The sequence below is a fragment of the Salvelinus namaycush genome, chromosome 7 (assembly GCF_016432855.1).
Source record: "Salvelinus namaycush isolate Seneca chromosome 7, SaNama_1.0, whole genome shotgun sequence".
Taxonomy (NCBI): domain Eukaryota; kingdom Metazoa; phylum Chordata; class Actinopteri; order Salmoniformes; family Salmonidae; genus Salvelinus; species Salvelinus namaycush.
Window position 1 is genome coordinate 38,621,873 of NC_052313.1, and position 72,089 is coordinate 38,693,961.

Here is a 72,089-nt window from a genome sequence, read left to right on the forward strand (position 1 = left end):
GGGGAACAACTACTTCAAGTCTCAGAGCAAGTGACGTCACCGATGTAAAGGCTGCTAGCGCGCACCACCGCTACCTAGCTAGCCATTTCACATCGGTTACATTGATAACCCGTAGAAATGATGTATGAATTTATAAGACTTGTTCATAAAAAGTTATTGTTCATATGATGCGCCTGAGATCCAAGTAAATTTTCAGACCACTAGGGGTCAATGTTTTTAGACAGGATATCCGGTAGGCCTCCCTCTGTAGTAGTAGGATCTCAATGTTACCTCCTCTCCTTGGTAGGTGAACATGCTCAATGTCTGTGTATTTGATGGAAGAGATAGGATGGTTAGCTTCAACAAAGTGCACTGCTACTGGATAGTCAGTCTTCTTACACCTGATTGAGCTGCGGTGTTCAGCTATGCGTTATTTTACTTGTCTTTTTGTTTGTCCTACGTAGGCTTTCTCAATGAGCAGGTGATGAGATAGATTACTTTCTTTGTCTTTCATGAGATGATACCACTAACGGATATGTGGGTGTCTGAAGAAGTATGTTTTTGTAGTGCTATTGCACTGTGCACATGAGCCACATTTATAGTTCCCATTCGGGATGGGTGTCAAGAGTGTTTGAGTGGGCTCAGGGGGCAGGTCAGATCTCACTAAGCTATCCCCAATACTGTGACCATGCTTATAGACCACCAGTGGGGGTTCCTTGAATAGATGTGCAATTGTTTTGTCTGATTGCAAAATATGCCAGTGCTTTGTCAGGATTGCTTTCATTTTCTCTGAACACACACTGTTGAATTGTTTATCTTCTTCGGTTTAGTTTTTAGCTTGGTTTTTGAGATATTTTCAGCATTGCAGCATCAAGGGTTTTGTCCTTGTAGCCTCTCATTTTGAATTTATCTGTCATTTTCTTAGCATTGCTGTCAAAATCTGACTTGTGGCCACAGATTAGTTTAACCCTGCGCAACTGGCTATATGGTAGACCATTCTTGAGGGGAAGGGGATGCATACTATCCGCACGCAGCAGGGTATTGCGGACTGTGGGCTTTGTGGATAAGTCTGTGTGTAATGGATCATTCTCTTTGATGATCCATAAGTCCAGGTAGTTTATTTGTCTCTCATCAGTCTGCATGGTAAATGGGAGATATTCAGAGCTCTCGTTTAGCGGAGTTTGGAATTCATTTAGTTCCTGCTGACTTTCTTCCCAGAGCACAAAGACATCATCTATGTATCTCTTCCATAGGAAGGTTTTAGAAAGTAGGGGCTGTGTCTCTGTTTTGTAAATGAGTGCTTCCTCAAATTGTCCCACATACAGGTTTGCATAGTGGAAGCCCATGGTTACACTCCGAATTTGAAGGAAAAAGTCTGACACAAAGACAAAGTAGTTTTTGGATAATACCAGTTCAGTGAGTTACAAGATGCAATCATTGGATGAAGCAAGGGTAGGGTCTCTCTGCTGAAGGAAGTGCTGCAGTGCCTGCAAGCCTCCAGTGTGTGGAATGTTAGTGTACAAGCTCTCCACATCAAAAGTGCCCAGCAGGGTGCCCTCTGGTATCCTTAAGCCCTATATCAATGAGATCATGTGACTAATGTCTTGTATTTGACATAAGATGGGAGATTCTCAACCATCGGTTTAATGTGGTGTTCCACAAACTTAGAAATGTTGGAATCACAGAGTCAAATGCAGCTACAATGGGTCTACCTGGGGGAGGAGACACTTTTTTGATTAATTTAGCGACTGTATAAAAAGTTGGTATCTTATGAAATTTCACAGAAATTGGTTATTTGTCCTGATTCCAAACAGTTTTCCACTGTGGATGTGATATTATGCTGGAATTCTAGGGTAGGGTCATAATTCATGTCGGTGACATTCATTCACATAGTCACATTTGTTTTGTTTGCAAATTCCTCTTCCTTTGTCACATTTTCTCATGATAATCGAAGGATCTGATTGTAAAGTCCTTAAGAGACATTCTCTCGTCTCTACTCAGGTTATCATAGGATTTGTGTTTCTGTTTGTCTTTCAGTAGGTCACTTTCATAATTTTCAACAATCCTGCCGAAGGTTTCTATGGATGGATTTGGGGGGAGGTACGAATGAACTTTTTGCTCAAAATGTTGTTCTCTCAGAGCTTACAGTTTATTTGCTGTTAGTCAGCACCTCTACACAAAATAATAACAAATAACAAACTAAATTTAACAAACCTGTTGCAATAAAGTACATACTCTACAGGTCTCAAACTCAACTCTGGAACTCGAAGACAGTTTCACTGTGTTTTTTCGTTGTTACCCTCTAATCAGGGACTGATTTAGACTTGGGACACCAGGTGGTTGCAATTAATTATCAAGTAGAACAGAAAACCAGCAGGCTCCGGACCTCATAGGGTAAGAGCCAATTTAAGCTTGACCCGGAAATGTGGTCTGAGGCGCCGTATAGATGGTGACGCAAATACGGAACCTCCATTGGCGCAGAGGCCAAAGTGAGCTCAGTACCGCATCGCCGAGAGCATCTAAAATGTTGTAAAAGGCTTAATAGGCGCTGCATGGTCAATCTGACATCTGCACTGGCCGTGCTGAATCATTTACGGTGATATGGCCTCTGCAGAAGTCAGGAAGAATGTGGCCTCTGCAGAAGTCAGGACATTCATACTTGCTTTCCTGAGCAGTTCAGAGCTGTTGTGAAGGAAGTTGTCAAGGAAGTGAGTTTGTGTTTATACAGGACCTCCCCCCTGCGGTCAATCAATCATGTCAATGCAGAGTTATATGGAGCCATCCGCATTATTAACACATTTGAGAGGCACACTGCCATGCGGTACTTAACTCATTGTGGCCTCTGCATTCCTCCAGACGCTCGCCAATTGCGTCGCACCATCCATATGGCGCCTCATTTTTGGATCAAGCATAAATTGGCTTTTACAATGATGAGGGGTCCATATAGCTCTGCATTGGCATGATTGGCTGACAGTAGGTGAGGGCGGGAGGTCCTGTATTTATTATTATTATTTTTACATGTATTTTTTTATTTCACCTTTATTTAACCAGGTAGGCCAGTTGAGAACAAGTTCTTAATTACAACTGCGACCTGGCCAAGATAAAGAAAAGCAGTGACAAAAACAACAACAGATTGTATCTAAACAACTTCCTTCTCAACAGCTCTGTGCTGCTCCACAAAGAGCAAGAAGTATGAATGCCCTGACTTCTGCAGAGGCCATATCCTCGAAAATGCATCATGGCCAATGCAGAACCCCAGATTGACCACGCAGAGTTAAAGAGTTGAATAACCATGCTCTACAGGCAAAAAAATATAGGGTTGGCCTAAAACCTACAACTCCCATGATTCTCTAAATGAAAAAAAACGACTACAGACTAAGGAAGTTAAAAAATGTTTTACAGAAACAAAACTTGATATGCACATGATAGACTTTATCTTAAGACCTTTTACTAGACACTACCTAAATCAATGGCCTATAGAAGTTACATATCCATTATTTGTCCCGCGTTTAAAAGATAGACAAACACAGTTGCGTATCATTTAGGGTCCACGTGGTTTGAGAGTTGATATGCTTTGTTCAAGTCATTAGTTGGAACTAAAAAAAAGTCAGACTTGTTAAATTGTTGAACACGGCACGTGTATAACTACAAACAGTTATAAGTCGAAAATGTATGAGTTTGCTAGTTTCGACTAGCACTTTAACGCTGCAATACTCTGTGTGTGCACACACAAGGTAGTCTCCCCCCAGCTGTGGGCAAGGAAAATAAATCTGGACGTGGGCGCTGTTATCAAAAATACGAACTTGCCACGACACAAGATACATGTGAGTTTGGCTTTAATATACTTTTTTAAATGAGAACTTGCAGTGTTGCGCGTGTGGTTACTGAGTCCGTTTTACCATCGTTGCGATGCTAACTACAACTTGGAATCAACTGGGAAGTTGGCTACAATACCTAGATAAAAATACAAGTAACGTTACACTGCTAATTTCGAATGAGGGTGATTTTTGTCGCAGTATTTTTGCATGTGGCTGCAAATATATAGATGCGTCAATTAACTTGTTAGTGTGGCTAAACTCAAACGCTGTAGGTAACTGGCTACAGTTGTTGCTAGCTGCTGTAGTTATCTAAGTTATGTAGTTTAACTTTGCTTGTGGAGGCATTCCACCCACATTTGTGATATTGTAGCCAGTGGGCTCATTCTGCCATCACTGGTCATCAAACTTAGTAAAAAAGTTGCTATTTTTCCACCGTGTAGTTTTAGTAATGCTTGCATCAATTGTGCTGATAAAAAAAGCGATGGGCTGCGGACAATCATTTGCACATTTTTTTGCAAAATTCTCTCAAAGTTCTCAAACCTCTAAATTAATAGTTCCATTGCCTCGAGTCACGAGTGCGTGTTTCCAATCAAAGGGAGCGAGTCGACTAATTGGGAACCACGCGCATCCTGCTACTCACATTATCTATGTAACAGCTCCTGTTTGATAGTCTGCTGATGTAACCTAGATTTTGTGCAGAGGCTTATAGGACATTCCTGGGTGGTCATGGTTTTTATTTAAGCAAACCTAATTATCCTAGCCTGCTGCTTAAGTTCTCCTAACCCGCCATAAAAATTTAAATCTGACGTTAATTTGACAATTTAGGGGCGGCAGGGTAGCCTAGTGGTTAGAGCGTTGGGCTAGTAACCGAAAGGTTGCAAGTTCAAATCCCCGAGCTGACAAGGTACAAATCTGTCGTTCTGCCCCTGAACAAGGCAGTTAACCCACTGTTCCTAGGCCGTCATTGAAAATAAGAGTTTGTTCTTAACTGACTTGCCTAGTTAAATAAAGGTTAAATGTAAGTCGCTCTGGATAAGAGCGTCTGCTAAATGACTTAAATGTAAATTTATCCCTTCTAGCCATGATCTTCCAGGGGCACGTTCAGCAGGGTTGAACATTCAGATAGAAATATGCTATGTAGATCAAACATGCCTCTAATATGTAGAATAAGAAAGCAAATTGGCTCTATTCACACATTTCTATCTGCAACGTTTGGCAACTGAACATTGCTCCACTAAGATGGGAGATGGGACTGGTTTAAACTCTGACCCCTTGGTTTATTGTGTGTGGGCGTGTATTGATTGGGGCAAAGGCATGTCCTCCACTTCTTCCACCCCAATATTGTCCATCTACAACAGTGATAGCAAACTTTGATGCGGGTGGGGACCAACAAAAAATCTGAAGTCATTATGATGGGCTGCCCATCCCTGAGCTACAGTGTCTTTGAGGAAAATGAAACGCATACAGTATTCAAGGGGTTGTACATGTTAGTCCCCCCCAACTTGTTTCTACTGTCATTAACACGCTGATACATGATATGACACCCACATCTTTTTTTTAATGCAAATTACAGTTTTTAATGGGTCCCTACACAGAATGGGCTCTTGCACAATGACAACTAATTGGAGACAGATTTTTATGGGTGGCTGTGTCCCTACCAATGTGACGTATGAATAGGTGATTTTAAGTGCTAGGCCCCAGCAAAAGGTCACCAATTCTTCACAGCAGCCTGGTGATGAGGCCTTGGGTAAGGTCCTCATTTGCAAACCCCCTGCACCATAGGTCAATTTTCACATGCAATTAAATAGCTTCCTTTATGGATTATAAATTAAGTGATTGGAGAAGCTGATTTATTTACTGTCGCTGTTAGTGCCCAGTGACTAACCTGGGTTGAATTCAGAAGGGTGCAATGTTCTGAAGGTTGCAGATAGAAATGTATTGAATAGAGCTGACAAGTTTCTTTATTCTACATGACAGAGAAGTATGTCATTTCTACAGAATTAATTTTTATATGAAAGTTCCATGATGTCTTAATGAGCACCATCCTTGTTCGATGATGTGATTTGATCATGTGTGCATGTTTTGTGATTGGTTCTTTCATCTACCTGTCATTCAGTTGCCATGGCAGAGCGGGTGCTGGTGATTGGCAGTGGTGGGCGGGAACACGCCCTGGCATGGAAGCTGGCACAGTCGCCACACATCCAGGAGGTCCTGGTTGCACCGGGGAATGCTGGCACCGCCAACTGTGGAAAGATCTCCAACTCTGGTGAGAAGGACACGCATAACTGTTTCGCATATCATGATCTGTCTGGGGTCTTTTATGATCAGCTGACATGACTAGGAATTGTATGATCTAGTAAAACTCTTAGCCACTCCGTTGCATCTGAAATTTGTGTGTGTCTCCCCCCTTCTGCATAGAGGTGTCTGTGAGTAACCACTCTATCCTGGCTCAGTTCTGTAAGGAGCATAGTGTGGGGCTGGTGTTGGTAGGGCCCGAGGTGCCTCTGGCAGCAGGTGAGTGGCACACATACTTATCTTCCCCATTTCATATTCAGCCATCTGAAACAGTACAGGTACAAAGGAATTGCCAAGATTGCAGTCATTGTAAATAAGAATTTGTTCTTAATTGACTCATTTAAATGTATAATTATTATCAATGCACTATAAATATAATGCTTTTCCTTTCCCCCCATTCTCTGGTCCCTCTCTCCCTCGTTCCAATCTCATCTGCACCCCCCCAGGCATGGTAGATGACCTGCAAGCGGCGGGGGTCCAGTGTTTCGGCCCTTCGGCGAAGGCTGCCCAGCTGGAGGCCAGTAAGAGTTTCTCCAAGGCCTTTATGGACCGTCACGGCATCCCCACAGCCCACTGGTGCTCCTTCACTGACCCCCAGGAGGCCTGCAGCTACATCCGCACGTCAGTACTGGGCTGTGCTGAGGGGGGGGGGGTGTTGGAGGCAGAGAGGTCATGTTCATTAGGGCACACCATAGGAAAATTATTTGCAACGGAAAACAGTGATTCTAATTGGACTAGTCCAGGTAGTCTGTCCCTGTTTGAGTCTGCTCGCTGTGTGTCATCTTAACACTGTGTCATTGAATTTCTACCCATCTCCTGAAATGAAATATAATTAACCCCTGACCCCAGGGCCAGTTTTCCTGCTCTGGTGGTGAAGGCCAGTGGCCTGGCTGCAGGGAAGGGTGTCATTGTGGCCAAGGACCAGGAGGAGGCCTGCCAGGCTGTGCTGGACATAATGAAGGTATAGTTTCAAAGTGACCCAAAGTCAGTTTTGCATTTCCCACCCTAATAGTTAAGGCTATGATTCTGAGAGGGTATGCTGTATCTGTGGGCACTGACAGTAGGTGGATCAGAAAGGTTTGCATTAGAGGTTGACCGATTGGGATTGTTCAACGCCGATACCGATTTATTGGAGGACCAAAAAAACAACTTTGCCTTTTTAAATAGTTTTTATTTATATATACAGTGGGGAGAACAAGTATTTGATACACTGCCGAATTTGCAGGTTTTCCTACTTACAAAGCATGTAGAGGTCTGTAATTTTTTATCATAGGTACATACAACAAAAATCCAGAAAATCACATTGTATGATTTTTAAGTAATTCATTTGCATTTTATTGCATGACATAATTATTTGATCACCTACCAACCAGTAAGAATTCCGGCTCTCACAGTCCTCCTGTTCTCCAGTCATTACCTGTATTAACTGCACCTGTTTGAACTCGTTACCTGTATAAAAGACACCTGTCCACACACTCAATCAAACAGACTCCAACCTCTCCACAATGGCCAAGACCAGAGAGCTGTGTAAGGACATCAGGGCTAAAATTGTAGACCTGCACAAGGCTGAGATGGGCTACAGGACAATAGGCAAGCAGCTTGGTGAGAAGGCAACAACTGTTGGCGCAATTATTAGAAAATGGAAGAAGTTCAAGATGACGGTCAATCACCCTCGGTCTGGGGCTCCATGCAAGATCTCACCTCGTGGGGCATCAATGATCATGAGGAAGGTGAGGGATCAGCCCAGAACTACACGGCAGGACCTGGTCAATGACCTGAAGAGAGCTGGGACCACAGTCTCAAAGAAAACCATTAGTAACACACTACTCCGCCATGGATTAAAATCCTGCAGCGCACGCAAGGTCCCCCTGCTCAAGCCAGCGCATGTCCAGGCCCGTCTGAAGTTTGCCAATGACGATCTGGATGATCCAGAGGAGGAATGGGAGAAGGTCATGTGGTCTGATGAGACAAAAAGAGCTTTTTGATCTAAACTCCACTCGCCGTGTTTGGAGGAAGAAGAAGGATGAGTACAACCCCAAGAACACCATCCCAACCGTGAAGCATGGAGGTGGAAACATCATTCTTTGGTGATGCTTTTCTGCAAAGGGGACAGGACGACTGCACCGTATTGAGGGGTGGATGGATGGGGCCATGTATCGCGAGATCTTGGCCAACAACCTCCTTCCCTCAGTAAGAGCATTGAAGATGGGTCGTGGCTGGGTCTTCCAGCATGACAACGACCTGAAACACACAGCCAGGGCAACTAAGGAGTGGCTCCGTAAGCAGCATCTCAAGGTCCTGGAGTGGCCTAGCCAGTCTCCAGATATGAACCCAATAGAAAATCTTTGGAGGGAGCTGATAGTTAGTATTGCCCAGCGACAGCCCCGAAACCTAAAGGTCTGTATGGAGGAGTGGGCCAAAATCCCTGCTGCAGTGTGTGCAAACCTGGTCAAGAACTACAGGAAACATATGATCTCTGTAATTGCAAACAAAGGTTTCTGTACCAAATATTAAGTTATGCTTTTCTGATGTATCAAATACTTATGTCATGCAATAAAATGCTAATTAATTACTTAAAAATCATACAATGTGATTTTCTGGATTTTTGTTTTAGATTCCGTCACAGTTGAAGTGTACCTATGATAAAAAATTACAGACCTCTACATGCTTTGTAAGTAGGAAACACTGACGATTTTGCAGGTTATCAAATACTTGTTCTCCCCACTGTGTGTGTGTGTGTGTGTGTGTGTGTGTGTATATATATATACTGCTCAAAAAAATAAAGAACACTTAAACAACACAATGTAACTCCAAGTCAATCACACTTCTGTGAAATCAAACTGTCCACTTAGGAAGCAACACTGATTGACAATAAATTTCACATGCTGTTGTGCAAATGGAATAGACAACAGGTGGAAATTATAGGCAATTAGCAAGACACCCCCAATAAAGGAGTGGTTCTGCAGGTGGTGACCACAGACCACTTCTCAGTTCCTATGCTTCCTGGCTGATGTTTTGGTCACTTTTGAATGCTGGCGGTGCTTTCACTCTAGTGGTAGCATGAGACGGAGTCTACAACCCACACAAGTGGCTCAGGTAGTGCAGCTCATCCAGGATGGCACATCAATGCGAGCTGTGGCAAGAAGGTTTGCTGTGTCTGTCAGCGTAGTGTCCAGAGCATGGAGGCGCTACCAGGAGACAGGCCAGTACATCAGGAGACGTGGAGGAGGCCGTAGGAGGGCAACAACCCAGCAGCAGGACCGCTACCTCCGCCTTTGTGCAGAAAAAAAACTGTCGCATTGTCTGCTATTGTGGCATTTTGCGTCACGATTGATCAAAAGGGTAGAGTAATTCTGAAATGTATATTTTTGGGGGACTATCTGGATATCAGAAGAAAAAAAATGACATTAGAATAGTGAAATTTCAAATGCCCACCCCTTGCTACTACCAGTCTCTTTCCCCTTTCTGGTTGGCTTATTTATCCTCTTCTGTGTTCATGTACTGGCAGAATACCACAGTCTATCCTCTTTTGATTGTCACAAATGTTTTCTGTGGGTTTACCTCAGTACAGCAATTTTCATAAGAATGTCGCTCGGCCTTGAATTTTGTTATTTTGGGTGAGATGAGGTGTCACTTACGCACACTCGCTAGACTATGAGTGTGTGTGTGTATATAATCTCTCGCACTATATACGTGCACATACCAACACAACACAAATGCGTGCACAGTTTTTTTTTATTTATTTTACTCTTACCTATCCTAATGATTCCTAGTCACTTTACCCTGCCTTCATGTACATATCTACATCAAATACCTTGTACCTCTGCACATTGATCTGGTACTCCCTTTTTTTATATAGCTCCATTCTTGTGTACTTTATATTTTATTCATCTTTTGTTTTAAATAAAATAGTATTTTTAAACTCTGCATCGTTGGGAAGGGCTGGTAAGCAAGCATTTCTACACCAGTTGTATTCGGCGCGACTCAACAAATCTTTCTCTGTTGCAGGACAAAATGTTCGGCTCTGCTGGGGAAACTGTGGTGGTGGAGGAACTGCTGGAGGGAGAAGAAGTGTCTGTGAGTGTCCGGCCCTCTTTCTTTTTCTTGTGAAATACCAACGTGTACGTGCACAGTGGGCAGCATTTTTGTGACGCAAAATAGCACAGTTCTGGGCAAACAATACATTGGATCATGTGTGTTCCTTGTCTATTTAAAATGTTATGGTTATTTTGCTCACTGCCATTTGCTTGTGCAAAATGTCAGCCTATATGCACCCTGACAACAATTCAATATGCGGTTCCATTATTGCCATTTACGAACTACTTACTTGCTCTGTCTCTCTCTCTCCTTCCCTGTATAGTGTCTGTGTTTCAGTGATGGCTGCACTGTGTCCCCCATGCCCCCGGCCCAGGACCACAAACGCCTGCAGGACGGCGACCTGGGCCCCAACACCGGCGGCATGGGGGCCTACTGCCCCACCCCTCAGGTACACACACACACACACACACTTGACAACCACCCACCATTGTCTCACATTGCTCAGAATGTGAACAGAGAGTCCTACACAACCTGCTATTGTTTGTCCTATGTCTGTCAATCAAACGTCCAGGTGTCTCAGGAGCTTTTGCAGCAGATCAGCGAGACTGTCCTGCAGAAGACTGTGGATGGCATGAAGGAGGAGGGTGCCCCCTATGTAGTTGAGTAATGAACTGCAGCCAGCACTGGTTGAGTGGAAATGAAAGGGGTGTGAAATCTTGTCCTTTCTCTTTCATTTGTCTCACTCGCTTGTTTACTTGTTGTTGTCCTCTCTCAGGTGTGCTGTACGCTGGGCTGATGTTGACCAAGCAGGGGCCAAAGGTCCTGGAGTTCAACTGTCGCTTCGGCGACCCAGAGTGTCAGGTTGGTCAACTGTGTGTGTGAGCATGTGTTATTGGTATATGTTACTGCTCTATGTTATCAGCTCTGATAAGTCAAGTTATGTACTTGCACTCCACTAATGGGTAAATTTAAGATTAATTGAGGATGAACTGGTCCTTAATCTGTGCCTATTAGGACAATTCCGATCTTGCCTGAATCATGTTCAATTGGGCAAACTGTACCTAAACATTTTGTAGTGGGAAAACTGAAATTCCAGTATTACATCCCTGTTTCACTCTGAATCAAAATATTTTCTTCCTACTGAACGTGACCCTGTTCCAGGTGCTGATGCCCTTGCTGAAGAGTGACCTGTATGAGGTGCTCCAGAGCACCCTGCAGGGGAAGTTGGCGTCCAGCGCCCCTGTGTGGCACCAGGACAGCTCTGCAGTTACTGTGGTCATGGCCAGCCCTGGCTACCCCGGCTCCTATAAGAAAGGTGTCACAATCGCAGGTAGGTACGCCTCTGTCAATCGCTACTCAACTGGTGTGTATTCATTAGTAGCACTGTTGCAAAGTGTTTCCATTGGGCAAATTCAGGTAGGTCCCTCCACGTTTAATTCCATTTGCCTTTGTTTTCTTTCGTATGGTTCCCTTTCGATCCTTGTGAATATTCCCGTTTGGAACAGATCTGCTGTCAGTCGAAACCGATACTGAACAACAGACCTATCAACTAATTACATAACTTTAACTAGGTTTCCATCCAACCTTTTAATGCGAGTAAAGTACATGCTGGATAAAACAAATGTCACGACGGGCCTGATGGAAATGGCACATTTGTCAGCGAACTTTCCAAATGTCGGCAAAACTACATGCGCTATGCAAGGTGGGATAATTTTATGTCTGTAAAATGTATTACGTGAGAAATTGTGGTGGAAATGCTTTTATGTGCAAATATCGATATAATAACCATATCTTGGTGATGGGTCGGCGGGGGGCGACAGGGGAAAAATATATACATTTGAAGTCGGAGGCTTACATACACTTAGGTTGGAGTCATTAAAACTCGTTTTTCATCCACTCCACAAATTTCTTGTTGACAAACTATAGTTTTGGCAAGTCGGTTAGGACATCTACTTTGTGTGAGACACAAGTCATTTTCCCAACAATTGTTTAGACTTAGAGTGAATTATATCACAATTCCACTAGGTCAGAAGTTTACATACAGTAAGTTGACTGTGCCTTTAACCTGTTATGGCTGCAGGCCGGTGTCGGTACACTTATGACAACAGCCCGTCCAAGTGCAGGGCGCGAAATTCAAAAGATATTTTTTAGAAATATTTAACTTTCACTCATTAACAAGTCCAATACAGCAAATGAAAGATAAACATCTTGTGAATCCAGCCAACATGTCCGATTAAAAAAAAAAAAAAAAAATGTTTTACCGCGAAAACACCACGTATATTTATGTTAGCTCACCACCAAATACAAAAAAGCACAGACATTTTTCACAGCACAGGTAGCATGCACAAAACCAACCAAACTAACCAAGAACCAACCAAACTAACCAAGAAACAACTTCATCAGATGACAGTCTAACATGTTATACAATAAATCTGTTTTGTTCGAAAAATTTGCATATTTGAGGTATAAATCATAGTTTTACATTGCAGCTACAATCGGAAATAGCACCGAAGCAGCTAGAACAATTAGAGACCAAATTGAAATACCTAAATACTCATCATAAAACATTTCTGAAAAATACATGGTGTACAGCAAATGAAAGACAAACATCTTGTGAATCCAGCCAATATTTCAGATTTTTTAAGTGTTTTACAGCGAAAACACAATGTAGCATTATATTAGCTTACTACAATAGCCTACCACACAACCCCATTCATTCAATTCAACGTTAGCGATGGCGAATAAACCAGCAAAAGATATTAATTTTTTCACTAACCTTCATAAACTTCCTCAGATGACAGTCCTATAACATATTACACAATACATATATGGTTTGTTCGAAAATGTGCATATTTAGAGCTGAAATCCGTGGTTATACAATGTGACCATGTAGCAATTATTTTCCAGAATCTCCGTATGTTTCTGACACTCACCTATTCTGACCAAATAACTATTCATAAACTTTACTAAAAAATACATGTTGTATAGGAAATGATAGATACACTAGTTCTTAATGCAATCGCCGTGTTAGAATTCTAAACATAACTTCATTACGACATCCAGCTTAGGTATAGCGAGAGAGTACCCAAAATCTGGGCGCAAACGACTATTTCACATGTTCGACAGATATGTGAAATAGCATCATAAAATGGGTCCTACTTTTGATGATCTTCCATCAGAATGTTGTACAAGGGGTCCTTTATCCAGAACAATCGTCGTTTGGTTTTAGAATGGCATTTTTCCCTCTCGAATGAGCAAGCAAAACTAGCCAAGTGGCGCTAAGCTCTCCTTCGTCACCAAACGCAAAGAACGCAACACGCCTAAACTCCCGAAAAAATTTCAATAATCTAATAAAACTATATTGAAAAAACATACTTTACGATGATATTATCACATTTATCAAATAAAATCAAAGCCGGAGATATAAGACGTCTATAACGAATGCTTTTCAGAAGCCAATACTGGTGACCTTTATGCGCTTCCTGAACAAAGGAATTCTGGGGTCATGTCATTCCAAGCTCTCTCTTTTGACCATAGAAATACCTAGAAACCCCATTTCACCTCTCACAGCCTATTGACATCTAGTGGAAGGCGTATGAAGTGCATGTATACTAATAGATATCAAGCACATTTATAGGCAGGCCCTGGAACAGAGACTCAATTTCAGATTTTTCACTTTCTGACAGGAAGTTTGCTGCAAAATGAGTTCTGTTTTACTCAGATAAAATTCAAACGGTTTTAGAAACTTGAGTGTTTTCTATCCAATAGTAATAATAATATGCATATTGTACGAGCAAGAATTGAGTACGAGGCCGTTTGAAATGGGCACCTTTTATCCAAGCTACTCAATACTGCCCCTGCAGCCCAAAAGTTTTAAACAGCTTGGAAAATTCCAGAAAATGTCATGTCTTCTGATAGGTTAATTGACATAATTTGAGTCAATTGGAGGTGTACCTGTGGATGTATTTCAAGGCCTACCTTCAAACTCACTTCTTTGCTTGACATCATGGGAAAATCAAAAGAAATCAACCAAGACCTCGAAATTTGTAGACCGCCACAAGTCTGGTTCATCCTTGGGAGCAATTTCCAAACGCCTGAAGGTACCACGTTCATCTGTACAAACAATAGTACGCAAGTATAAACACCATGGGACCACGCAGCCATCATACCGCTCAGGAAGGAGACGCGTTCTGTCTCCTAGAGATGAACGTACTTTGGTGCGAACCGTGCAAATCAATCCCAGAACAACAGCCAAAGGACCTTGTGAAGGTGCTAGAGGAAACGGGTACAAAAGTATCTATATGCGCAGTAAAACGAGTCCCATATCGACATAACCTGAAAGGCCGCTCAGCAAGGAAGAAGCCACTGCACCAAAACCTCCATAACAAATCCAGACTACGGTTTGCAACTGCACATGTGGACAAAGATCGTACTTTTTGGAGAAATGTCCTCTGGTCTGATGAAACAGAAATGGAACTGTTTGGCCATAATGACCATCATTATGTTTGGAGGAAAAAGGGAGACGCTTGCAAGCTGAAGAACACCATCCCAACCGTGAAGCACGGGGGTGGCAGCATCATGTTGTGGGGGTGCTTAGCTCCAGGAGAGACTGGTGCACTTTGCAAAATAGATGGCATCATGAGGGAGGAAAATTGTGGATATATTGAAGCAACATCTCAAGACATCAGTCAGGAAGTTTAAAGCTTGGTCGCAAATGGGTCTTCCAAATGGACAATGACCCCAAGCATACTTCCAAAGTTGTGGCAAAATGGCTTAAGGACAACGAAGTCAAGGTATTGGAGTGGCCATCACAAAGCCCTGACCTCAATCCTATAGAAAATTTGTGGGCAGAACTGAAAAAGCATGTGCAAGCAAGGAGGCCTACAAACTTGACTCAGTTACATCAGCTCTGTCAGGACGAATGGGCCAAAATTCACCCAACTTATTATGGGATGCTTGTGGAAGGCTACTCGAAACGTTTGACACAACTTAAACAATTTAAAGGCAATACACTCAATTAGTATTTGGTAGCATGTAAACTTATGACCTACTGGGAGTGTGATGAAAGAAATAAAAGCTGAAATAAATCATTCTCTCTGCTATTATTCTGACATTTCACATTCTTAAAATAAAGTGGTGATCCTAACGGACATAAAACAGGTACTTTTTACTAGGATTAAATGTCAGGAATTGTGAAACTGAGTTTAAATGTATTTGGCTAAGGTGTATGTAAACTTCCGACTTCAACTGTATGTGTACACACACACACACACACTACCGTTCAAAAGTTTGGGGTCACTTAGAAATGTCCTTGTTTTTGAAAGAAAATCACTTTTTTTGTTCATTTAACATAACACACAGTACCAGTCAAGTTTGGACACCTACTCATTCAAAGATTTTTCTTTCTATTTTCTAAATTGTAGATTAATAGTGAAGCCATCAAAACTATGAAATAAAACGTATGGAATCATGTAACCAAAAAAGTGTTTAATATCTCAAAATATATTTTGAGATATTAAAGTAGGCTTTGCCTTGACAGCTTTGAAACCAATATGCTAGTTAAAGCAGCGCTGTATGTTTGAGCAATTTAAAATTCCTCAAACATACATGTATTTTACACCATTTTAAAGATATACTTGTAAATCCAGCCACAGTGTCCGATTTCAAAAAGGCTTTACGAAGAAAGCAAACCAAACGATTGTTAGGTGAGTGCCTATTCACAGAATAACTCAGCCATTTTTCCAGCCAAAGAGGATTCACAAAAAGCAGAAATATAGATAAAATGAATCACTAACCTTTGATCTTCATCAGATGACACTCATAGGACTTCATGTTACACAATACATGTATGTTTTGTTCGGTAAAGTTCATATTTATATCCAAAAATCTGAGTTTACATTGGCGCCTTACGTTCACAAGTTCCAAAACATCCTTTGATTTTGCACAGAGCCACATCAATTTACAGGAATACTCATAAACATTGCTAAAAGATACAATTTATGCATGGAATTTTAGATGCACTTCTCCTTAATGCAAACGCTGTCAGATTTCAAAAAAGCTTTACGGAAAAAGCACACCATGCAATAATCTGAGTCGGCGCTCAGAGCCCAATCAAGACACAAATATATCCGCCATATTATGCAGTCAACGAAAGTCAGAAATAGCATTATAAATCTTCACTTTTGCTGATCTTCGTCGGAATGCACTCCCACTTCCACAAGAAATGTTTGTTTTGTTCGGTAATGTCCAACATTTATGTTCAAATAGTTACTTTTGTTAGTGCGTTTGGTAAACAAATCCAAAGTCACGAAGCGCGTTCACTAAAAGCAGACAATGTCGAAAAGTTCCGTAACAGTCAGTAGAAACATGTCAAACGATGTATTGAATCAATCTATAGGATGTTTTTAACAAATCTTCAATAATGTTCCAACCGGAGAATTCCATTGTCTTCAGAAGTGCGATGGAACAGAGCTCCCTCATGTGAACGCGCATGGTCAGCTCATGGCAGACCTTACTCATTCCCTTCTGTTTCGGCCCCACTTCACAGTAGAAGCATCAGACAAGGTTCTAAAGACTGTTGACATCTAGTGGAAGCCTTAGGAAGTGCAACATTACCAATATCCCACTGTATCTTCAATAGGAGCCGAGTTGAAAATCGACCAACCTCAGATTTCCCTCTTCCTTGTTGGATTTTTTCTCAGGTTTTTGCCCGCCATATGAGTTCTGTTATACTCACCTACATCATTCAAACAGTTAGAAAACACTCTGAAGTTTCTCAATCCAAATATACTAATAATATGCATATTCTAGCTTTTATGGCTTTGTAGCAGGCCGTTTACTCTGGACACGCTTTTCATCCGGACGTGAAAATACTGCCCCCTACCCCAAAGAAGTTAGATATCTTGCTTAACTGATCAAATAATTGAGTTTATGGTGTGAAAATTAGCTGGCTAATAGTCAGAAAGCAAACGTTACATCAGATGAGCTATCGTTAGTAACTTAACCAATTTGCTATAGTATTAACTCGTATCAAATTTTATTGGTCACATACACTTGAGTAACAGATGTTATTGTGGGTGCAGTGTAATGCTTGTGCTTCTAGCGCCGACAGTGCAGTAATATCTAACAAATTACACATGTACACACACATCTAGGTAGGAATGAATTAAGTCTATATACATATGGACGAGTGATGTCTGCGCGGAACGGACTAAGATACAGTACAATAGTATAGAGTACAGTATATACATATGAGATGAGATGAGTAATGATATGTAAACATTATTAGTGACTTGTGTTCTATTCCTTAGTGGCAGTGATTTCTAGTCTATGCCTATTGGCAGCAGCCTCTGTGCTAGTGATGGCTGTTTAACAGTCTGATGGCCTTGAGAGAAAGCTGTTTTTCAGTCTCGGTCCCAGCTTTGATGCACCTGTACTGACCTCGCTTCTGGATGATAGCGGGGTGAACAGGCAGTGGCTCGGGTGGTTGATGTCCTTGATGATCTTTTTGGCCTTCCTGTGCTGTAGGTGTCCAGGTACTGTAACGTTATAACTTGAGAAACGGAAAGGAGTTGTATAACGCGTTAGTTGCTTACTGGACCCAGGCAATCTGTGAAATGTTAACTAGCTAACATACTCTCTGTGAACTGTTTTCCCTGTACAGTATGTGGTTAATTTTCAGAATGAGAGAATTACAGTAGGTGAAAATAAGGCGTTGCTTGTTAAACAAGTGTAGCTGGTGCCTGGCTTAAGCTGGATGCCACTATATAGGTGAAAGGAACGCCACACACTTTCCCTCTTTCTCACTTTTTCAATACAGTGGATTAAAAGGGGTATGCCAGGTGTACTCTCTGCCTGAAAGAGATCAGTTATGCTAACAAAGGGTATCATGCTCTGCTGGCACTTTGTAGAACAGATGTCTGCAGGCAGAAAGTGTACAATGTAATAATGTGCAGTGTAGCCCAAAGATATTGCTTTTGTGTTGAACTTGACAGTAACACGTGTGGGTGAAGGGGGGATTATTTAATTATTTACTCAGTGAAGGTTGTTTTTGCACACATGTAGTCTTGTGCACTTGATCGACGTCTACTATAGTGGCCGCTATAATAGAGCAAACAGAATGCCTGTTTCATTATATTTCTACTTAAGATGTATTGTTCCCAAGTGCAATGTGTGTGTGTGTGGTCACAAGCGTTCTATTATAAAGGCTGTCATGGCTACCTGCAATATTAGTGTATTGTTTTTTTTTCTTAAGACTTGAATCATTTGCAGTAAAGTCTAGACAACAAATAACATTGATAGCTTTCTTTACATGTTTTTTAGCTGTGAGGTAGGTTCACATTAACCACTTTATTTTGCACACAGACTGATCATGTAGATCATATTCTTTGTTTGATTAATTACAACCTGCATTTCCCCCTAGCAGGGATTTTCTTTGCATGTTTCAGTACAAAAGATGTCACCTTTTTTTGGGCCCTCACCAGTTTGCATCCCTGATCATAGCGCCTGATGGTTTTTGCGACTGCACTTGAATAATTAATTTTCCGGGTTGACTGAAAATTCATGTCTTAAAGTAATGATGGACTGTAGTTTCTCTTTTCTTATTTGAGCCGTTCTTGCCATAATATGGTCTTTTACCAAATAGGTATATCTTCTGTATACCACCCCTACCTTGTCACAACACAACTGATTAGCTCAAATTTATTAAAAGGAAAGAAATTACAAATTGACTTTTAGCAAGGCACACCTGTTAATTGAAATGCATTCCAGGTGACTACCTCATGAAGCTGGTTGAGAGAATGCCAAGAGTGCAAAGCTGTCATCAAGGCAAAGGGTTGCTACTTTGATGAATCTCAAATATAAAATATATTGATTTAACACTTTTTTTTTTTTTGGTTACTACATAATTCTATATGTTATTTAAAAGTTTTGATCTCTTCACTATTATTCTACAATGTTGAAAATAGTTTTTTTTTAAATACAAAAATTGAATGAATAGGTGTCCCAACTTTTGACGGGTACTGTATATCATTTATTTTAAGGAACTCAGTCCAGCTTTAAATGTTCTCTTGAGAGTTGTAGTAGAATGCAAAAGGTGCAATTTGGAAATTGGGTAGTGCATCACTAATTCCTCTTGTCACGTTAGTCATTGCATACCTAAGAGCTATTTTATATCTTGTTAGAAATGTCCAGATCAACTAGCCCATGTCAGCTAATGTTTTTTAGCTCAGATATCTTGTAATCCTGGAAGGGGGGGCCCTGAGTGAAAAAGTAGAATTAAGTGATGAACTTCACAGGGTGGTGAAAGTGCATGGTGATGTGTTTGATGCTCCTTTCCAATAAATATATTCTTCTGGTGACATGACGATTGATCCTTGGCTGCTGTTTGACAAATAAAAATAGTATTTTCCCCCCTTTGTTTTCATAATAATCTCATGTAGGTTATACCAGCACTTTATCTGCGAGCTGTTCTATGAGTGCATGAGCCAAGACCAGAGTGTGCCTATTTGCGATATACACATTTATTATGACACAACCATCCGAGTTGAAATTGCAAAGGAAACCAATTTAACTTGTATGTGATATTTGGTACATGGGAATTCAACCGCAGAAATTACTTTTGTACACTACGTCATTATGCACAGCCTTTTATGGAAATGTATCTCTGGTGGGGAAAATGGAAGAAAAAATTAATGCAGATTTTAGAATGTTTGCATAAAACTGATTTAAAGTAGGGGGAGGTTAGGGACCCCCTTATCTCCAATTCCTGCGCCCCCCCGTACCTCTCATGCACACTCCCCCTCTTCCTCCATATATCTCTCTCTCTCATTCTCTCCATCACTCCCTCTACTCTCTCTCAGGTCTGTCTCAGGTGGAGGAGATGGGGGTGCATGTGTTTCACGCTGGCACGGCGCTGAAGGAAGGGGGTGTGGTCTCCAGCGGGGGGCGTGTCCTCACTGTCACCGCTGTTAGGTCGTCCCTGGAGATGGCCCTGCATGCAGCCAATCGGGGCGTGGCCGCCGTGGGGTTCCTGGGAGCTGTGTACCGACGTGACATCGGTCACCGAGCCATCACCCACCTCACCCAGCACAGGTGTGTGTGTGTGTGTGAGGGGACAGGGTGGACACACACACAGAAACACTCCTCATTCATTTCACTGTAATAGTTTGACAATCTTCAGGTTAGAACCCTACATTTTGTTTATTAGAGTACATATTGACAGGAGGGGGTATTGGCTAACCCTAGACAAAGTCTACCTCTGTGTCTGTCGTTTACACGTAGATTTGGCCTAGAAACAATGTGCATTTAGTATGAACTTGCTACGAACTCTCACATTCCAGTAGAGTTTGTCTAGTCTCATTTTGTTCTGTATATCACACCTGCCAACATGCTCGCGTTTTGCACGTTTTACCAACTACGCAATTCTCTGTCTATATACGAGATCCGAGTTAAAAGTACGCAGAAATGAATAGGGCCTGATAAAAAAAATCCCCTGAGTAAATCTAACAGACATGTACAGCGTTTGTGTCAACGGACATGGAGATTAATTCATCATTATTTGCCGTAGCTACTCCGTGTCTGCCCCTCCTGTTTGTTGTGATGCTCAGTTTGCCGACTGTCAGTTGTACGTAAACGGACAAATCCCTTTTCGACTCTGTGTGTTGTGGAAAGGTAAAAACAAATTGTTTCGAGCTAACATTAGCGAATATAAGATGGACATTCAGTGTGCTCTAAAGTGCCAGCAGTTCACTCGCATTTGCTAGTGAAATAAATTAAATTCAAATGCACATGTGACCAGGTATTTTTCGTGAGTGTGACGTACATTTAATTCTGCGTCCCATTAGTTGTGTTTTCCACTTAACATTACGAGGATCATGCAACCTGATAGACTAACTGTAATTATGATCCACGTCACAAAGCATTACAAAGGTATAATGAAAAATAAATGTAAACATCTTGGCACTAAATGGAGTCGGGAGTTTAGAAGACTGTGCGATGAAGAATGAGTGTCCGGGGGGCAGCCTGGTCTACTCGCGCCTTTCGGCTGTGATGCTGGGGATATTGGTCATATTCCACAGCAATGCAGACTGCGAACAAATATTCAGTCCCGTTTCCAAGAACAAAACCCAGTACAGAGATTCCCTCATTACCAAGGTTTCAATAATTGCCAGAGGAACTGTTTGCCACAGAACTCTACCCTGATGCCCTGCTGCGTAAAGCAAAATCTGCTAGATATAAGGAAAATCTGTCTAGGAAATGATTTCCTGAACAGTTGTTCTCACCCACTGTTTCCTATCTTAGCTTTTTTGTTATTATGGATAACATGTTTATTTGATGCTCTGCTTCAAACATTTATCATCAGAGTAAAAAAAAAAAAAAGTTTTTTGTGGGCAAGACGTTTGTACATTTCGTACCTAAACAACTTATTTTGTTTAATAAAATGTAAAAAAACTCCAAGAATAAAGGCCCTTTGTTCTTTCTAATTTAGATCTTGTTAGTGACTTTTACCATATGTGTAAATGGAATGCTGTCAAAGTATTCCGTCCTTTTATAATTGTGATCGAACTCACAAACAGCGCACGCACGAGGGGGGGGGGGGGGGGGGGAACCCCAATTTGCCTCGCGTGTCTGGTACTCTAAAAAGTTGGACAGGGTTGGCAGGTCTGGTATACTGTTACCGTGTAGATTTCCAGTCTGACTTTTTGTTTTCATATTTCAAAAATGTTCCTAGTTATGTTGGATTGGTGGAAGTTAACCTGGTAACCTGCATTAAACTGTAGGTTAGCCTAGCTAGCACATGACTAATGATTTGTACCCCTTAATAAGAATGGGTTGATGGACTTCGGAAAGAGAAACATTTGTAGGTAGTCTACCTAAAGTAATTCTTATACATGACAGTGAGAAGCTGAATTGAGAGACCACTTGACATTGGTAGAGGGCAAATAGCTCTAGCCTGATTGGGTGGTCGTCTCACCATAACCTATGACCCTTGCTGTGTGTCCCTCCCCCAGCAGAGGCCTAACCTATAAGGACAGCGGAGTGGACATCGCTGCGGGAAACCGGCTGGTAGACATGATCAAGCCATTTGCCAAGGCCACCTCTCGCTCAGGTAGTCACGTCAACCCCCCCTCATTGCCTTTAATCAGAACAGCTACAGCTGAGCTACTAGCTAGATAGCCTGCAGAGCTGCAGAGCTTTTCCCAAACTCATACCTATCCACTTGTAATGATCTGTGTAAGATTGGATATATGATTAGTTTCCCAAATCTCGCTGAGTACCCTGTCAGTTCCAATTCCACCTTTTTTGAACTATTCAAACTATTCATCAAGCCTCTGATTTAGATAAATCAGGTGTACTGGAATTGAACAAATAAGTGGAATGACTGGGCAACACTGGTATACGCATTATGGAAAAACCCTAAATCTAGACTATTTTTAGAGGGACAAGATGGTAGGGGTCAGTTTGGATTGGGCATTTCATTACATGCCCTGCACTAAAGCAGTCTCTGTTAACCTATCATGATTTCACCTTATCCAACTAATTACGAAGCTCCAAGAAGGTCAATTATTTTCCTTTCCTTGTGAAATGAACATGAGAAAAGAAAGTAGGTCTCGTCTACTTTATTTGGGTGTTGGATGATTTATTATAGTGACAAGGGCTTTAACAAATACTGTACCTGTAGACATTGTTCCAAATTCTGTTTTAGTAAACTGTAGCGATGGCACAGTTTTCTCGATTTGATCTACAAACACATTGCTGCAGGAAGCTTCAATTTAGTTTTCTACAATATATGTGTGGGTGGACGGATGGATGGATTGATTAATTTAGTTATTTAAAAGACAAAGGAAACCCAGTAAATTAGGGATACAAAGTATATTGAAAGCAGGTGCTTCCATACAGGTGTGGTCCTTGAGTTAATTAACAACCCATTATGCCTCTAGTCATGTATAAAAATGCCTGGTTGCCCATTTTAATTTGGCTACCATGGCATCTGTGGCTTTGATAGAGGGGTCTCAAAGAGGCATAGGGGGTTTAAAGTGTGTGTCAGTCACCAGATCTCAACCCAATTGAACACTAATGGGAACACCAACAAAACACCAATGAAGACATTTTTTGTGAAAGAATGGTGTTGAATCCCTCTAATAGAGTTCCAGACACTTGTAGGATCTATGCCAAGGCGCATTGAATCTGTTCTAGCGTCTCGTGGTGGCCCAGCACCCTATTAAGACGCTTTATGTTGGTATTTCCTTTATTTTGCCAGTTACCTTTACATCAACCGGATGTTTATTTTGATCCTAGACTGAATAGAATATTATTTAAAAAATATACAATGTTTTTAATTATTTGGTGTATTAAACTTTTTCCCCAATGTGTTCTTTGTTTGTAAAAGACCTTTGTGTGTAAACAGTTGCCTTTATTCCCCTCCTGTCCACCAGGGTGTAACGCTGAGCTGGGGGGCTTCGCCGGCCTCTTTGACCTCAAAGCTGCAGGCTTCATCGACCCCATCCTGGTGTCTGGGACAGACGGCATAGGGACCAAGCTCAAGGTAGGCGTGACTTCTCGAAACGGTATATGAGACATTGCAGCCGTATTGCATATTTTGGTGCTGGAATAAAGCTGGGGAGCGTCATATTCCAAGTACAGGCTTTTCGTTCTTTTTCGTGAAATGTAGGATCATGTGCATATGTTTTAGCTGTTTCTCAATTACGCCATGATTCCTCACATCTCATCTCCTCGCCGACTCTGCTGTATTGGCGGAGTCGGCAGAGTCCTTCGCTAATGTGTTTTAAGCAGGTGAGGAGAGATTATGCCAGGAATCACAATGTCATTAAGATCCTACAACCTCTTCATGACTTCATCTCTGCCTTCTCTAGATTGCTCAGGCATGCCAGCAGCACAGCACCCTGGGACAGGACCTGGTGGCAATGTGTGTCAACGACGTGCTGGCCCAGGGGGCGGAGCCTCTCTTCTTCCTGGACTACTTTTCCTGTGGCCGTCTGGATGTGGGCGTGGCCTCCGCTGTGATTGGGGGCGTGGCCGAGGCCTGCGGGTTGGCGGGCTGCGCTCTGCTGGGTGAGAGGGTGGCAGTCAGATGTCATCTGTAAGATGCAAGGATGGGTGTGTGTGCGCTCACTATTTTGTGTGTTCAGGCGGTAAGAAAGTGGAGATGCTGGCTGATTTACTGGGGGTGTAGCGAAAACAACGAAGTAGAGTTTTAGCTGCTACACTGGAAACCATCTGTATTGTTGGGTGTGAGCCAGCCATCAATTTCTGGGTTCTACATTGTGTGTGCGTGCACATTTGCAACTGCATGTATGTGTGTTTTGATCATATATTTGTGTTAACAACTGTTTTTCCATTCATCCAGGCGGCGAGACTGCGGAGATGCCCGGTGTGTACGGCCCCGGAGAGTACGACCTGGCAGGGTTCTGTGTGGGGGCGGTGGAGAGGGGCGCCTTGCTACCCAGGCTGGGGGACATCTGCGACGGGGACCTGTGCATCGGGGTGGCCGCCTCAGGGGTGCATAGCAACGGATTCAGCCTGGTCCAGAAGGTCCTGGAGAGGGCAGGAGTCACCTACAGCTCTCCTGCACCTTTTGGGAAACCTGGACAAACTGTGGGTAGGTTAATGAGATCATATAAGCCCTTACACAGAGTAAACTTATGTTTCTTTGAGAGAGAATTTCTGTGGGTTTGTCTGCCCAATCTTCTCTCATACTTTCTCTTGAAAGGAGGGAAATGGACAGTTTTGTGGTCATTTATCTTTTCCACTATGTAGGGTTCACCTGCATAAGGTGCGATCTTCCTGCCTGTTATCAGTCTTATCCCAGTCTCTATTGGTAATCTTTTGTACTGTTCAATTGTATTATTGTAAAGTTTATCTGGGTCCAAGAAAAGTGCTCTATGAATCTAATGTATCATAATTAAAGTAATTCACCGTAGAGGTTCCTTTTCCCCGTCTAAAGTCTTCCCCCGTGTTGATCGACAGGTGAGGTTCTCCTGACGCCCACTAAGATCTACAGCCGCCTGCTCCTGCCAATCCTGCGCAGCGGCGCCATCAAGGGCTATGCCCACATCACTGGGGGCGGCCTATTGGAGAACATCCCCCGAATGCTGCCTCAGGAACTGTCCGTTGACCTGGGTGAGAGAGAAACACACACTTCTCTTATTGCCCATGTTTTTAAAGTGTAGTGGTAAACAATGTAAGCTCAGCAAAAAAAGAAATGTCCTCTCACTGTCAACTGTGTTTATTTTCAGTGAACTTAACATGTGTAAATATTTGTATGAACATGAGATTCAACAACTGAGACATATAAACTGAACAAGTTCCACAGACGTGACCAACAGAAATTGAATAATGTGTCCTTGAACAAAGGGGGGGTCAAAATCAAAAGCAACAGTCATTATCTGGTGTGGCCACCAGCTGCATTAAGTACTGCAGTGCATCTCCTCCTCATGGACTGCACCAGGTTTGACAGTTATTGCTGTAAGATGTGACCCCACTCTTCCACCAAGGCATCTGCAAGTTCCCGGACATTTCTAGGGGGAATGGCCCTAGCCCTCACCCTCCGATCCAACAGGTCCCAGACGTGCTCAATGTGATTGAGATCCGGGCTCTTCGCCGGCCATGGCCGAACACTGATATTCCTGTCTTGAAGGAAATCACGCACAGAACGAGCAGTATGGCTGGTAGCATTGTCATGCTGGAGGGTCATGTCAGGATGAGCCCGCAGGAAGGGTACCACATGGGGAGGAGGATGTCTTCCCTGTAACGCACAGCATTGAGATTGCCTGCAATGACAACAAGCTCAGTCCGATGATGCACAGGCCTCGGTGTAATGCTCATTCCTTCGACGATAAACGCGAATCTAACCATCACCCCTAGTTAGACAAAACCGCGACTCGTCAATGAAGAGCACTTTTTGCCAGTCCTTTCTGGTCCAGTGACGTTGGGTTTGTGTCCATAGGCGACGATGTTGCTGGTGATGTCTGGTGAGGAACTGCCTTACAACAGGCCTACAGGCTCTCAGTCCAGCCTCTCTCAGCCTATTGCGTACAGTCTGAGCACTGATGGAGGGATTGTGTGTTCCTAGTGTAACTCGGGCAGTTGTTGTGGCCATCCTGTACCTGTCCCGCAGGTGTGATGTTCGGATGTACCGATCCTGTGCAGGTGTTACACGTGGTCTGCCATTGCGAGGACAATCAGCTGTCCGTCCTGTCCCTGTAGCAATGCCTTAGGGGTCTCACAGTACGGACATTGCAGTTTCTTTCCCTGGCCACATCTGCAGTCCTCATGCCTCTCCTTGCAGCATGCCTAAGGCACGTTCACACAGATGAGCGGGAACCCTGGGCATCTTTCTTTTGGTGTTTTTCAGAGTCAGTAGTTTGCATAACTGTGACCTTAATTGCCTACCGTCTGTAAGCTGTTACTGTTTTAACGACTGTTCCACAGGTGCATGTTCATTTAATTGTTCATGGTTCATTGAGCAAGCATGGGAAACAGTGTTTAAACCCTTTGCAATGAAGATCTTTGAAGTTATTTGGATTTTTATAAATTTTCTTTGAACGAAAGGGCCCTGAAAAATGGACGTTTCTTTTTTTGCTGAGTTTATGTGAGGATGAAACAGTTGTCCATATCAGATACCTGATGCTGTTTCTGTTGTAGGGCTGTCACCGCCCCAAAAAATCTTAGTTGACCGAAAGTCGTCTCTTTCGACCAATCGATTGGTTACAATTTTTTTACGTGTATTTTTCCATTTAGACACGCTTTTTTTTTTTTTTTTTAATGAAATCAACTATATGCTTTGAGCTTGTCTGATGCTTACCGTTTTGAAATAAGACATGCCTCAAGGGTGCCAGAGATCTAGATAACCAAAGGAAAACACCTTAACCTGACCCAACTATTCTCCTGCTGGCTTTTGCAGATTCTGCCATTACTCTCCTGAAGTTGCTGGTAATAGGCTACAAGAGGAGTCGGTAACCTTTCTCACGTGGAATGCCAATTTCTTAACATTTTTACTTATCTGCGTGCCAGTTATGGTTTGCATATGCACATTTTTGTGAAACAGTTTCATTTCATTTATAATAACATCTTATTTCAAAATCATGTGGTTTATCAAAGTCCTATCTAAGTGAAAATTATACCAACCTAAAAATGTACACTACCGTTCAAAAGTTTGGGGTCACTTAGAAATGTCCTTGTTTTTGAAAGAAAAGCACTTTTTAACTTTATTTTTCATTTAAAAATAACATCAAATTGATCAGAAATACAGTGTAGACATTGTTCATGTTGTAAATTACTGTTGTTTCTACGAGTCCAAGTCCTCTAAACAGCATGTAGGAAGCACATATAAACCATGCTTTTTACGAAGCTAAAGTGCAGTGCTCAAGTCCCACCAGACCTTACATATTCAATTATAACCTAAAAACATAAGAAAACACTCCTAAGCCAAAGATGACTCAATTACTATTTCCTCCAAGATGCAGAACTAGTCTTACAAACCTAAAAAAACACGTCAGTTACTTTGCCACTATATTTCCCACTTAGTGAAAAGTGTACAATGCTTTAAATGCTAAACAATAATTAAGTATAGGAGATTACTTGTACATTTATCTCTATAGAAGACATAAATGGGTTAATCAATCATGTTGGGTGTTCATAGTTATTCATATTAATATTAGGTCCCCAAATGCATTTCTCTCTGTGTTAATTAGTTTTTACATTGTTCATGTTGTAAATTACTATTGTTTCTGGAAACAGCTTTTTTAGTTTTATTTATGGAATATCTATGTAGGCGTACAGAGGCCATTATTAACAGCAACCATCACTCCTGTGTTCCAATGGCACGTTGTGTTAGCTAATCCAAGTTTATCATTTTAAAGGGCTAATTGATCATTAGAAAACCGTTTTGTAATTATGTTAGCACAGCTGTTAACAAAACTATTCTGATTTTAAAGAAGCAATAAAACTGCCCATTAGACTAGTTGAGTATCTGGAGCATCAGCATTTGTGGGTTTTATTACATGCTCAAAATGGCCAGAAGCAAAGGACTTTCTTCTGAAACTCGTCAGTCTTTTCTTGTTCTGAGAAATTAAGGCTATTCCATGCGAGAAATTGCCAAGAAACTGAAGTTGTGCTGTGTACTACTCCCTTCACAGAACAGAGCAAATTGTCTAACCAGAATAGAAAGAGTGGGAGGCCCCAGAAACAGACACCTCACAAGTCCTCAACTGGCAGCTTCATTAAATAGTACCCTGGCCTTCTAGGCAGAGTTACAAAGAAAAATCCATATCTCAAGACTGGCCAATAAATAGAAAAGATTAAGATTGGAAAAAGTACACAGACACTGGACAGAGGAACACTGCCTAGAAGGCCAGCATCCCGGAGTCGCCTCTTCACTGTTGACGCTGAGACTGGTGTTTTGTGGGTACTATTTAACTTCTACTTCCTCCCAATCCCGGGTCCGGGAGCACCCCCACCAGTAAAAAAGCTGACTAGCATAGCCTAGCATAGCGTCACAAGTAAATAGTAGCATCTAAATATCATTAAATCACAAGTCCAAGACACCAGATGAAAGATACACATCTTGTGAATCCAGCCATCATTTCTGATTTTTAAAATGTTTTACAGGGAAGACACAATATGTAAATCTATTAGCTAACCACGATAGCAAAAGACAACTTTTTTTGTCCACCATTTTTTTCCTGCATAGGTAGCTATCACAATTTCGACCAAATAAAGATATAAATAGCCACTAACCAAGAAACAACTTCATCAGATGACAGTCTGATAACATATTTATTGTATAGCATATGTTTTGTTAGAAAAATGTGCATATTTCAGGTATAAATCATAGTTTACCATTGCAGCCACCATCACAACTCTCACCAAAGCAACTAGAATAACTACAGAGACCATCGTGTATTATCTAATTACTCATCATAAAACATTTCTTAAAAATACACAGGGTACAGCAAATGAAAGACACAGATCTTGTGAATCCAGACAATATTTGTGTTACAGCGAAAACACAATATAGCGTTATATTAGTGTCATGACGTCGCCTGCTTGGGTAGTGCAAACCCCATCCCCCTCTCCCTGCCTCTCCCTTTCCACCACAACCCATGCGGTGATCACAGAGAGATGTCGTAAATTCCTGAGAATCCCCCGCACCACAAACAGTATTAAGAGAGAGGGTAAACTTTCAGGACAAAGGAATTCTCTTCCACCTCACAGAACTTGGGGTACGAACATATTTCATATTCCTGCAAAAGTATGAAAGACCGGTGGACAGTCCAGCTATGAACCGGTCCATTTGTCACCACGTGGGAAACTCATGTGAGACTGTGGGACCACATTACCATACCGCTGTTTATATAATAACCTCAGATATGAGGTTTACATCTGTGTGTTGTATAAAATGAATGAGTGAGTATGATACTGTTTGTATAATTGTGTAATATGATTTTGAACTGTTTAATGAAGAAAAATACAACTCCATGTTGTATTTGAACTAAATCCAAGGACCGCCCCTGAGCCAGTTGGGTCAGAGACCATGGAACCACCCCTCTCTGCTATCTGAATAAAAGCCAACTTTAAGAAATTACCATTTAGACCATGTTTATCCTCAATGGGGAGAACGAAGGTTGAATGTAACATTGCTGAAGTTTTAACCATACCACGTGGTTAAAACTCTTATACTAATAAGGACAAGTTTTGATATTGACTACTAGTCTGCAGCTAGGAATTCGGTATCATTGAACGCGAAGAAAGACAACCGCCGAAACAAGAATTCTATAACGAATGTCACTCTGAACAATCCACAATAACTACGACAGAAGGAGCTCCAACAACACGAACTTCTCTCCGACGATCAAGACGACACAAACAATGAGCGTAAATATATATATATTGATTGCAATTGTTCCCGAATGAGTGAGCGTTCATGTGTAAGGATTAGCATGTCAATTGTTATGAAGAGTATACTCTGTAGTGACTTCTGAATCGACCCCCCCCATCCATCCCTTTTGTCTAACAAGCCGCCATGCCGGTTCAGCCCACTAGGGCATATTGCTCCCATCATTTCATGTAACTATTTTAAGTTTGTTTGTTTGTTTATGCATTTCTGTGAATTAATTAGTTAGTAATAAATAAATGATTTAAGACAATTGATGTATGGATGACTCATAGTGAAGACTGGGTTCGTGCAGATAATCAACGATTTACGACGTTTGGAATGAGACTGACGTGAGTTAGAGTAAATAAATCATTAATTAGAAGACTATTGATCAGATATGAAAATATCTGAAAGGTTATATTGGGAAATTATAACTTTGTAATCTAATAACTTTCCCTGGTGCCCTCGAATTCATAGTTAATTAATTACGTTATTACTCAAGTGATAGCGTAATCCCTAATTACAGGAATCTATGATAAAAACTATAAGTCTTCAATTCAACGATAGCAAAGACACGACATTAGCTTATCACAATAGCAAACATCACAACAGCATTGATTCAAGCCAAAAATAGCGATAACGTATAAACCACCAAAATATATAAAAAAAAATCACTAACCTTCTCAGAATTCTTCAGATGACAGTCCTATAACATCATATTACACAATGCATATAGAGTTTGTTCGAAAATGTGCATATTTAGCGGCACAAATCGTGCTTATACAATGTGATTAGTGGCCAAAACTTCAAGCAATCTGTCCGGCGCCATCTTGGAGAGGCACCTATTCTAATCGAAAACTATTCATAAACTTGACTAAAAAATACAAGTTGGACAGCAATTGAAAGACAAATTAGTTCTTAATGCAATCGCTGTGTTACATTTTTAAAATTAACGTTACTTCAGCATACAGCGTGCGCTAAAGCGAGACCGCACCGAAATTCATGGCGGAATTATTATTTGACATTTGTCAACATAAATACGAATGAACAACATAAAGATTGCTTACTATTTGCCGAGCTTCCATCAGAATCTTGGGCAAGGTGTCCTTTTTCCAGAACAATCGTCTTTTGGTTGAAAGATGTCCTCTTCTCATGTGGAAATAGCAGCTAACGATAGCCACCCACTGGAGAGGTGTCCAACTCGTGAAAGCGCGTCACAAAGAAATCCAGGAAAATCGCAATAAACTGCTATAAACTGCTATAAGTCGGTTTAAATTAACTACCTTATGATGTCTTTAACACCTATAACGAATAACAACATGACCGGAGATATTGAACTGCTAAAACGAAAGCGTTTGCAGGACGCCATTGTGATGTCCCCTTGCGCCAGATGCCCCGTTGAAAAGAAGGCTACTTCCGTTCCATGATCCTTTATAGTGGCCCAGATTGCGCAATCCACTCCATTCAAATTCTCCCCGCTTACTGACATCTAGAGGAAGGCGTATGCAGTGCATGTAGCCCGATGGCTTACATGGGGACTTATAAACTGACCTCAGAACAGGGACCTCGATTTCTGAAATCTCACTCCCTGACAGGAAATGTGCTGCAGAATGAGTTCTGTTTCACTCAGAGAAATAATTCAAACGGTTTTAGAAACTAGAGAGTGTTTTCTATCCAATAGTAATAATAATATGCATATTGTACGAGCAAGAATTGAGTACGAGGCAGTTTAATTTGGGAACGTAAATATTACAAAGTCCCAACAGCACCCCCTATTGAGAAAAGGTTAATGAAGCTGCCAGTTGAGGACTTGTGAGGCGTCTTTCTCAAACTAGACAACTGCTTGAGCTGCTGTTCCTCTTATAGAATATTAAAAAGTATTGTGGAGCTCCTGCGCCTCAATATAAACCGTACCAGCGGCCAAAGTGAGTATCGAACCTATTTCAGTCCAAGTCGAGCACTAATAAGTAATTAGGTAGGTCTATTTTGACGTTTCCATTGGATCAGAGCATGCAATTTTTCTCTTTCACGCTGAGTGGTTATCGAAAGGGAGAGCTGGAAAGATTTTTCAAATAGTTTTGAGGAACAATTGTAAAAATAGACTGCTTGCTGTTTGAGGTGAAAACATTACTTTGAGAAGCTCCTTAGGTTATTGGTGGTGCGTTAATCCAATCAGAAATACTAGCAGATCCCCAAATCGGCACGTTTATATGCCTAAATTTGCGCACAGGCCAGGTAGCCTATAAACCTTTGTGTGCGCGTCCTTACTCAACATTGACAGGAGTGCTCCAAACAACAAAAGACGATGACTAAAACCCGTAAATGGAATGAAATAAACCAAAACTTGTTTGTCACTAGTGTAGCATAGGTTGTGCACTCTGCAAAGCATGAATTGGATTTTAGTCTAGGCCTCCGCAATCGATTAGTTCACTCACAAAAATATGCGTGTGTTACTGCTTGACTTAAATAATCTTGGTCGATCAAAAGCCTAACGACCAAACAATCAACTAGTCGACTAATTGGGGTCAGCCCTAAACTGTGGTTGGTGTTTACTTCACATTGAATGTGTGTGTGAGCTGCACTGTATGTCCCACCCAGACGCATCCCGTTGGATCATCCCCCCCTGTGTTCTCGTGGCTCCAGGAGGAGGGGGGCTTGTGCGAGGAGGAGATGGGGCGCACCTTCAACTGTGGCCTTGGGGCTGTGCTGGTGGTGGCCTTTCCGGATGCCCAGAGGGTTCTGAGGCAGCTCCAAGCCCACGAGGATGCGTGGATCGTGGGCTCGTTGGCCCACAAGCAGCCTGGTGAGAGACAAGCTAAAGCATGGGTAGTGAAACTCTTATAACAATGCTACAGGAATTATGGATTCTGTATACTCACATACCGATAAGGAAACTGATTCTATACAACATAGTTAATCTGGTTAATGAGGAAATGCTCTTCAGATGTTCACATTAAATGTAATTTTTTGTATTGATGGGTTCAAACGCGCGCGCATGCACACACAGATAAGACTCTCTCAGCGATTGGTGGTATTCATCTTTGTCATTTTACTGAGTTTTGTTTGTGGGAAGGGGCCGAGCCGGTGGTGATCAGGAACCTGAAGCACAGCCTGCGTTTAGGCCCCTCTCCCTGCGTAGTAGACCAGGGGCCCATGCAGAACGGAGCGTCTCAAGGGGATAACAGCAGCACCGTCCCCCGCAAGAGGACCAGGGTGGGCGTCCTCATCTCAGGCACAGGTTAGTGTTGTGTATGGTGTGTGTCACTATATCTCAAATTGAAAACCCTGATAAGGGTCAACAGATGTGTATACAATTTTCTTTTTACAAGCAAACGTCATGTTCAAGTAATGCGTGCGCATGCGCTCAACAAATCCCTGTAACAGAATTGGCTATAAAACTGATGTAGGCACCAGGGTTGCCAGGTTAACTTCTCTAGGGTAGGTGAGACGCTAACGTCCCACCAGGGTGAAACATCCGGTGAAACTGCAGAGAGCTAACATTTTAAATACACCATTCGTTGTATTAAACATTCTTGTAAATACATATATCTTACATCATTTAAAAGATGAACGTCTTATTAATCCAGCCGCTGTGTCAATTTCAAAAAGGTTTACTGCAAAAGCAAACATGCGATTTTCTGAGGACGGCGCCCCACACACACAAGTATTACTAGCATTTTCCAACCAAGCATTAGCGTCACGAAAGTCAGAAATAACAATAAAATAAATCGCTTACCATTTGAAGATCTTCCTCTGGTGGCAATGCCAAGTGTCCTAACTACACAGTGAATGTTCGTTTTGTTTGATAAAATCAATTTTTATAGCCTAACACGAAACGTTTGTAAATCGGTTTCGTCGTGATTTCCCTCTCATTCAACTGTGGACGAAGCGTTCGTGGTAATTACACACACTAAACAAACGTTTATCCAGTCATGGTTGGTTTCATTGCAATCCTCTGGTTGTTACTAACACAACCATACATTCCCGGGACGTATTGACCTAAACAAACCGATTTGAAGACACCAATCAATGACCTCATTGCGCACCAATGGTAGGACTGGTCTATCGTTGATTGACTGTATTTTGGCCCAATGACCACTGATCATCTTGAAATCTAGCTTTGAGAGGTAAACGGCAATATGTAATGGTTATACGTTAGAATAGCATTTATCTATTTGGTATATAGTTCTTTCCTTCAAAATGTATCACTGTACCAATTCCACTGTACCACTGTACCAACTGAAACATTTACACCGTACAATATTTCCCAAGCTCCTGTGTGGTCATTTTGAATGTAGATGGATGATTGGGGTTGGGGAGAAAAGATAAGCCATTCTAGTTAAATTTGTCTTTTGTTTCTGTTAGTCTTTAGTGACATGGATAGAAGTACAGTCTGCTGTCATTCTGATCTAAGAATATTACTCCTGCTTATTATGAAGAAAAAATACATCTGTTTAACTTTGTAAACTAAAGGTGTGTTTAGAATTATTTTTGTTGTATTAATGCTATTTAATCTCTCCTCAGACTAATATTATTCTTTGTCCTGTGGGTACCTTTGCCACTGTTCCACCCCTTGTGTATTGCGCTGTCATGGTGTATTTGTATAAAAGGCCAAAGTATATTTTGAATATTCACTTGCAAAAGATAAGAGTTAATAAATCACTTGAGGGGGAAAAAAACACGTTTAAATCATAGAATAGCATTTATCTATTTGGTATATAGTTCTTTCCTTCAAAATGTATCACTGTACCAATTCGGCCACTTGGGTACATTTGAGTACATTTGTGTGGGACACCTGGGTGACTTCATGCTCAAAGTCATGTAGCTCGCTCATTTTTGAAGGTATCTGTCTAAAACTTTGCTCAGCTATTGTTGCCATCTTATGTTCTTCATTCAAAGCATCCACAGCATTATATCTATATGTTTGGCTGGTCATTTGAAAGTTGATGCAGCAACAATAAAAAACAGAAAATGTATGTGTATGTTCTTCTACCAGATCTATTGTGTTATATTCTCCTACATTCAATTCACATTTCCACAAAATTCAGAGTTTCCTTTCAAATGATACCAAGAATATGCATATCCTTGCTTCTGGGCCTGAGCTACAGGCAGTTAGATTAGGGTATGTCTTTAGGTGGAAATTGAGAAGAGGGGTTACCCCAAAGAAGTTAAGCAAACATTTCTAGCCCCAATGACCTCTCAACCCGCCCACAATAGTTTCCGCAGCAAGAACAGTTGTCACATTTATCCAGTAAACCTTTTTTCCATAACGTTATCGAGCAAATTAAGAAGGAATAGCGGTGTAATTTGTAACGAGACAACCGGCTAAAAAACTAAATGTGGTTTTCCATCAAAATAATTATTGTGAGCTTAAGAATATCACAATAGAAAATATAATTCACCCTTATTAAACTCGCCAGATCATTTTCTATCAATGGATGTCGATTTTACTTGTTTTGACTGCTATGATTAAGCAATAAGGCCTAAGGAGGTGTGGTATATGATCAATATATCACGACTAAGGTCTGTTTTTTTGTCATACCTGTTGTACACAGTCTATGCCACAGCTTTCAACCAATCAGCATTCAGGGCTCAAACCACCCAGTTTATAATTGTAAATAAATCCCTTTTGCGCATGTGTATAACTATAGATAAATCCAACATGAGAGTGAGTGGGGAAGTTGGACAGACGATCTCAATATCTGTGCAAGAAACACTTGAAAAACTTCAAAAAATGAATGTTGGACTATTTTCTGTCAATGGTGCCGTCATTATACTGCACAAAAATATAAACGCAACATTTCTGGTGAGTATGCAGGCCATGGAAAAACCTGGGACATTTTCAGCTTCCAGGAATTGTGTACATTTCCTTGAACATGGGGCTGTGCATTATCATGCTGAAACATGAGGTGATGGTGGCGGAGGAATGGCACGACAATGGGCCTCAGAATCTCATCACTGTATCTCTGTCCATTCAAATTGCCATTGATAAAAGTAATTGTATTCATTGTCCATAGCTTATACCTGCCCATACCTCACCACCACCATGGGGAACTCTATTCACAATGTTGACATCAACAAACCGCTTGCCCACACGACGCCATACACGTGGTCTGCAGTTGTGAGGCTGGTTGGATCTATTGCCAAATTTTCTAAAACGACAGAGGCGGCTTATGTTAGAGAATAGAACATTACATTCTCTGGCAAAAGCTCCGTTGGACATTCCTGCAGTCAGCATGCCAAATGCACGTGCTCTCAACTTGAGACATCTGTTGCATTGTTTTGTGACAACTGCAATTTTTTTTTGTAGTGACCTTTTTATTGTCCCTAGCACAAGGTGCACCTGTGTAATGATCGTGCTGTTTAACCTTTTCTCAATAGGGGGTGCTGTTTTCACTTTGTAAAAATTTCGTTCCCAAATTAAACTGCCTCGTACTCAATTCTTGCTCGTACAATATGCATATTATTATTACTATTGGATAGAAAACACTCTCTAGTTTCTAAAACCGTTTGAATTATATCTGTGAGTAAAACAGAACTCGAGTTGGAGCAATTTTCCTGTGAGGAAGTGAGAAATCTGAAATCAGCCAGGCTGTTCTGAGGTCAGTTTATTAATTTGCATGTCTTCTATTGGTTGAGATGCACTGCATACGCCTTCCCCTAGATGTCAGCAAATAGTGAGAATTGGAATGGAGTTGCTAGGCAGATCTGAGGCCATATAAATGGACTGGGAACGTGGGGTCCAGTCTTTCCTTCATTCGCCATGACGCAAGACAGACCTCAGGATGGCGTTCTAGAAAGCTCCCGTTAAAGGCCTTAGATATATCCGGCTCTGATTTTATTCGATATAGGTGTTAAAGACATCATAATGTTGTTATTTTAAACTGAGTTCTATCAGTTTATATCAGTATATTGCGATTTTCGGTATTTTATTTGTGCTGCGTTATGGTGAGTTGGACACGTCTTCGCCACATGGCTAATGTTTACTGCTAATTCCAAAGTTGAAGGCGACAATCTACAACCGAGCAACGATTCCTCTGGACAAAGAACAACTTGCCCAAGATTCTGATGGGAGCTCATCAAAAAGTAAGAAGTATTTATGATGTTAATTCGTTGTTCTGTTGAAAAATGTAAAACTACTGTTCCGCCATTAATTTTGGTGCGGTCTCGCTTTAACGCACGCTGTATGTCGTAGTAACGTTAATTTTAAAAATTCTAACACAGCGGTTGCATTAAGAACTAATGTATCTTTCATTTGCTGTCCAACCTGTATTTTTTAGTCAAGTTTATGATTAGTTACTGATTAGATTAGGTGCCTCTCCCAAGATTTCTCCCGACATATTGTTGGCAGCTTGGCTACTATTCTCATTGTATAACCACGATTTGTGCTGCTAAATATGCACATTTTCGAACAAACTCTATATGTATTGTGTAATATGATGTTATAGGACTGTCATATGAAGAAGTTTGAGAAGGTTAGTGAAAAAATTTATCTTTTGCTGGTTTATTCGTTATCGCTATTGTTGGCTTGAATCAATGCTGTTGTGTGGTTGGCTATTGTAGTAAGCTAATATAATGCTATATTGTGTTTTCGCTGTAAAACACTTAAAAAATCTGAAACATTGGCTGGATTCACAAGATCTTTGTCTTTCATTTGCTGTACGCTGTGTATTTTTCATAAATGTTTTATGATGAGTATTTAGGTAATTCACTTTGGTCTCTGTAGTTATTCTAGTTGCTTTGGTGAGAGTTGTGATGGTGGCTGCAATGTAAAACTATGATTTATACCTGAAATATGCACATTTTTCTAACAAAACATATGCTATCAGACTGTCATCTGATGAAGTTGTTTCTTGGTTAGTGACTATTTATATCTTTATTTGGTCGAAATTGTGATAGCTACCTATGCAGGAAAAAAATGGTGGACAAAAAAAGTTGTCTTTTGCTATCGTGGTTAGCTAATAGAAATACATATTGTGTCTTCCCTGTAAAACATTTTAAAAATCAGAAATGATGGCTGGATTCACAAGATGTGTATCTTTCATCTGGTGTCTTGGACTTGTGATTTAATGATATTTAGATGCTAGTATTTACTTGTGACGCTATGCTAGGCTATGCTAGTCAGCTTTTTTACTGATCGGGGTGTTCCCGGATCCGGGATTGTGACCAAGTAGAAGTTAATCATCTTCTTGATATGCCACACCTGTCAGGTGGATGGATTATCTTGGCAGAAGAGAAATGCCCACAAACTTGGATGTAAACACATTTGAGAGATGTGCTTTTTGTGCATATGGAACATTTCTAGGATATTTTTTACTTCAGCTCATGAAAAATGGGACCAACACTTTACATTATGCGTTTTAATATTTTTGTTCAGTATAAATAGCCTACTTACAACTGGTAAAAAGTTGTCATGACATGCGCATGTGTTGCTCTACACACAGGCGCACAACCACCGGCCCTCCCCATCACTCACTCACTCAGTAATAGCCTGCTCACTGCCTGATAGATACAGCACCAGTCAAACGTTTAGACACACCTACTAATTCAAGGGTTTTTCATTTTTACTATGTTCTACATTGTAGAATAATAGTGAAGACATCAAAACTATAGTAAACAAATGAAAATATATTTTGAGATTCTTCAAAGTAGCCACCCTTTGCCTTGACAACTTTGCACACTCTTGGCATTCTCTCAACCAGCTTCACCTGGAATGCTTTTCCAACCGTCTTGGAGTTCCGACATATGCTCCATCACTCTCCTTCTTGGTCTAATAAACCCGTACACCGCCTGGAGGTGTGTTGGGTCATTGTCCTGTTGAAAAACAAATGATAGTCCCACAAAGCGCAAACCAGATGGGATGGTGTATCGCTGCAGAATGCTGTGGTAGCCATGCTGGTTAAATATGCTTTGAATTATAAATAAATCACAGACTGTGTCACCAGCAAAGCACCATCACTTCCTCCTCCTCCATGCTTCACAGTGGGAACCACACATGCAGTGATCATCCGTTCACCTATTGTGTCACAAAGACACGGCTGTGTCTTTGTGACAAATCTCAAATCTCAAATGTGTACTCATCAGTCCAAAGGATAGAGTTCCACCGGTCTAATATCCATTGCTCGTGTTTCTTGGCCCAAACAAGTGTCTTCTTATTGGTGTCCTTTAGTAGTGTTTTCTTTGCAATTCAACCATGATGGCCTGATTTTCCATGCAATCTCCTTAACTGTTGATGTCTGTTACTTGAACTCAAACATTTATTTGGTGTGCAGTTAACTCTAATGAACTTAACCTCTGAAGTATTGTTAACTCTGGGTCTTCCTTTCCTGTGGCGGTCCTCATTAGAAGCCATCTTATTGTAATGATGGACTATCATTTCTCTTTGCTTATTTGAGCTGTGCTTGCCGTAATATGGACTTGGTCTTTTATCAAATAGGCCTATCTTCTGTATACCACCCTTACCTTGTCACAACACAACTGATTGGCTCAAACACATTAAGAAGGAAAGAAATTCCACAAAATAACTTAACAAGGCACACCTGTTAATTTAAATGTATTCCAGGTGACTACCTCAAGCTGGTTGAGAGAATGCAAAGCTGTCAAGGCAAAGGGTGGCTATTTGAAGAATCTCAAATATAAAATATATTTTCATTTGTTTAACACTTTTTTGGTTACTACATGATTCCATATGTGTTATTTCATTGTTTTGATGTCTTCAATATTATTCTACGATGTAGAAAACAGTAAATAAAGAAAAACCCTGGAATGAGTAGGTGTGTCAACCTTTGCTTGGTACTGTATCTTTTTTTACAGGAAATACCATGGTGACCGCGGGACAGTTTGGAAGTAGGCCAAAAACCCGCAACCCGTGTCCAATACATTTTCACAAAGTAGTCTAATGGCAACCCTGCTTGTGATCTTGACAAACTTCGCAGTGAGTGATGACCATAAAAACACAAGACTGATGGCTATAGCTATGCTCAAGTACAGTGGCTTCAGAAAGTATTCACGCTCCTTGACATTTTCCACATTTTGTTACCGCCTGAATTTAAAATTGATTCAATTTATATTTTGTCATTGGCTACACACAATAATACCTAATGTCAGTGTATTTTGAGATAGATATATCCATCTCAAATTAATAAATTAAAAGCTGAAATGTAATGTCTCGAGTCAAGTGATCAACCCCTTTTCTAATGGCAAGCCTGAATAAACAATAGTGTTTGACATGACTTTTTAAAATGAACAACTTCTCAATAACCCAGTGCATTCAAAGTATTCAGACCCCTTGACTTATTCTAACATGGATTAAATCGTTTTCCCCCCTCAATCTACACACACTACCCCATAATGACAAAGCAAAAACTAGTTTTTAGATATGCTTGCGAATCAAAACACTGAAATTACATTTGCATAAGTATTCAGACCCTTTACTCATTACAGCCTCGAGTCTTCTTGGGTATGACATTACAAGCTTGGCACACCTGTATTTGGGGACATTCTTCTCTGCAGATCCTCACAAGCTAAGTCAGATTGGATGGGGAGCATTGCTGCACAGCTATTTTCAGGTTTCTCCAGAGATGTTCGATCGGGTTCATGTCTGGGCTCTGGCTGGGCCACAAGGACATTTAGAGACTTGTCCCGAAGCCACTCCTGCATTGTCTTGGCTGTGTGCTTAGTGTCGTTGTCCTGTTGCAGGGTGAACCTTCACCCCAGCCTGAGGTGCTGAGCGCTCTGGAGTCAGAGATCCTTGATAAACCCTGTACTTTGCGCTGTTCCTCTTTGCCTCGATCCTGACTGGGCTCCCAGTCCCTGCCGCTGAAAAACATTCCCAGAGCATGATTCTGCCACCACCATGCTTCACCGTAGGGATGGTGCCAGGTTTCCTCCAGATGTGACGATTGTCGAGTTCAATCTCGGTTTCATCAGGCCAGAGAATCTTGTTTCTCATGGTTTGAGATTCCTTTTGGTGCATTTTGGCATGTGCCTTTTACTGAGGAGTGGCTTCCATCTGGGCACTACCTTAAAGGCCCGATTGGTGGAGTGCTGCAGAGATGGTTATCTTTCTAGCAGGTTCTGCCATCTCCACAGAGGAACTCTGGAGCTCTGTCAGAGACCATTGGGTTCTTGGTCACCTCCCTGACCAAAGCCCTTCTCTGGAATTTCTGTGTATTTGTAGTAATTTTGCTGAAATTTCTAAACCTGTTTTTTGCTTTGTCATTGAGGTATTGTGTGTAGATTGAAGGGGAAGAAATTATTTCATCCATTTAAGAATAAGGCTATAATGTAACAATTTGGGAAAAGTTAAGGTCTCTGAATACTTTCCCGAAATGCACTATACATACAATTATCTGTAAGGTCCCTCAGTCGAGCAGTGAATTTCAAACACCATTTTAACCACACAGACCAGTGAGGTTTTCCAGTGCCTCGCAAAGAATGGTATCTATTGGTAGATGCAAAAAAAAAAGCAGACATTGAATATCCCTTTGAGCATGGTGATGTTATTAATTTCACTTTGGATTGTGTATCAATACGCCAATTCACTATAAAGATACTGGCGTCCTTCCTAACTCAGTTGACGGAGAGGAAGAAAATTGCTCAGGGATTTCAGCAAGAGGCCAATGTTGACTTAAAAACAGTTAGAATTTAATGGCAGTGATGGGAGAACTGAGGATGGATCAACATTGTCAATTAGGTTAGTATTGTGGAGTAACTACAAAGTGCAAATAAGGAAGCATGTACAGAATAAAAATATTCCAAAGGCACTAAAGTAATACTGAAAAAAGTGTGGCAAAGAAATATTACTTTTTCTCCTGAATACAAGTTGCTATGTTTGGACAATCAATACAACACACTGAGTACCACTCTCCCGTATTTTCAAGCATATTGGTGGCTGCATCATGTTATGGGTATGCTTGTAATCGTTAAGGGAGAGGAGTTTTTCAGGATAAAAAGAAACGGAATGGATTTAAGCACAGGCAAAATCCATTCAGTGTAAGATAAATTCACCTTGCAGCAGAACAATAACATATAACACAAGGCCAAATCTACACTGGCTTGCTTACCAAAGGGTCTCCAACCTTTTTATAGCATGAGAGCTACTTTTTTAAATCTGTCCCAAGTAACTTTTTGGGGGGGGGGGGGGTTAAATGGGCACTATCTCTCCCCCTCCCTCCTGCAACACTTCCCTGGGTCCTTGGTGTACAAGAGAAAGTAATGCAATGTTTTCTGTCAATATACCGGTTAATAAACAACTAAGGGGGGCCCTATAAAATCCCAGATCCCCCCCCCCAATTTTTTCACTTTATTAATCACTCTTAAAATTACAATTGTTCATGGAGAACAACGCAATTCGAGATTCTGAGTCCATGTCGATGCTTAAATAAAAAAACATATTTCCCCTTTTTTAAATTGCTCATCTGGCCTCTTTTTATTGTACATTTATAGCAAGTGAGGAATGTGCCAGTTTAGCGACGGTTCTGTGCTGCTCATGTCATGACAGTTTGCAAATAAGATATTTACTCATGATATACTTCTGCCAGGTAAGCCTACTTTGCAGTTAATTAAAGCTTTTGGGGAAAGTATTTGTCAACCCACAAGACGGTTTTACGTAAACTGGCTACACATGGAGCGATTTAAAAAAAACGCACAAATCCACACAGACCGACTAGCAAATAATTTACATATGCTGTGTTTGGCTTTTTAAGCCAATAGTGGCAAACCAGGGGTGGGATAATGTCAATGTTGCGTTCATTAGATAGTAGCTGTGAGCTTGCGGTGTCTGAGTTGTTTGCCCGTTTGCGGTGGAACATGTGAAAATTGCATCTACTTTAAGAATTGTTTGGCGAGCTACTCCTAGGTGGGCTGCGAGCTACTGGTGGCTCGCGATTGACCTGTTGGAGACCCCTGCTGTAGTCCATTGTTAAAGGGATAGTTCACCCAAATTTCAACAGATGGTCGTTACTGTGAAAGTTGTCTAAGTAGAGCCTACATGTGTAGAATTGCAGTTAAGTGGATACTAGTGCCCCATAGCTAATTGCAGTTAAGTTTTTAATCTGTATACCAGTGTTCACTGCCTTAAGTGTGTGTGTGTGTGTGTCAGGCACCAACCTGCAGGCACTGATGGAGCAGGCAAAGAGAACGTCCAGCTCAGCAGAAATCGTGGTGGTAATCTCCAACCGGCCGGGGGTCTTGGGCCTCAAAAGAGCCTCTCTAGCCGGCATTCAGACACGGGTGGTTGACCTTAAGCTGTATGGTAGCCGGGCAGAGTTTGACGGCACCATTGACCGCGTGCTGGAGGAATTTGACGTGGAGGTGGTGTGTCTCGCTGGCTTCATGAGGATCCTCACAGGGTCCTTCGTCAGAAAATGGAAAGGTAGGATCACCCAGCTTTGTGTGTGCATCAATAGTAGGTTTGTGTGTTTTATCTGTGATGACACTGTATCACAGAAACAGTGATTTGTTCCAAAAAAGCATTCCTTAAATTCACTTGCTCTCCCTTGAAGTTACATGGTTTAAGGAATGCTTTTTTAAATCCCTCAGAGCACCTGATTTTCCTTTTTTTTGATCAAGCTGGACTGGAGTGTGTTTGGGTATGCTTTCATTCTATTAAAGATGTGTGTGTGTGTGTGTGAATAATATATTTTGTGTGTTGTAGGAAAACTGCTTAACATCCATCCATCCATCCCTGCTGCCCTCCTTCAAGGGGGTGAATGCCCAGAAGCAGGCTCTGCAGGCGGGGGCACGGGTCACCGGCTGCACCGTCCACTTTGTGGTTGTAAGTACTGTACTTGGAACAGATCCTGCCTCCGCTTACCAATACTAACCATAACCAGATGTTATAAAAATTAGCTCGGATCAGATCTTAAAGCCAAACTTATCCTGTGTTTCCTGGTCCACTGCAGAACATGGTTGAACATTTTTCCATTAGAAGAATGGATGCACATTTAGTTTGTTATCCATATCTTGAGATCGAAAAGGCTTTATCTAGAAACCCCTCACCCCTAGGGTTAAGCACAAGCTCGGATTTCTCTGATACATTAGGTGGAATTCTAGCCATATTGCCTACACCTATCCGGTCCTTTCAGATACATAAGTGCCTAGGGTTAGAGGCTAGGGGCTGTTCTGGGACAGGACCGTAGACTTGGATGACGCATCTTTTGTATCTGTCCCATTATGGTGTCTGAGCACTGCCATTGAGGTCATCTTCATTTTGAAGTGGAGTTCTTCTACTACTGAAAGGGTGCATACCCGGAGTGTGTTGTTTAAATAGGTATAAAGCCAATGTTTGTGATTTACTGCCACCTACAGTTATGGAATGTTTTATCACAAGTATAATTCATTGGCTGATCTCATGATGGATGGAATTATGTGATCCTTCCTTTAACACATAGGAAGTCTCACCCAGTTGACTACTTCAAAAATGTTGTCTATGGACAGGACTTAAATATTTCACTTCCTTCTCAACCATAGGAAGAGGTTGATGCCGGGGCCATCATTGCTCAGGAGGCAGTGCCTGTGTTGATGAATGATACTGAGGAGAGCCTATCAGATCGCATCCGGGAGGCGGAGCACCGGGCCTTCCCTGCCGCCCTGGAGCTGGTGGCCGGGGGTGGCGTGAACCTGGGGGATGACGGACGCATCGTCTGGAACCCAAACGCACAGGGCTAAACCTCACCACAGTACCACCACACCCTGGCCCCCATCCCCAAAATACCTTACCCCCTTACCTCATAATACATTGGTCCCTACTTAAAAGCAGTGGCTCTACTGACCTGTGTAGTAAATTGATTGCCTTAGTGTAAGCAATGTCTCCCAAAAATCAACCTCTTATTGTTTATAATAGATATTTGGTCAAAACAACGAGGCTATAATGGAATTCTTCAAAGACCCTCCCTCATCTCTGGTAGCCACAAACTGGTTTATTCCAGATACATTCCTTGTGCCATTGCTACAATGTCGAAATAACTCATTCCCTTTGCACACATTCCATTGGTACTATTATGTAAGAATGTTAGAGTAGTACTTGAACTATGATTTTCGGTATATCCTCGAGACATTGCATGACATGTCAATCTATATTGTTTGCTATGCCAGCTGGGCCAGTCGTTGTAGTATGATTATCATGAAGTGAGTCAAGGTTGTTCTCTGCATATACTTAGCGACAATGCCCAAACTGCTATTTCTGCCTGCCCTTGCATTAAACTTGCACTGTTGAACAACTTTCTTTTGTAGTTTATCGGCAAACCAGTAAGACTTCTTCGTCAGACTTAACATGCAATAAAGTTATATTGAAATGTAACGAAAGGCTTATGACAGTCTTCCCTGCAAACCAAAATTGGTTCTGTGAATGTTCTCAGAACATTTCATTAGGTTATGGGACAGGTGTACAAACATACCAAGTGTTCCAACATAAAAAAATTAAAAAATTTACTGAATAATTTAATGTTCGTATTTAGGTTGCACACAACATTCCCTTGTTACAACTGAAAACATTGAATTAACAAATTACCTTTCTCTAGCTCCGCTATACTTTATCTGCACTCCTTGGTGTAGGCATTGGTTAGGATTTTCCACCCTCTTACGCTAATCATTTCAAATTTATAAAGGAGAGTGAAGTGTACACTTCAGGAGAAAGGACGCAGACCTGGGCCACATTCAGCATCCCTTGACGTAATCACCAATTACAAATGACTGGAAAGGTGAAAGATGTGTGGTGAAACACTTGTTCACCTAGCCAATCAGTTATTACGTTAAGGCATGCCCTTGATTTCTCAAGTAGTCTTGCCTCGATTCTTCTCATCTCCTCAATGCGCAATGGAGCCAAGCTCCGACAAATGCATTTTAAGGAGGTGAGGGCAGAAGACAAACCGGGATAATTGCGAATGAGCCCTGGAAATGTTGCTCAGTTGAGGTTATGTTATTCTATGAGGGGATTCGATTAATTCCTCAGGTAAACCTGGTTAGCGTTGATTGCCTCCCAGGCGGGCGTGAGCCAGGTGCTTCGTTTTGGCCCAAGGCGAAGTCGGCTCAAAACAAAAGTGATGTGCACACCCCTTCAAATTAGTGGATTCTGCTATTTCAGCCACACCCATTGCATAAAATCGAGCACACAGCCATGTAATCCCCATAGACAAAGATTGGCAGTAGATTGGCCTTACTGAAGAGCTCAATGACTTAACATGGCACCGTCATAGGATGCCACTTTTCTAACAAGTCAGTTCATAACATTTCTGCCCTGCTAGAGTTGCCCCGATCAACTACCGCGATGTGGTAGGCCACACAAGCTCCCAGAACGGGGCCGCTGTAGTGCATAAAAATTCTCTGCTCTGTTGCAGCACCCACTACCGAATTCCAAACTTCCTCTGGAAGCAACGTCAGCACAAGAACTGTTCGTCGGGAGCTCCTTTGCCGAGCAGCCGCACAAGCCTAATATCACCATGCGCAATGCCAACTGGAGTGGTAAAACTCGCCGCCATTGGACTGGGGAGCCGTAAAAACACGTTCTCTGGAGTGATGAATCACGCTTCACCATCTGGCAGTCCGACGGACAAATCTGGGTTTGGCGGATGCCAGGAGAATGCTACCTGCCCGAATGCTTGTGCCAACTAAAGTTTGGTGGAGGAAAAATGGTCTGTGGCTGTTTTTCCTGGTTTGGGCTAGGCCCCTTAGATCCAGTGAAGGGAAATCTTAACACTACAGCATACGACATTCTAGATGATTCTGTGCTTCCAACTTTGTGGCAACAGTTTGGGGAAGGCCCTTTCCTGTTTTAGCATGACAATGCCCCCGTGCACAAAGCTAGGTCCATACAGAAATTGTTCGTCAAGATCGGTGTGGAAGAACTTGACTGGCTTGCACAGAACCCTGACCTCAATACCATCAAACACTTTAGGCCTGAACCGCAGTCAGCTTTCCAATGAATCCCTAAGTGCCCGACCTCACTAATGCTCTTGTGGCTAAATGGAACTGCAGCAAAGTCCCTGCAGCAATGTTCCAACATCTAGTGGAAATCCCAAAATAGTGGAGGCTGTTATAGCAGCAAAGGGGGGACCAGCTTCATATTAATGCCCATGATTTTGGAATGAGATCTTCAACGAGCAGGTGTCCACATACTTTTGGTCATGTAGTGTAGGTTAAGCACGTAGCATAATGAGTAGGATTCTGAGTTTTCACATGCAGAAGTGATTGCTTTTGATGAACGCTTTTTCTGCCTTCCCAATGAAAACTAGTTTGAAAAATTACTACACGCAGGTTGCGACCCGCAAGGTTCTCAATTCAACTCCTGGTTGCGAACTTTGTTTTCCAACCTTCCTAACTAATTACGTCTAATCTATTCACATTTTAATTGACTGAGCAGCTTTTAATAATGTGCAACATCGACATTGGTGCCCTCCCCCCTGTTGGCACTGCACTAGTCCCTATCCCAGTGCCTAAAATGTCACATGTTTGAATGTTGCTGGTGCCCTTTTATCAAAATAAAGGTAACCTTCAATCTTACACTGGCGACAGGACGCCTTCTAAAGGCATTTACTTCAACTTTCGTAGAGATCGCATTCACCATATATGCTAGCCAATTTCAACTCTGCTCATAACATTATTTGAACAGCATGTTACACCAGCCTTAGTGTGGGTCGTGACGTGTCAGCGTACATTTATAATTGTTTCATTAATTACTGGAAATGATTTGGCCAAGTGCATCTGCGCGCTCTGTTCGATGCGCTTTCTGCTTAAGCAGCGGTCTCTGCTCAGTTTGGCAGCTGCGCAAGTGTGAGGGAGATGCCCGTGTGCTTCACGGTTTACTGGATCTTTTTTTCTGCAGTTTTCTTGAGGATCACTCCGCGACACACACGATGCAGCGCTGTCGTTCAGGCAGTGTTGCCAACTTAGCCGTGGGTCCCACCCCCGTCCCAAAGCACTCACAGGCGGCCCAGTCCTCGGGCAGCAGTTGCTGCAGTCAGAGCAGGAGATGTTCACCCCTCCGTGTCCAGACTGCAAATGAATCGCGCATGCGGGAAGCCGCCGCTGGCAGATCCCGCGCTGGCTTACATTCATGGCGGGATGTAAATGTAAAAAACGAAACATTAAAATAAAAAATGAAGTAACTCCGGCAGTGACTCTTTTGGGTCACCTTTGCCGCTCCCAAGCACTGATAAAGGAGGAGGGTTGGAATTGTGACATAAAAAAAACAACAAGAATCAATAGAAGAAAGTTCATTTGTAGTTTTTATTTATGGTGTTTTTTACTCTTTGTCTCCCACGAAGTTATTCCTCTCCTACAGCGTCCATCACAATTACATCCACATGGCCAATTATGCAAATTAGGCGATGTCATTTAGCGACTTTTATGACAGCCAATAGCTACTTTTCCTTACAGAGGAGTTGGCAACACTGCGTTCAGGCAGAAGATGATGCAGCGCTGTCGTTCAGGCAGCAGATAAAGCGCTGTCAGCCACTGACTTGTCATTCCCGCTCGCAGTCGCTCACCACTGTCATCAAATGGACTCATGCTAGCTGCAAGTTCTGACTGAGCACAATTGTCATGAAAGGCATATACAGCAATGCGTTTCTCGTTCATACAAGCTTAAAATAATGAGCGCCCACAATGTGCTTAGTAATGAGTCTCGCATAACGAACAAATTTAAAAAAAACGACAAGTCCTGACCAAACATCCACAGCATGATGGTAAACCCAGGAAGTTATTTCAGAACAGTTCTCTGTATATATCAATGATGTCACTCTTGCTGCTGGTGATTCTCTGATCCACCTCTACGCAGACCACACCATTCTGTATACATCTGGCCCTTCTTTTGGACAATGTGTTAAATAACAAACCTGCAAACGAGTTTCAATGCCATACAACACTCCTTTTGTGGCCTCCAACTGCTCTTAAATGCTAGTAAAACTAAATGCATGCTCTTCAACGGATTGCTGCCCGCCCGACTAGCATCACTACTCTGGACGGTTCTGACTTAGAATATGTGGTGTCTACAAATACCTAGGTGTCTGGTTAGACTGTAAACTCTCCTTCCAGATTCACATTAAGCATCTCCAATCCAAAATTACATCTAGAATCGGCTTCCTATTTCACAACAAAGCCTCCTTCACTCATGCTGCCAAACATACACTTGTAAAATGGACTATCCTACCGAAATGGACTATCCTACCGACTATCCCTTGACTTCGGCAATGTCATTTACAAAACAACACTACTCAGACTACATCCAATTTGCTATCACAGTGCCATCCGTTTTGGCACCAAAGCCCCAAATACTACCCACCACTGCGACATATATGCTCTCGTTGGCAGGCCCTCGCTACATATTTGTCGCCAGACCCACTGGCTCCAGGTCATCTATGTGTTTGCTAGGTGAAGCCCCGCCTTATCTCAGCTCACTGGTCACCATAGCAACACCCACCCATAGCACGCGCTCCAGCAGGTATATTTCCCTGGTCATCCCCAAAGCCAACACCTCCTTTGGCCGCCTTCCAGTTCTCTGCTGCCAATGACTGGAATGAATTGCAAAAATCACTGAAGCTGGAGACTGATATCGGCCTCACTAACTTTAAGCATCAGCTGTCAGAGAAGCTTACCGATCACTGCACCTGTACACAGCCCATCTGTAAATAGCCCACCCAACTACCTCATTCCCATAATGTATTTTATTTTTTTGTTGCTCTTTTGCACCCCAGTATCTCTACTTGCACATCATCATCTGCACATCTATCACTCCAGTGTTAATGCAGTGTAACTCCAGTGTTTTTGCTTTATCTTGGCCAGGTCGCAGTTGTAAATGAGAACTTGTTCTCAACTGACCTACTTGGTGAAATACTTATTTAAAAAGAACCGGGCACAATGCTTCAGGAAACAGTGCCTCAACAGTGGAAAGGTCAGCTAGCAAGGCATTGTCATTTTATAACAGGTGATGATAAGCAGAAATGAGGGAGTACTAACTAACTCTCATAGTGGTAGATGTTAGTTTCTCTTTAATAATCCTCTGTCCTTGTACAGTCATGGCCAAAAGTTTTGACAATGACACATATATTAATTTTCACTAAGTCTGCTGCCTCTAGATATTTTTGTCAGATGTTACTATGGAGTACTGAAGTTTAATTACAAGCATTTCACAAGTGTCAAAGGCTTTTATTGACAATTACATGAAGTTGATGCAAAGAGTCAATATTTGCAGTGTTGACCCTTCTTTTTCAAGACCTCTGCAATCCGCCCTGGCATGCTGTCAATTAACTTCTGGGCCACATCCTGACTGATGGCAGGCCATTCTTGCATAATCAATGCTTGGTGTTTGTCAGAATTTGTGGGGTTTTGTTTGTCCACCCACCTTGAGGATTGACCACAAGTTCTCAATGGGGTTATGGTCTGGAGTTTCCTGGCCATGGACCCAAAATATCGATGTTTTGTTCCCCGAGCCACTTAGTTATCACTTTTGCCTTATGGCAAGGTGCTCCATCATGCTGGGAAAGGCATTGTTCATCACCAAACTGTTCCTGGATGGTTGGGAGAAGTTGCTCTCGGAGGATGTGTTGGTACCATTCTTTTTTCATGGCTGTGTTCTTAAACAATATTGTGAGTGAGCACACTCCCTTGACTGAGAAGCAACCCCACACATGAATGGTCTCGGGATGCTTTACTGTTGGCATGACACAGGACTGATGGTAGCGCTCACCTTGTCTTCTCCGGATAAGCTTTTTTCCCGGATGCCCCAGACAATCGGAAAGGGGATTCATCAGAGAAAATGACTTCACCCCAGTCCTCAGCAGTCCAATCCCTGTACCTTTTGCAGAATATCAGTCTGTCCCTGATGTTTTTCCTGGAGAGAAGTGGCTTCTTTGCTGCCCTGGTCACCAGGCCATCCTACAAAAGTCTTCGCCTCACTGTGCGTGCAGATGCACTCACACCTGCCTGCTGCCATTCCTGAGCAAGTTCTGTACTGTTGGTGCCCCGATCCCGCAGCGGAATCAACTTTAGGAGACGGTCCTGGCGCTTGCTGGACTTTCTTGGGCGCCCTGAAGCCTTCTTCACAACAATTGAACCGATCTCCTTGAAGTTCTTGATGATCCGATAAATGGTTGATTTAGGTGCAACCTTACTGGCAGCAATATCTGTGACGCCCTTTTTGTGCAAAGCAATGATGACGGTATGTGTTTCCTTGCAGGTAACCATGGTTGACAGAGGAAGAACAATGATTCCAAGCACCACCCTCCTTTTTGAAGCCTCGTCTGTTATTCGAACTCAATCAGCATGACAGAGTGATCTCCAGCCTTGTCCTCGTCAACACTCACACCTGTGTTAACGAGAGAATCACTGATATGTCAGCTGGTCCTTTTGTGGCAGGGCTGAAATGCAGTGGAAATGTTTTTTTTGAGATTCAGTTCATTTGCATGGCAAAGAGGGACTTTGCAATTAATTGCAATTCATCGGATCACTCTTCATAACATTCTGGAGTATATGCAAATTGCTATCATACAAACTGAGGCAGCAGACTTTGTAAAAATTTATATTTGTGTCACTCAACTTTTGGCCACGACTGTACACAGCTAATGGCTAACATTCGCCAAAGCAAGCTAGCTACTCATAGTGCAACCCTAAGTAACCGTACAGATGATGATGGGAAAATTATGAGGCGTACTGTACATCTTACTGTAGAAATTATTGTTGAAAACTAATCTAGGTTGGAACTGTTGCTGTTAAAATACAATAATTGTTATTATTAACTGGAATAAACTGAAACAAGATGCTTTTTGAGGCAAACACACTCACACAGTTCCGGGTTTCTCATCTACAACAAGAAGCGGTCGGCTGACTGAGAAAGCAGTAGATGTTCTGGTCCAGTTTGGCACCACATAGATGGTGCCAAAAGATGGATTTGAGAGAAGGACTGTCTTAAGTGGGATATAAATATCTGGATGGGACAAATGTTGGGTGGTCTGATTACCACTGTACAGAACCTTTGGGAAGAATTGAACTTGGTTAAAGCTTCTATATTGTCCGTGGGTTCTTTACTCTGGAAAATAAGAACCTAACATCACACAGATATAGACGAGAAAAGGACTGTGGGTGTTTTCTGGTCTCTATCTGTGTGATGTGATCAATCAGTTTATTCCAATTCAGAATGAAAATAATTTATTGTATTTTAACAGCAACAGTTCCAACCTAGGCTTTCTTTCAACAATAATTTCTACAGTAAGATGTACAGTAGGCCTATCATTTCTTATCTGTACTGTTACTTAGTGCAAACCTATCAAAAAGCCTGTGTATTCTGTTATTCATCTGTGTGATCAATCTGTTTATTCCAGTTCAGAATGAAAATTATTTATTGTATTTTAACAGCAACAGTTCAAACCTAGACAGATGTAAGTGTTTTAATGGGGGAAAATAAACATGAAATAGATATTTATATATATATTTAATTTCACAAAAGAAAAAAAAGAAAAATTTCACAAAAGAAAATAATTAAACTCACCAGATCTCTTTCAATCTGTGGATGTCGATTTAACTTGTTTGACTGCAATGATTATGGCACAAGGGTGTATGGTATATTGCCAATATATGACGGCTAAGGGCTGTCCGTAAGCATGATGCAACGCGAGTGCCTGGATACAGCCGCTAGCCGTGGTATATTAGCCATATACCACAAACTCCCGGGGTGCCTTATTGCTATTATAAACTGGTTACCAATGTAATTAGAACAGTAACAAAAATTGTGTTTATACCCGTGTTATATGGTCTGATATACCACCCGGTTTCTAGTTAAGTGATAATGCCCTCGAAACCGGTGTTACGATATATTGGTGTAAGGCCCGAGACGTTGTCACTCTTATACAATGGGTTACCAACATATTCAAATAATAATTGACATTTTCATTAAACGTTATTTTGAATAATTTATTCATACTATTTCATCCTTCCACAAGATATTGAACGACTGTGTCGGGACATTCTTTTTGTTCTGTATCTATGGACGCGACCCAGTTCTGCATCCCAGTCGTTCGTTCTAAATGTTCCATTGCCATACTGGCTGGCAATGTTCTTATCCCTTGCTTGCTAGCTATCCAACTACGGCTAACTTAGTCACAACAAAAGTTGCAGCCAGAATAACAGTAAAGTAGCTGGATTTACATTTGTTTAAGCTGTTTTCTAGTGACATTTATTTATATACATCCATAACAATAAGCTAATGAGCTGCGATTTCGCCTGGGATAGAAAATGTGCTCACTCGTCAGGACACTATTGTTCAGAGGAGTTAGCTAACAACACAGCTAATGTAACAATCACTTCAAACTGAAGCTGGAGAGACTGCAAATTAGCTGTGTTCCGTTTGAATTTACATATTTTTTTTGTAAATATCCATAAAAACGATGCCAGATGATTAAATGATTTAGACAGACTGTTTTTTTTGCCAGTCTCGTCACGACTCCCAACATGTTCATTACTATGGGACAGAAGGAGATCGAATTTGAATATTGAAATAATGTTGCAAATGTCAGAGACAGACAGCAAAGTTTATACAAATCTCGTCTGTTAAACTAAATGTTAGTCGAAAAGAAATGTGAGATCATGTCTTGATGCTTTTTATAATGGAGATCAAGTTTATAAATTGCCTGGCTGGGCTGATGAGACAGTGGATTGCGCAGTCAGATGGAACAGAGTAAATAGGCATTTTAACATCATAGATTTAGCCGGTGGAACAGACACCGGATGGATGCTGTTTTAACCAATCCATTCAAGTTTAGACCCTACCCGCTGTATAAGAAAACAAACATGCTAGAAGTGATGCGCATCAAGAAATAACTGCCAAAGCCCTAGAAAACAAATGTCAATTCAAGAAAGGTGAAACGCTGCAGAATGCTGTGGTAGCCATGATGGTTAAGTGTGCCTCTAAATATATCACTGACAGTGTCACCAGTAAAATCACCCGGACACCATCACACCACCTCCTCCATGCTTCACGGTGGGAACCACACATGCGGAGATCATCCGTTTACCTACGCCACGTCTCACAAAAACACGGCGGTTGGAACCAAAAATCTAATTTGAACTCATCAGTCCAAAGGATAGATTGCCACCGGTCTAATATCCATTGCTTGTGTTTCTTGGCCCAAGCAAGTCTCTTATTCTTATTGGTGTCCTTCAGTAGTGGTTTCTTTGCAGCAATTTGACCATGAAGCCCTGATTCACGTAGTCTCCTCTGAACATTTGTAGAGATGTGTCTGTTACTTGAACTCTGTGAAGCATTTATTTGGACTGCAATCTGAGGTTCAGTTAACACTAATGAACTTATCCTCTGCAGCAGAGGTAACTCTGGGTCTTCCTTTCCTGTGGCGGTCCTCATGAGAGCCAGTTTCATCGTAGAGCTTGATGTTTTTTGTGACTGCACTTGAAGAAACTTTTAAAGTTCTTGATATTTTCTGGATTGACTGACCTTAGTTTTAAAGTAATGATGAACTGTCATTGCCATATAGGGCCATCTTCTATATACCACCCCTAACTTGTCACAACACATTTGGCTCAAACGCATACAGGAAAGAAATTCCACCCATTTCACTTTTAACGAAGCACACCTGTTCATTTTAATGCATTCCAGGTGACTAACTCATGAAGCTGGTTGAGATAATGCCAAGAGTGTGCAAATCTGTCAAGGCAAAGGGTGGCTTACTTTGAAGAATCTCAATATTTTGATAACACATATGGACTCATGTAATTTGATAGTTGATGTCTTCACTATTCTACAATGTAGAAGGGGAAAAAACGTTGAATGAGCAGGTGTCAACTTTTGACTGGTACTGTATAAATGTATATAAAAAATGTACCCCCTTTTTCAATCTTGTGTCATCGCTTCAACTCCCCAACGGGCTCGGGAGTCGAAGGTCGAGTAATGCGTTCTCCGAAACAACCAGCCACTCAGATATTTTTACCAGCCAAAATAATTGTTTTTTCCCCCTCAATTACACCAACAAAACACCAAAAACTGATGAGCATGCTTTGTAATGTTTCTAAAACAAATGTTTTACTAGTAAGAAGTAATGTGGTATATTGTTTAATTTCATTGCATTTTTGTGACCTGAGTCTTTAAACCAAAATCTCACAGATGAGACAAATTTACACCTGCCCCTTTAAGGGCTGAGGTTACCGTGGTTACGTGACTAGAGTCATATTTGTGCCTGTGAGATTGAGTCTGACTAGTAGCTGCATTGTCTTCCCTTCCCTAGCAGTTGAAACGCAACAAAAAAAGCCCCCCTTATCTGATAGTAGGGTGGTAGATGTCCAGGTTCCCTTATAGCTCAGCTCAGGCACTGACATGAGAGGTCCAACTCCGTGGAAAATCCGTCTCCCTCCAGCAGGTGGTGTTTTTTCATTGTTTTGCCCACCATGCAAGGAGTTTTTGTATGGAGGTCAATGAGTGTCGAATTTGGTCAACCAAAAATGTATGGCTTATTTGATCAAATAGAAGTTTCGCAGTGCTTAAGATGTTACGAGTGTATTGACATAAGTAGGACACGTGAAATCCTGGCAACTTTGAGAAAGAACACTTTATATTGGAGTTCTCTCAAGATGGTTATGCATAATCATGACATGTATTCATAGCATCGCTCTCCATTGAATACAGGTGCTTGACTTCAGCAACCCTCATCGAATATTCAAAAACGGATTACAATAATGAGATGTATCCACCAATCCAAAGAAAGGATAGGAGGGAGCTTGACAGCCCGCCGTGCGGCTTTGCGGACAACGACTCCCATTGTTAGGGCGAATAGCACCGAATCGTGTCAAACCAAAACGTATCATTCCTGTATTGTATCCCATGTATCTAGCTATGTATCAAATCATCTTGAAAGAGAAAGATGCACATCCCTAGTGTGTGTCTCAAGTCAGTGATGATGGGCTGCAGACTAACGCCGTTATAGCGAGACGTCTCCAGAGTGCATTGGGCTGCTGCGGGGTTCACGTCGGTACAGCTGGGGAGGACACAAGTCAAACACACATCACTTAAAACACACATACAAGTCACAAGCCCTCTAGACAAAATGATTCTTACAAAATGTCCTAAACACAGATATAGGCATGTTACTAAAGCACATCCTAACAAACAAATACAGACAGGCAGTCTCTCACACACCCTCCTACTCACAGGTATAGAGCTGTAGGTCCCATCACGGATGCCAGAAAGGCAGACACCACCCCAGAGCCACTGCCCAGCTCTAGACACACAGAGGGGCTGGAGAAGAGGGTCAAAGGTCAGTAACTGTATTGTTGACTAGTAACAGGTTTCAGGGTGGTGTTCATTAGGGCACGCAACAGAAAGCAACAATTCTTATTGGACCAGTCCAATCAGTACCTCCCCTTTCAGTCTGTTTTCTTCCGTTTGGTGCCTAATGAACACAACCGATGAACACAACCCGCATGGGAGTACAATGGGGTGGGAAAGGACATCTGGCCCACTGACTTACACACACACACACACAGGATGTCAGGCAAGAGACAGTGACGTGCTCCACGTCATGAAGCCATCTTCGATGGTCAACTCATTTTGCCCGACTAGAGGATGTACAGAGATGGACACACACAGAACTATTAGGTAAATGTCTGTCCTCCAAAGGTTGATACAAAGTGCTGGAACTCTGAGATTTCAGACAACCGGTAGAGGTCAAGGGGTTATTGGATGGTCATAGGAAGAAATAACTGCACTAAATTAACCCAAACAGCACCTTGGGTGGCCATAATTCTGAGACCACTGGCCATAGGCATACATGTTTTTTAGGGAACACAACCAATGACTGGGTTCAACAGAAGTGTGTAAAATTTCATGAAGCTGTTAAACATTCATGACAGTATTTTCACAATTTTAACAAGCAGTGTTTTAACTGCATGAAATGCCTGCAGCCATGTGAAAGTGTGGAAAAACAAAAGGATTAGGCTAAGAGTCTGTTTTCTGGGTGCCATTTATGATGACCATTATACACTCATAAACAACTTTCACTTTAATAAACTGCTTTAATAAACTGCTAGGCACGATGTTGTGATGCATAAACCTATTTAAGTAGCTACACTGAACAAAAATATAAACAACATGCAACAATGTAATAAATCTTTTCGCTTAGGGATGAAGAAACCAGAAGTAATTAGGACTACAAGCTGGCAAGCTCTATACCAAAAATAGAACAATCAGACAACAAAACAATGTTTTGCTTGGTAGAACTTTAGGACTTTTTAAATGTCCTAAACTTTACCAACTTGTTTACGTGCTGCTGTGCGGTTTGTTGGTAACCTTACTTTGCTACCTGACAACTTGGCGGTTTTTACTTTTTAATTAACGTTACCGTTTTATTTTTATTCTCCCTTCGCTCGACTTTTTTCATTCAACTTTTTCCACTCCGGACGCTTTATCTGGACGTTGTTCGTCAGGACCTCCACCAGCCGAAGCTAAGTAACGTTAGTAACATTATGCCTTCTAATTGCAGTCGCTGTACTCATACAGGAGAACGATCGCCTTAGTGCGAGGATAGCTGTGCTGCAAACCCAGCTTCAGACGCAATCGTTACGCAAGGGTAATTTAAGTGTAGGAAAGGATGAAACGGCGTCTGTGCCACCAATAAGTACAGATAGTAGTATGAATCCCCCCGCAGTCCCCGCAGCCGGACAATTTTCTCATGGCTTCTGGAAGGAAATCCTGTAGGAATGCTCAACAGGTGTCGCTCATTCAGCCGACAGAAACTTTCAACCAGTCCTCCCCTTTAAGCAACGGGTCAAAGGCCGAGCATTCTCTGGTCTCTACTCCTCCCGTTACGGGGTCTGAGACGCCGAAGCCTCCCACCATTAGCTCTGACAAATTGAAAACCCTAGTCATTGGCGACATGTAGACTTAAAACAAATCATCCAGCGATCATACACTGTTTACCAGGGGGCAGAGCTACTGACGTTAAGGCCAATCTGAAGATGGTGCTGGCTAAAGCTAAAACTGGCGAGTATAGGGATATTGTTATCCACGTTGGCACCAACAATGTTAGGATGAAACAGTCACCAAGGTCACCAAGCGCAACACAGCTTCAGCGTGTAAATCATCTAGAAAGATGTGTCGGCATCGAGTACTTGTCTCTGGCCCCCTCCCAGTTAGGGGGAGTGATGAGCTCTACAGCAGAGTCTCACAACTCAATCGCTGGTTGAAAATTGTTTTCTGCCCCTCCCAAAATATAGAATTTGTAGATAATTGGCCCTCTTTCTGGGACTCACCCACAAACAGGACCAAGCCTGGCCTGCTGAGGAGTGACGGACTCCATCCTAGCTGGTGCTCTCATCTTATCTACGAACATAGACAGGGCTCTTACTCCCCTAGCTCCACAATGAGAGAGGGTGCAGGCCAGGCAGCAGGCTGTTAGCCAGCCTGCCAGTTTAGTGGAGTCTGCCACTAGCACAGTCAGTGTAGTCAGCTCAGCTATCCCCATTGAGACTGTGTCTGTGCCTCGATCTAGGTTGGCCAAAACTAAACATGGCGGTGTTCGCTTTAGCAATCTCACTGGAATAAAGACCTCCATTCCTGTCATTATTGAAAGAGATTGTGATGTCTCACATCTCAAAATAGGGCTACTTAATGTTAGATCCCTCACTTCAAAGGCAGTTATAGTCAATGAACTAATCACTGATCATATTATTGATGTGATTGGCCTGACTGAAACATGGCTTAAGCCTGATGAATTTAAAATGAGGCCTCACCTCCTGGTTACACTGCATCCCACAAAGGTGGAGGTGTAGCTAACATTTACGATAGCAAATTTAAATTTACACAAAAAAACCGACTGCGTTTTCGTCTTTTGAGCTTCTAGTCATGAAATCTATGCAGCCTACTCAATCACTTTTTTTTTTTATAGCTACTGTTTACAGGCCTCCTGGGCCATATACAGCGTTCCTCACTTTATTCCTATCGGACCTTGTCATGGCAGACACTATTCACATTTTTGGTGACTTTAATATTCACCTGGAAAACATATCGAACATATCAATACTGTTTCAACGACAGCTTTTTTCCCCATCTACGTAACATTGCAAAAATCAGAAACGTTCTGTCCAAAAATTATGCAGAAAAATTAATCCATGCTTTTGTCACTTCTAGGTTAGACTACTGCAATGCTCTACTTTCCGGCTACCCGGATAAAGCACTAAATAAACTTCAGTTACTGCTAAACACGGCTGCTAGAATCTTGATCAAAATCATGATCATAATTTGATCATATTACACGAGTGCTAGCCTCTCTACACTGGCTTCCTGTTAAGGCAAGGGCTGATTTCAAGGTTTTACTGCTAACCTACAAAGCATTAAATGGGCTTGCTCCTACCTATCTTTCCGATTTGGTTCTGCCGTACATACTTACACGTACGCTACGGTCACAAGACGCAGGCCTCCTTACTGTCCCTAGAATTTCTAAGCAAACAGCTGCAGGCAGGGCTTTCTCCTATAGAGCTCCATTTTTATGGAATGGTCTGCCTATCCATGTGAGAGACGCAGACTCGGTCTCAACCTTTAAGTCTTTATTGAAGACTCATCTCTTCAGGAGGTCCTATGATTGAGTGTAGTCTGGCCCAGGAGTGTGAACGGAAAGGCACTGGAGCAACGAACCGCCCATGCTGTCTCTGCCTGGCCTGGTTCCCCGCTCTCCACTGGGATTCTCTGCCTCAAACCCTATTACAGGGGCTGAGTCACTGGCTTACTGGTTCTCTTCCATGCTGTCCCTAGGAGGGGTGCGTCACTTGAGTGTGAGTCACTGAAGGGATCTTCCTGTCCGGGTTAACACCCCCCCTTGGGTTGTGCCATGGGGGAGATCTTTGTGGGCTATACTCAGCCTTGTCTCAGGATGGTAAATTGGTGGTTGAAGATATCCCTCTAGTGGTGTGGGGCCTGTGCTTTGGCAAAGTGAGTGGGGTTATATTCTGCCTGTTTGGCCCTGTCTGGGGGTATCGTCGGACAGGGCCACAGTGTCTCCCGACCCCTCCTGTCTCAGCCTCCAGTATTTATGCTGCAATAGTTTGTGTCGGGGGGCTAGGGTCAGTCTGTTATATCTGGAGTATTTCTCCTGTCTTATCCGGTGTCCTGTGTGAATTTAAGTATTCGCTCTCTTTTTCTCTTTCTCTTTCTCTCTCTCGCTCTCCCTCTCTCGGAGGACCTGAGACCTAGGACCATGCCTCAGGACTACCTGGCCTGATCACTCCTTGCTTTTCCCAGTCCACCTGGTCGTGCTGCTGCTCCAGTTTCAACTGTTCTGCCTGCGGCTATGGAACCCTGACCTGTTCACCGGACGTGCTACCTGTTCTAGACCTGCTGTTTTCAACTCTCTAGAGACAGCAGGAGCTGATCGGCTATGAAAAGCTAACTGACATTTACTCCTGAGTTGCTGACCTGTTGCACCCTCTACAACCACTGTGATGATTATTATTTGACCCTGCTGGTCATCTATGAACATTTGAACATCTTGGCCATGTTCTGTTATAATCTCCACCCAGCACAGCCAGAAGAGTACTGGCCAACCCTCATAGCCTGGTTCCTCTCTAGGTTTCTTCCTAGGTTCCGGCCTTTCTAGAGTTTTTTTCCTAGCCACCGTGCTTCTAATCCTGCATTGTTTGCGGTTTTAAGCTGGGTTTCTGTACAGCACTTTGTGACATCAGCTGATGTAAGAAGGGCTTTATAAATACATTTGATTGATTGACAGATATTTCACCAATAGGAGCCTATCCCAGCTTGGCCCATTCTTAGATTTCACACTTGTTTTAAACGCGGCATTTGTTGGTGTAGACTGATTTGAAGATGAGAGCTGAATGACCTGTTAGTTAGCTAGGCTTACGAGAATGAATTTCACGATGTAATGCATTTACATGCCAAATTCAACGACACTGACTGACAATGTTAGATTACATTTACCTGAAGCTTATGGTATGATATGTTTGTTTGAATCTGATGAAGAGGCGCGCGTGTAGCTAACTAGATGTTTTTCCTGGTTTCTGTTGCAGTGCATTGTGGGAATTGTAAGTCTGGGTAGCAGACTGTTGCAACAATAATTATGGGAGATTCAGAAGAGCGTGGCATTTATGGAGTTCGATGCGCAAAGAGTTTGTGCTATTAGTACATAAAAACATTGTGCTAATTTGTACATATAGTACATAATGAGAGACTGGGTTGATAGGAGATTTAAAAAAATAATAATAATAAGTGAAGTGTAAGATTCGAATTAACGAGTGGGTAAAATGTTAAGAGGGAAATGAGTCCACTAACGGTACTGATGTTGATTGACACAAATATCGACATCAGCAGATGCCTCAAGTCTGCGTGTCATATAGCCATTATGTTTTATGTGGGTTGGTTAACAACCAAAAAGACTGGTAATATTATTGCATCCAGTGTTGGGCTTACACACCATAACCAGAACATGAAGGCATAACATGAAGGCACCAGGCAGGTGGTAGGATCATCCTTGTTAACACTGTGTCCTGCTGCATACCACATGACACCCTATTCTGCTCATACAGTAGGCCCTGCTCAAAAGTAGTGCACTAAAGGGAATAGGGTGACACTTGGGACACAGCCCTAGGCTACTGCATACTTCAGTGAACCAGCAAATTCTGAAACGCGACTATTTTCAAGTATTCCCCTTTTTATATGAATGAAATAGGCCTATCCCAGTAAGCACAATTACATTGAAAATATGTCTTAGATGTCTTTTCCAGACATTGACGTCAGGTGCTTTTTAGGTGCTGAATGAAAGGTCAAATATCTATTTTACAGCCATTGAAAATTTTACAGATGTTGTAAATACGTATTTTCAGGACGTTGATAACACTGTACCTATTTCCTGGATGTTGGAATCAGGTGTATTTTAGGTGCCAAACGAAAGGTGAAAATAGGTATTTCCCAGAAGTTTCAAATATGTAATTTACAAACGTTGCAAATAAATCTATAGACAAATTTCAACTGCACATATGTTCTCAATTAAGTAGATATTTCAAAATGATCATTTTATAAGCATTTTATAAGAATGATTGAGACAGAATATTTATTATTGCTCCCATCTGTCACATGCACTTATATTAGCCTTTTTAAAGGCTTTGAAATGGGCCACAATGACATTCAAAGTAGCCAATACTATAGAATAAAACAACAGACCACTTCAACTACAATATAATTCTCAGTAACGGTTACAGATTTTTATTTTCCTGCTATGACTGATATGTTGTTTATCTACCTTAGTTGAATGCACTGACTGTAAGTCACTCTGGATAAGAGAGTCTGCTGAATGACCAAAATGTAAATGTATAAACCAAACACTTGCAAAGCATGCTGGTAATTATTATGATAAGCTCCGGCCCCAAACGAGTACAAATTTGGTCGGTGGGGACCAGATCCAAATCTGAACTAAAGTTTTGACATCACATTATGGCACAGGTTAGTACAGAAGAGCACAGTAGAGTACAGGACAGTACAGTTTAATTCAGTAGAGTACAGTTTAGTTCAGTAGAGTAGGGTACATTAGAGTAAAGTTGGTTACTTTTCTATACTGTACTGTAATATATACTCTACTTTTCTTTACTTTACTATACTGTAATGTTCTGTATTCTGCTGTGCTCTACTGTAATGTGGTGTCCAAACTTTTTTCCCTTTTTTGGTGCAATTCGGCACATCCTTAATTTCAACGTCCAAGGACATAGATTTTTGGTCCAGTCCAAATCTGAACCAATTACAGATGTCTATGTTTGGGCCAAATCAAGGCCGGCCAGACCAGACCACATCTGAACCAAACATAGACGTCTATGATTGGTTCAGATTTGGTTCCGACTGGACCAAAAATCTATGTCCTTGGAATCAAGGATGTGCCGGATTGCACCAATTAAAAGAGGGAAAAAATACAGACGGTCCAAACAGGACCAAAAACAGACGTTGCTGTCGGTAAATGCTTGTACTGGGCGTTAAGTGTGGCTTGCTGATGCTGAGCCTTTTCAACTGTAACACCCTGGACTAGAGCGAGAATACTCTGCCATATTGCCTCAGAACACTAAATGTGCTCTTTAACTCGTTAACGATCTCTTTCGCTCTGGATTACAGACACAACCGGGACCAATAAAAGCAGGGCCGTAAAAACATGTAATTTTTGCGAGTGATAAAAACAAGTTTTGATTTAATCTCAAAGAGAGCCATGGATTAATAGGGCCCAAACACACCAAATGGAGGCTGCGTGTTGGAGGCGGGGCATAGATGGGCCGAACACCAATAACAGACTGCAGGCCTACGGGCTGCTCAGATGTGGCCACGAAGGCGATAGTGTTATGATTGGGTGGCTCTATAGCTCCTTTTCATACATTTCTGTGTATTATGAGCTGTTGTATGACAAGTGATGATGTGCCTGGCATGAGTTAAGCCCACCTGGTCATGTCACTAATCCTGCTCAACCTATGCCCATGGCCCTCCCGATCTGTGACCTCTGACCTCCTGGAAACTGCCTGTAACTCTTACCTGGATGTGCGTAACCCTCCTGTTGCTCCCTCCCTCTACCTCCAGGCAGGGTGTCACTCTCTAAAGGGCAAATCATAACTTTCATGAAAGCTACATTTTCACTTAGTCAAAGAATTTTAACTTCCAATAAGAAGCATTTCTACTTTGTCGTGTATTGATATCAATGGGGATGTTACACTCTACATGGCGAAACCTAACTTTCACTTAAGATTAATTTCCACTTAGTCATGTATTCAAATCAAATTATATTTGTCACATAAGTGTTTAGCAGTTGTTATTGCGGGTGTAGCGAAATGCTTGTGCTTCTAGTTCCGACAGTGCAGCAATATCTAACAAGTAATATCTAACAATTTCACAACAAATACCTAATACATCTAAGGAATGGAATTAAGAATATATAAATAAATGGACGAGCAATGTCAGAGCGGCATAGACTGAGATACAGTATATACATATGAGATGAGTAATGAAAGATATGTAAACATTATTAAAGCGACATTAAAGTGACCAGTGTTCCATTTATTAACGTCACCAATGATTTCAAGTCTGTGTATATAGGCTGCAGCCTCTCTGATAGTGATGGCTATTTAACAGTCTGGTGGCCTTGAGATAGAAGCTGTTTTTCATTCTCTCGGTCCCAGCTTTGATATACTGACCTCGATTTCTGGATGATAGCGGGGTGAACAGGCAGTGGCTTGGGTGGTTGTGGTCCTTGATGATCCTTTTGGCCTTCCTGTGACATCGGGTGGTGTAGGTGTCCTGGAGGTCAGGTTGTTTGCCCCCAGTGATGCGTTGCCATACGAGGCGGTGATACATCCCGACAGGATGTTCTCAATTGTGCATTTTTAAAAGTTTGTGGGGGTTTTAAGTGACAAGCCACATTTCTTCAGTCTCCTGAGGTTGAAGATGCGCTGGTGCTCCTTCTTCACCACACTGTCTGTGTGGGTTGACCATTTCAGTTTGTCGGTGATGTGTACGCCGAGGAACTTAAAACTTTCCACCTTCTCCACTGGTGTCCCGTTGATGTGGATCAGGGGGGTGCTCCCTCTGCTGTTTCCTGAAGTCCACGATCATCTCCTTTTGTTGATGTTGAGTGAGAGGTTATTTTCCTGACACCGCACTCCCAGAGCCATCACCTCCTCCCTGTAGGCTGTCTCATTGTTGTTGGTAATCAAGCCTACTACTGTTGTGTCGTCTGCAAATTCGATGACTGAGTTGGAGGCGTGCTTGGCCACGTAGTCATGTTTGAACAGGGAGTACAGGAGGGGGCTAAGCACGCACCCTTGTGGGGCCCCAGTGTTGAGGATTAGTGAAGTGGAGATGTTGTTTCCTGCCTTCACCACATGGGGGCGGCCTGTCAGGAAGTCCAGGACCCAATTGCACAGGGCAGAGTTCAGACTAGAAGTCGACCGATTACGATTTTTCAACGTCGATACCGATTATTGGAGGACCAAATAAAGCCGATACCGATTAATCCGCCAATTTTTATTTTACTTGTAATAATGATAATTACAACATTACTGAATGAACACTTATTTTAACTTAATATAATACATCAATAAAATCAATTTAGCCTCAGATAAATAATGAAACATGTTAAATTTGGTTTAAATAATGCAAAAACAAAGTGTTGGAGAAGGAAGTAAAAGTACATATGTACCATGTAAGAAAGCTAACGTTTAAGTTCCTTGCTCAGAACATGAGAACATATGAAAGCTGGTGGTTCCTTTTAACATGAGTCTTCAATATTCCCATGTAAGAAGTTTTAGTTATTATAGCAATTATAGGACTATTTCTCTCTATACCATTTGTATTTCATATACCTTTGACTATTGGATGTTCTTATAGGCACTTTAGTATTGCCAGTGTAACAGTATAACTTCCGTCCCACTCCTCGCTCCTACCTGGGCTCGAACGAGGAACACATCAACAACAGCCACCCTCGAAGCAGCGTTACCCATGCAGAGCAAGGGGAACAACTACTTCAAGTCTCAGAGCGAGTGACGTTTGAAACGCTATTAGCGCGCACCCTGCTAACTAGCTAGCCATTTCACATCGGTTACACCAGCCTAATCTCGGGAGTTGATAGGCTTGAAGTCATAAACAGCAGAGCTGCTGGCAAAACGCACGAAAGTGCTGTTTGAATGAATGCTTACGAGCATGCTGGTGCCTACCATCGCTCAGTCAGACTGCTCTATCAAATCATAGACTTAATTATAACATAATAACACACAGAACTACGAGCCTTAGGTCATTAATATGGTCCAATCCGGAAACTATCATCTCGAAAACAAAACGTTTATTCTTTCAGTGAAATACGGAACCGTTCCGTATTTTATCTAATGGGTGGCATCCAAAAGTCTAAATATTCCTGTTCCATTGCACAACCTTCAATGTTATGTCATAATTACGTAAAATTATGCCAAATTAGTTCGCAACTAGCCAGGCAGCCCAAACTGTTGCAGCTCGGGGATTCAATCTTGCAACCTCACGGTTAACTAGTCAGGGTGACTAGTTAACCGTGAGGTTGCAAGATTGAATCCCCGAGCTGACAAGGTAAAAATCTGTCGTTCTGAACAAGGCAGTTAACCCACTGTTCCTAGGACGTCATTGAAAATAAGAATGTCTTAACTGACTTGCCTAGTTAAATGAAGTTGTAAAAAACTCTGTCATTGCCAACAAAGGGTATATAACAAAGTATTGAGATAAACTTTTGTTATTGACCAAATACTTATTTTCCACCATAATTTGCAAATAAATTCATAAAAAATCCTACAATGTGATTTTCTGGATTTTTTTTTCTCATTTTGTCTGTCATAGTTGAAGTGTACCTATGATGAAAATTACAGGCCTCTCTCGTCTTTTTAAGTGGGAGAACTTGCACAATTGGTGGCTGACTAAATACTTTTTTGCCCCACTGTATGTCCATAAACACACCAGCCAACTGCTCTGCACTTGCTCTGAGGACGTGGCTAGGGATACCGTCTGGGCCGGCAGCCTTGTGAGGGTAAACACATTTAAATGTCTTATTCACATTTAAACGTGTTAACCCTTGCATTCGGAGACTTAAGTCAAAATGCAAAGTTAGGAAGTAAGCATTTTCCCCAATATGAAGACTATATCCATAATATTTTAATCTGCCATTGCTTCATGGGCAACTATAAATATGTAGTGAAGGTCTGATGATGGTGTTTCTTGACTTTTCTCAAAAAGTGTTATTTTAGCATCTGTGGCCACTGGAGGGCAGCATGGATCTTTACAACGAACGAACACAGACCGACCCAGAAATGGATCGTGTGTGTACACTGTGTTTTCCTGACACTAGTCTCTCTTGAACAAGGAAAAACATTGTGTTTACTTTCTTTCGCTCTCCTCTGTTTTGGGAGGTTTGGAAGAGGACAAGTAGTGCTTAAGCATTTGACAATTCTTTATCATTTTTTTTTTTTTCTGTGGTCTGGACTGGCCTTGATTTCAAAATCCACGGACGTAGATTTTTGGTACGGTCCGAATCAAATCTGAACCCATCATAGACATCCACTGAAGTCCGGTCTGAACCGGCCTATATTTGGTCCGAACATAGATGTTCAGATTTGGTCCGGACCGGCCTTCATTTAGCTTAAACATAGAGGTCTATAATTGGTTCAGATCCAATCACAGACGTCCATGGCTGTCTCTACACTTGACACTTACATGCAACTTCTTCTATCAGCAAACGAAGATTGCATTGAAAAGACAGGTCTAGATATACGAAATGTGGTCGGATTTTGTTCAGATCTGGCTGGCCACTTCAGGAGGTGGTCAGGGACACATTGTGTGCTGATTTCTCCCCATCTGGTAAATCAGGCTACCGAAAGCGCATACAGTGGGCAACATTATCAGCACTCTGCCCACAAGTCTCCAGAAAACATGTGTTTTGGGAGCGAAAGGCACCTTTTTTCTTTAAACGTTGGAGGAAATACAGTCTTAGTGTTTGAGGAATGTGTTTGCTGGCTTCATAAATGCAAACTAGCTAGCTTATTTAGAAGAAAAACAATGTTTGGCTAGAGTTATGCTAACCTGTTTGCAATCCCTTTTGCTTTGCTAGCTAGCGTTGCTGTCTAGTTAAAGGTTAACCGGCTATTTAGCTACAGTAGCTACTGCCATCAAGTTGTTGTTATGTGTTGTACTGTGCATTACTGTACTAAAATGTGCCTTACTGTACTGTGATCAAAATTGTGAAACAGTGCATTTGGAAAGTACTCAGACACCTTCCCTCTTTTCACATTTTGTTACATTACTGCCTTGTTCTAAAATGGATTAAATCATTTTTCCCCTCATCAATCTACACACAATTCCCTATAATGACAAAGCGAAAAAGGTTTTTAGACATTTTTGCAAATGTATATATACAAAAAATACCTTATTTACATAAGTATTCAGACCATTTGCTATGAGACTTGAAATTGAGCTCAGGTGTATCCTGTTTCCAGTGATCATCCTTGATGTTTCTACAACTTGATTGGAGTCCAGCTGTGTTCAATTCATGATTTGGAAAGGCACACACCTGTCTATATAAGGTCCTACAGATGTCAGAGCAAAAACCAAGCCATGAGGTCGAAGGAATTGTCCATAGACCTCCGAGACAGGATAGTGTCGACGCACAGATCTGGTGAAGGCTATCAAAAAATGGCTGCAGCATTGAAGGTCCCCATGAACACAGTGGCCTCCATCATTCTTAAATGGAAGAAATTTGGAACCACCAAGACTTACCGCCCTATCAAACTGAACAATCGGGGGAGAAGGGCCTTAGTCAGTGAGGTGACCAAGAACCCGATGGTCAGTCTGACCGAGCTCCAGAGTTCCTCTGTGGAGATGGGAGAACCTTCCAGAAAAACAACCATCTCTGCAGCACTCAACCAAACAGGCCTTTATGGTAGAGTGGCCAAACGGAAGCCACTCTTCAGTAAAAGGCACATGACAGCCCGCTTGGAGTTTGCTAAAAGGCACCTAAAGGACTCTCAGACCATGAGAAACAAGATTCTCTTGTCTGATGAAACCAAGATTGAACTCTTTGGCCTGAATGCCAAGCGTCACATTTGGAGGAAACCTGGCACCATCCCTATGGTGAAGCATGGTGGTGGCAGCATCATGCTGTGGGGATGTTTTTTGGTGGCAGGGACTGGGAGACTAGTCAGGATCGAGGGAAAGATAGACGGATCAAAGTACAGAGAGATCCTTGATGATTTGGATCCTGTCTACACCGACCACATTTCTATTTGTTTGGGGGCAGAGCTTATTAGAATAATACCCAGCATGCTTTGCTAGTGTTTGTTTTTAAAGTAATTAACCTTACTGGTTATTATCCGTTGCCGAATCCAGTGTTAGAATAGTTAGTTAGGACTCTTCATAACAACATTGAAACTAGCTTCTTGATAGGAACCATAGCTGTGTAGGATTCATCCCACTTTATCTCAGGATAACACTAAAATCTGACCTCTTGGTTTTCTGCCAACCCCCCTTTACCATCACAAGGTGAACGTGTGTGTGGGCAGACATCTCAGAAAACTCTGCCAACTCGGAGTGTCGTTTAGTGTTTGCTCATCATTCTATAGACAGTTCCACCTGAGACGAGTCCTTTGGGATACATTTCCTCAACACTGTGTCTCCATGTGGTCTAAACGAGGAACTAGACATAAAACCTTTTCTATAAAATGTGTTCTGCTCATGGGAGGCTGCTGTTTCCCATTTCCCTAAATACAGTTGAAGTCAGAAGTTTAAATACACCTTAGCCAAATACATTTAAACTCAGTTTTTCACAATTCCTGACATTTAATCCTAGTAAAAATTATCTGTCTTAGGCCAGTTAGGCCAGTTATCACCACTTTGTTTTAAGAATGTGAAATGTCAGAATAATAGTAGAGAAAATGATTTATTTCAGCTTTTATTTCTTTCATCACATTCCCAGTGGGTTTGAAGTTTACAGACACTCAGTTAGTATTTGGTAGCATTGCTTTTAAATTGTTTAACTTGGGTCAAACGCGTTGGGGAGCCTTGCACAAGCTTCCCACAATAAGTTGGGTGAATGTTGGCCCATTCCTCCTGACAGAGCTGGTGTAACTGGATCCGGTTTGTAGGCCTCCTTGCTCGCACACGCTTTTTCAGTTCTGCCCACAAATGTTCTATTGGATTGAGGTCAGGGCTTTGTGATGGCAACTCCAATACCTTGACTTTGTTGTCCTTAAGCCATTTTGTCACAACTTTGGAAGTATGCTTGGGGGCATTGTCCATTTGGAAGACCCATTTGCGACCAAGCTTTAAGAACCTGACTGATGTCTTGAGATGTTGCTTCAATATATCCACATAATTTTCCTTTTTCATGATGCCATCTATTTTGTGAAGTGCACCAGTCCCTCCTGCAGCAAAGAACCCCCACAACATGATGCTGCCACCCCCGTGCTTCACGGTTGGGATGGTGTTCTTCGACTTGCAAGCCTCCCCCTTTTTCCTCCAAACATAACGATGGTCATTATGGCCAAACAGTTCTATTTTTGTTTCATCAGACCAGAGGACATTTCTCCAAAAAGTACGATCTTTGTCCCCATGTGCAGTTGCAAACCGTAGTCTCGCTTTTTTATGGCAGTTTTGGAGCAGTGGCTTCTTCCTGGCTGAGCGGCCTTTCAGGTTATGTCGACAAAGGACTTGTTTTACTGTGGATATAGATACTTTTGTACCTGTTTCCTCCAGCATCTTCACAAGGTCCTTTGCTGTTGTTCTAGCATTGATTTGCACTTTTCGCACCAAAGGATGTTCATCTTTAGGAGACAGAACACGTCTCCTTCCTGAGCAGTATGGCGGCTGCATGGTCCCATGGTGTTTATACATGCGTACTATTGTTTGTACAGATGAACGTGGTACCTTCAAGCATTTGGAAAATGTTCCCAAGGATGAACCAGACTTGTGGAGGTCTACAATTGTTTTTCTGTGGTCTTGGCTGATTTCTTTTGATTTTCCCATGATGTCATGCAAAGAGGCACTGAGTTTGAAGGTAGGCCTTGAAATACATCCAGAGGTACACCTCCAATTTACTCAAATGATGTCAATTAGCCTATCAGAAGCTTCTAAAGCCATGACATCATTATCTGGCATTTTCCAAGCTGTTTAAAGGCACAGTCAACTTAGTGTATGTAAACTTCTGATCCACTGAAATTGTGATATAGTGAATTAAAAGTGAAATTATAAGTCTGTAAACAATTGTTGGAAAAATTACTTGTGTCATGCACAAAGTAGATGTCCTAACCGACATGCCAAAACTATAGTTTGTTTACAAAAAATGTGTGGAGTGGTAGAAAAACACGTGTTAATGACTCCGACCTAAGTGTATGTAAACTTCCGACTTCAACTGTATACTGAACAAAAATATAAACAGAACATGCAACAATTTCAATGATTTTACTGAGTTACAGCTCATATGAGGAAATCAGTCAATTGAAATAAATTCATTGGACCCTAATCTATGTATTTCACATGACTGGGAATACAGATATGCATCTGTTGGTCACAGATATCTTTAAAAAATGGGCCTCACAATTGTCCTCAGGATCTCGTCACGGTATACCATAACCCCACCACCACCATGTGGCACTCTGTTCACAGCGATGACATCAGCAAACCGCTCGCTCAACGACGCCTTACAGGTGGTCTGCGGTTGTGAGGCCGTTTGGACTTACTGCCAAATTCTCTAAAACAAAGTTGGAAGCGGCTTATGGTAGAGAAATTAACATTAGATTATCTGGAAACAGCTCTGGTGGACATTCCTGCAGTCAGTATGCCAATTGCACACTCCATCAAAACTTGAGACATCTGTGGCGTTGTGTTGTGTGACAAAACTGTAAATTGTAGTATTTTATTGTCCCCAGCACAAGGTGTGTCTGTGTAATGATCAAGCTTTTTATCAGTAGCAAAATCAGTTTTTTGTGCATATTGAACATTTCTGGGATCTTTTATGACAAAAACGTAATGTTGTTAATGCTATACAGTATATAATGAACAAAACAATGTATGCAACATGCAACAATTTAAAAGATTTTGCAGAGTTACAGTTCATATAAGGAAATCAGCCAATTGAAATAACTAAATTAGGCCACTTCGGAGTCAAGCCGACCCACTGGGGAGCCAGGCCCAGCCAGTCAGTATGTGGAGGTCTGGGCTGACATGGTTACATGTGGTCTGCGGTTTGGCTGGTTGGACGTACTGCCAAATTCTCTAAAATGACATTGAAGGTGGCTTATGGTAGAGAAATTAACATTCAGTTATCTGGCAACAGCTCTGGTGGACATTCCTGCAGTCAGTATGCCAATTGCACACTCCATCAAAACTTGAGACATCTGTGGCGTTGTGTTGTGTGACAAAACTGTAAATTGTAGTATTTTATTGTCCCCAGCACAAGGTGTGTCTGTGTAATGATCAAGCTTTTTATCAGTAGCAAAATCAGTTTTTTGTGCATATTGAACATTTCTGGGATCTTTTATGACAAAAACGTAATGTTGTTAATGCTATACAGTATATAATGAACAAAACA

The 72,089-nt window shown here is 41.8% G+C and overlaps 1 protein-coding gene across 1 annotated transcript; it reads left to right on the forward strand.

The window, feature by feature from the left end:
- Window positions 1-5,918: 5,918 nt before the first annotated feature.
- LOC120051214 (trifunctional purine biosynthetic protein adenosine-3-like) lies at window positions 5,919-45,281 on the forward strand. Its single transcript, XM_038997948.1, is given in 21 exon segments — window positions 5,919-6,063; window positions 6,216-6,311; window positions 6,539-6,713; window positions 6,942-7,053; window positions 10,101-10,169; window positions 10,453-10,578; window positions 10,702-10,816; window positions 10,906-10,991; window positions 11,292-11,460; window positions 19,991-20,222; window positions 22,142-22,239; window positions 23,567-23,676; window positions 24,005-24,203; window positions 24,499-24,750; window positions 25,119-25,271; window positions 32,626-32,645; window positions 32,647-32,830; window positions 33,101-33,265; window positions 43,130-43,422; window positions 43,685-43,804; window positions 44,500-45,281. Coding segments are annotated over 21 exon segments (3,117 nt in total). The 3' UTR covers window positions 44,698-45,281.
- The last annotated feature ends 26,808 nt before the right edge of the window (window positions 45,282-72,089 follow it).